At 41.4% G+C, this 71,296-nt stretch overlaps 4 protein-coding genes and 1 non-coding gene across 6 annotated transcripts; 3 read left to right on the top strand and 2 right to left on the bottom strand.

Moving 5' to 3' along the window:
• The first annotated feature begins 14,827 nt into the window (after positions 1-14,827).
• TRNAV-AAC (transfer RNA valine (anticodon AAC)) lies at positions 14,828-14,900 on the top strand. The gene has a single exon. It is a non-coding gene; the product is annotated as a tRNA-Val (tRNA).
• Positions 14,901-15,528: 628 nt separating this feature from the next.
• Positions 15,529-28,383, top strand: MYNN (myoneurin). Of its 2 annotated transcripts, none has more exons than XM_065640020.1 (8): positions 15,529-15,587; positions 16,270-16,568; positions 18,470-19,272; positions 21,056-21,215; positions 21,912-22,090; positions 22,351-22,434; positions 22,849-22,935; positions 24,605-28,383. In XM_065640020.1, the coding sequence occupies exons 2-8, from the start codon at positions 16,303-16,305 to the stop codon at positions 24,871-24,873; spliced, it is 1,848 nt and encodes a 615-aa protein (XP_065496092.1). In that variant the 5' UTR covers positions 15,529-15,587; positions 16,270-16,302; the 3' UTR covers positions 24,874-28,383. The 2 variants fall into 2 exon arrangements, with proteins under 2 accessions (XP_065496092.1, XP_065496093.1); XM_065640021.1 differs by having other exon boundaries at positions 15,545-15,587; positions 16,275-16,568.
• A 1,826-nt stretch (positions 28,384-30,209) lies between these two features.
• Positions 30,210-39,728, bottom strand: LRRC34 (leucine rich repeat containing 34). Its single transcript, XM_065640352.1, has 11 exons — positions 39,570-39,728; positions 39,170-39,291; positions 38,163-38,284; positions 37,941-38,005; positions 37,121-37,204; positions 35,444-35,572; positions 33,975-34,070; positions 32,276-32,430; positions 32,029-32,184; positions 30,699-30,825; positions 30,210-30,413 (listed from the first exon to the last, which is right to left on the bottom strand). The coding sequence occupies exons 1-11, from the start codon at positions 39,726-39,728 to the stop codon at positions 30,210-30,212; spliced, it is 1,419 nt and encodes a 472-aa protein (XP_065496424.1).
• Positions 39,729-40,135: 407 nt separating this feature from the next.
• Positions 40,136-43,431, top strand: LRRIQ4 (leucine rich repeats and IQ motif containing 4). The gene is given in 8 exon segments (XM_065640562.1): positions 40,136-40,181; positions 40,775-40,826; positions 40,828-41,143; positions 41,146-41,348; positions 41,350-41,505; positions 41,507-41,847; positions 42,739-42,911; positions 43,366-43,431. Coding segments are annotated over 8 exon segments (1,353 nt in total).
• Positions 43,432-46,446: 3,015 nt separating this feature from the next.
• Positions 46,447-58,644, bottom strand: LRRC31 (leucine rich repeat containing 31). Its single transcript, XM_065640412.1, has 10 exons — positions 58,565-58,644; positions 57,210-57,476; positions 55,804-55,953; positions 55,265-55,432; positions 52,622-52,789; positions 51,567-51,734; positions 50,634-50,801; positions 49,361-49,528; positions 47,944-48,111; positions 46,447-46,766 (listed from the first exon to the last, which is right to left on the bottom strand). The coding sequence occupies exons 1-10, from the start codon at positions 58,575-58,577 to the stop codon at positions 46,447-46,449; spliced, it is 1,758 nt and encodes a 585-aa protein (XP_065496484.1). The 5' UTR covers positions 58,578-58,644.
• Between the last annotated feature and the right edge of the window lie 12,652 nt (positions 58,645-71,296).

Genomic DNA, 71,296 nt, shown 5'->3' with positions numbered 1-71,296 from the left:
TAAATCCTGAGAAGGAGCTGGTTAACATAGCACAACTGCAGTCATGAATCTCACTGAAGGTTTGGTGGACACCAAAGCAAAAGACAATGTGAGTCCCCCTATCAGCTGAGCACAGCTGGATATTTTGGAGAGGGTACACTTTGCTTGACCAAACTCAGAGGAGTGGCTGTTTCAGAAGTCAGAGATGCTGAGCCAGCACTTTTAGAGATCACTCTTGTCTTTATCACTTTTGAATACTGGATGCAGTTAAACCTTTCATATTAATATCCCCATGCTACATTTACGCATGCTACTCCTTATTATACAAAATCAATAATAATAGCAATGTTTTGCAGTTAGAATGCATTAGTCAACCCACACTAATTGCAGCTTTTTCCAAATTCCTTTGCTATCCCCAAACAGGCAACAGAATACCTGCTGTAATCTCTGACAAAGCAAGGACTACTACTCAAGGAAAAGCACCTCTACGTTACAGGCAAAAGAACACCTCTATTGGCTGCTCTCAGAGAAAATCCTGCTGAGCAAAGAACTCCTGCTTTCTCTCTGAAGAAGACGTTGTGTTCTCAAAACAAACTTGAAAGAACTCAAATACGTCATTTATTTTTTAATTAATTCTATCTAGACACACAGCAGTCTGAGTAGTTGTAGTGTTATATATATGACCTCCTTATGTTTCACTATTTGCATTGTGTTGTTCTCTGGCTATTTCCCAACCTTATTCATTCACCCTAGAGATCAATTTATGCACCAAAATAAAGTATGATCTTATCTTTGCACTGTACAGAAAACTGAAACAAAATTTCTCACGGGAGGCAGGGGTTAAGATACTGGACTGGGTGTCAGAGAAGTGGTGTTCTATTCTTGGCTCTACACTCACTTGCTGTGGGAGCTTGCAGAGCAAGATACAGAGCAGGAATGGAGGCTTTAGCCAATAAATTCCTCCTCTGTAACTTTTACTCTTTCATTATGCATGAGAGTGAGTTTTTGCAGTGTTCAAGCATACATCTGAAAGCTGGGGAAACGCAACTCAACCAAAGTACAGAAGCAGCAGAGAAAGAAAATGAGTGGAAAACATCAATTACAAAGTTTTCTTGGGCGCCTCTGAAGTACTGAAACAGAATCTCTACTCACACAGCAAAGACAGAGGACCAAATTCAGCCCCAGTTTCAGTAGGCAAACTTCCAGCTATTGCACTGGACCTGCGCAAGGGCCGACTTTGGCCTGCTCTGCTGCTGCTTCTTGATCCATTTTCTGCTTTAGGCAAGTTTTCTGAGACAGCAAACAATGAAGACTCAGGCCAGGGGAGAGAGGCTTTTCTTTGTTTTGAAATAAATAGGAACTTACACTTTGGTTTTAAAATAAGCAATCTGACTTTTCAAAAGCAAAAATAGATTTTATTAGGGCAACTTTGATTCAAAAACCATAGCTAAGACTATTTTGAGATCTGGAGTAGCTAACAAATTGCCTAAATTAAAAATGACAAACTCTCAGTTAACTCCTACTGTAAGCAGTATTTCCATGCCCTTCAGCAGGAACAGATCAGAAGGTACTTTTTGCTTTAGGTAATAGCTGTGACTTCATGCACAAAGTTGCAATTTCTTATCGGTTTGGGAGAACTGAAGAAGAGGAAAGCATGTAGGATCTCCTTTAGGCATGGCTGAGGCTAGGCTCTTATACCTCTACGCTAGCTAAGGATTGAAGAGCCAGATTTTTGCAACTATAGAGTTATGCAATGTAAGATGCATTGTCATGAAACTGATTTATCCCAGTCTTATTTATTTTTAATCATTTTACCACCTACTCAGAGAATCTGCACCACATTCTGCTTTGAGCCATGTTCTAGATGTTCAGTGCAGACTCACATCATCTGTTGAGAGCTTTATAGCTGGTTCTTGGATCATTTAGACAGAGAGAAACAGAGCACTAACCTAGTTGTAGAATATTGTTCAATATTAACTTTTGTCTAAATTCTGTATATGATCTACGGGAATAGCACATGCCTTGTTTTAAAATTTTAAGAGTTGTATGAAATCAAAGACTGATCAGTAACTTCACAAAAGCTCCTGCTGTACAGTGTTAGTTCTCAAACACAGGTAACCCCGGTTCCGCTATATAACAAAATACACTATCTTGGCCAAGACAGAAGAAAATTCTTATTCTGACAATCCCTCAAAATGCCAAGTTTTCAGAAACTTTTGGTCTGAATGTCAGTCTCACTAGGGGTCCTTTAAAGTGGCCCAATATAGGATATCTCAAGTTATAAGTAATTTATTGGAGATGTTAGAAGTGAACATTGACCTCCCTACATCGCAAAGTGTTTGTTTTCTCCTACCTTTTTCATGGCAAATCTCTATAATACTTTTTATTTTTCAGGGCCTGTAAGAAACTGCCCCAGCCAGCTCAACTGGCTTCTTGATATGTAAGACCAATCCTCCCAATTTCATACTTTCTAAAATTTTCTACAGTTTAATTGCTGGAATATTAGGTAATCAGTCTTTAATCTTTAATCTAAGTGCAACGCACACTTGATATATAACAATTATTTCTTAATAAAATATAATTATAAAACATTCAAGGCAGTCTCAGAGAATGTACAACTGAAACTGTTAATATACCTGAGGGATTACTTCCAGTCTTATGTATATTAAGCATTATACACAACGTAGAATTTCTTGGGACATTATCAACAAAGGAGATTTTTTTTAAACCTGCTTTTTACTGATTGCATTATCAAATTCAATTTTATTAGCCTGAATCTTCTGGGAAGGATATGATTTTAATAATGCATAAAAGGTTTGCCTAGTAGTTGACTGTTGGCTTTCACTTGATACTTAATGTAATCTGTAATTACTATAGCAGCTCCTATGTTGGCTAGTGTGTTAAGGTCACTGGAAAGCTATACTGTGTTGTACTCGGTGTACAAGAGCAGCATTCTGATGATTGATGGCTACACCCTATGGAAATGTTTTAATTTTGTCCTTGAAGCATGCCTTTAAGGAACGCTGTCAACATGTGTTCTTCCTTGTCAAGCAGTACATGGTCCTTAGGAATCTGCAGACAGCCCAAGATCTGGCTTTCTACCAGTAAGCATTAAAGAACATCTCCTTTGGATTTAAAATTTAGTTCCCAAGTCTTCAGCCAATCAACTTACATACATCTTATTTATTAGAAAGCATGAATTTAAAAAGCACATTTTACCTTGCACAAGCATTAAGATGGAAAACAGTTAAAGCCCTCACTATACTTAAAAAAAAATAAATAAAGTGTTGCAGGACTTGGTTTCAAGAAAGTAGACTTTCACCTTTTTAAGTATTGTTCCCTCTTGTAATAATTTTTCTTTACACCGTACTCCTGAACTATCTGAAACATTTGGCCAGAATTTACGGCAGAGAAACACACCTAAAACATGGTTTGAACTGGCTTATATTACACGACTAAACTGTATTTTAAAGGAGTTTAACATTACCGTGCTGTAGCCAAGCCCTGCGACACAACAGGCTCTCAAGCCAGCAAGTCACCTGCAGCTTCACAGGTCATCTGCTTCAGTGGTGCCACCGAAATAAGCCTGCAAGTAGAAACAAGGTGTTGGAAATATTCCAAAATTGCAGTATCCCCAAGCTTATTAAACTTGGACTTTATACTCACAAGATTTCCATGAAATGGATTGACAACTAAAACTATCATCAATATTAATCACAGAATCAGCAATTTAACTATTAGTCCACATCTGTTTATGATCCTCACTGGACATAAACCAACTTTTTGTCCTGGTGATACAAGTTCCCTACATTAACAATGGCATTCCCGAGGGAAAAATCAATGTAGAAAGTCCTCTGATTGCAGAATGAAAAATCAACTTGGTATAAAAAGGGCTTATTCTGAGGACCTGATGAAGGGGTATTTTTTTTCCTGTACTTCATAACAATTTCTGTACTAGATAACATTACCTTTACATTATATAATTTTATTTCAGACAAATTGTTCACTGAAAGGTTCATGTATTTTCACAATGAAAATCAGCAACAAGACTCTTCCTGTCATTTACCAATATTTGCCATACATTTTGATTGTTTCAAATTCATGGCTGCTGCTCCCTCTGAAAGCAACTAGAATACTGATTTATAAGCCATAGGAAGAGAAAATTGTAAAATACTTTCTCAGTAATGTTTTAGTATTAAAAGCATCAATAAAGAATCATCATCTTCACCTCTGATTCAAAAAAAAAAAAGTGCCCCTGGGATTTGTTTTCGAGATTCATGTTTTAGCTTGTTGGTTACCTATTTTCCTCACTGAAAGTAGTTCATTTCATATCCACTAAATGAGCTGCTGTGGAGATGGGTGTCCTCATCTCCAGTTCTAGCCAAGAGTGATGATATATTTCTGCATCTCCCAGCTCACACTGACAATGATATTGACTCTTCTCAGGAAAAGATGCATTTAAATTGCAGAGAAGAGTCAGGAGGATTTTTTTATAATACCAACTCATCTCAGCTCTTATTGCAAGTTTAAACCTGCTGGAAGATCAACACAGATGGAAAGTGAACGTATCGTTGTTCATGTCTAATGAACGAATAGGGAGCTTTTAAATGTTGCTCTCTGTAACTGCTAAATGATGAGCACGTACAGACGATAAACCGCTGCCTTGGAACAAGCCTCGTGCTTGTCTCCACTGAAAATTAATTTTGTTGTATTCATCAGCTGTGTTGCATCATTCTAGTCAGCAGAAATAAAAACCCAAACAAACACCTAATATTTCTACATCCTGCGTGACCAAGTCTGCCGGTTTACTTTTTTGCCATAAATAAAACCAAACTAAAATCAACATTAATACAGAAGAAAACTGCTATTCAACACAACAGTGAGAACCTTGGTTACCTGTAAGGCCACTACTGTAATCCCTGATAATTTCTTGGGAGCAGAATCAAAGAATGACAGCATGCAACTTCAGTAAAAAATACAGCCAGAATAAATAGAGAAAACATGAAAACAGCGATTTTTCTGGCATGCCATTTGAAAGGAAGAGTTAAATTAATACATTAAAAGATCCTATCAGCTCTGATTTGTTGGAGTTATTAATTGAACACCTTGTTGGAAACATGTAGATAAAGACGTGTACCTTAGAGAATACTAGATAAGAGTGAAAGGAAAGGGAGAGAAATTAGCCGTTTTGCCAGTTCACTCCCTTAATCGTCAAGCTGAGGTTGTTCAAAGCTGCCTGGAGGAGCATAATATGAAGTGGTAACTAAAGTGCAGGCTGATGATGCAGAAGATAAAAACTTCAGGATTATACTTAAACATACTTATCTTTAGACACAGAAGAGGCTGTAAAGCCAGCTGAACGATATAAAGCTGTTCTAAAACAAGACAAATGTATACTCCATGTGTTATAAGCAGTTCAAGCTGCTTCCTGTGATGAAAAACATGGACTGTACGGTAGACATACTACAGCTAAGTACAATAGATCCCATGATACAGTTGTTTAAAGGAATATTAGAGTGATGAAAGAAGTGATGGAATTCTGCTCTTTAGGAGGCTCAGAGGCTGAACCAGAGAGAAAAGGCTTAAGCATGCAGACTTGGTAAATTTTCCTGATGCTGAAAGTTTGCGACCTAGCAGACAGTTTTATGCTTGAAGAGCCTGGCCTCTCAGGAAACGATACAGCTCTATTGCCTCAGGCGAAAGGCGAAGAGGATAGTACTGCCTCAGCTTCTCAGCCACAGCTGCAAAAAGAGATCAGTCTCGTTATCACCATTTTATAGACAAAGAAGCTAAGAGGCTCAGAAGGGCACATCTGGAGTCAGTAGCAGTCTTGGGACCAAGCCCCCTTCATCACTTCGTTTCAGCCAGTTTCTATCCCTTCTGCTTCATTTTGTGCCCCCTCCCAGAGCACAGTGAGGTGTCCAACTGTACAATTCAGATAATACCAATACAGTAATAAGAAACAACCTTATTAAAATACTAATTGCAGCACTAAAATGTTTTCTATGAAAAAATCGTTGTTGCTAATATTCCACCATTAATGTACAAAAGTCTGATTATCTTTTCAACAAAAACAGAGAAATGCTAGCCTTTAAATTCATTATCGTTGCAAAACAGAATGCTATGATAAGCATGAGAATTTTGGTTTGCAGCTGTAAAATTCCCAAAAGTCTTGTGACTCAGTTATAACTTTGTTATAGATTATTACCTTCCTCACTCACATAGCTCCCACGTTCACTTTTGGGAAACAAAGCATATATTCCACAGAAGCAAATAGTAAATTTCTTTAAGTAAATGAGAAATGGAGAGGGCAATTTATCCTACAACATATCGCTGTATACTAAAAGGCTAATATTCGCACCTCCAGTTTCAAATTCTACAATGCATTTTTTGAGGCAAAACTAAAAACAAATATCTGCAAGTTCTGATCTCTGACACTATTTTCAGTGGAGTCAGAGTGTCAAACTAATTTGTCGAGGTGAATCCTAAAGTTTATAGGCAGGAAAAAAAATTATTTTATTTATGTAAAGATATGTTTTAATTAGTTTCTCAACAAAATATAAACGGAAAATTGCTACCATTTTGAGCAAACTTGAAAAGGAATAACAATCTAGTGTTAACCAACACTCCTTAATCACTTGAATTTATCTAGAATGTACACTGAAGAAATGAATTTTTAAATTCCTTTTTACATAGGAATGAAATGTTATTATAGTACCTTCCTGTGAAGCTTAAATAGCATCTTTCAAAATTTTTGCTTTGAAGTGTATTCTATAAAAATGTAGTTAAACTGCAGTTTTCTATTTAATGGCAGTTTACCTGTACTTGAAAAAAGAAAAAGTTTTTACAAATAGTTTCACTTCAATTCCTACCCAGGAACGTTCCCAATTGCACATTAAATTCTCTAACGCACTTTCTACTCTCATGTTTTACAAATGAACGGCTACTGCCATCTGCTGTTGGAAAAAAATCAACAGCAGGAGCACATTCAACAGACCTTCCCATAGCACAGATAAGATAGAGAAAACAGACTGCACCAGCCACAGGGGTGCAGCTTATCCTATTGAAACATTTGAAATACAAAATTTAACTAGACAAAGAGCAGCAGAAAAAGGTCTTTTCTGTTCCCAAACCTTTATCATTTTTAGTTCTGGTATAAGTAGGAGCTGTACAGGAATACAAATATTGACAACAGTTATTTTTGTATAGATTCGAGAGTTTGTTAACACTACCCCAATTACTGCAGCCAGAGTTGCATACGCAAAAAAACCCCAAACAAACAACAAATAAAGCTTAACTTTAAGATACTATTAGACCCAAGTTACAACCACAACTCTGCAAACTGAAATCCATAAATGCAGAAAGAAGGTAAAAGCCATCCCCCAGCTTTCTATGCAAAGGCCACACAATACAGAACTCTCGCTTGAAGATGGACCTGATCTGACCCATCAAAGAGGTCAGTCACCCCGCACAGGACCAAGACCCAGAGCTGTTCCCCCAGGCTGTTGTGTCAGAGGTACAGCACTGCCTGGCCTTGGTTTTTCCAAACCTCTTTTGGATAAAATCATTTCCCCACTCAGGTGTGTTAAGCTGAATACAGAGAACTGGGCAAAGAAAGGCACAGAAAGTTATTATACCATTAAACTACCTTTAATCCGTATTTTTAGCATTTACAAAGATTTGATCATACGACTTCACTTTTCCATGAAGTCACTTGTTTAAAAATTATTGACATGTACGCTTCTTCTATTCCCTTTGCTGATAAATATCCTGAGATACGACATCCAACCTCATTTTGAAAGCACCCCTTCTTGAGGCAATCTACAAACAGAATTAGGGTAGGGTTCTATTAATGTTTGCCAGACCTGTCGGAGGTTAAACAGCCTTTGAATTAAACCATTCTTTACTCTTTGATAATTATTATTTCTCCTTAAGACACTTTTGTTGTCTCATAAGCAAGGTCAGCTTGAAATGTTTTGTTAGACTCAGTATCGCAGTTCAACGCTAACTCTGCTTGCACCGTTCTTACGTAGCCTGCATGTGCTATCACCTCTGTGAACAACTTTTGGAAATATCTAGCAGAATTTTAGGTAAGTGAAAAAACTCCAGCTTTTCTGTTGGTCATTTCAAGTACACAGCAAAGTGTACTTTAAGTTTAAACACAAAGTCATACCAACATGTGAATCTATGCTCATTTCCTTAAGTTTGTCCATCTATGTGTACAAACATCTTGAACTGATTTAAGTCTTCCTTGTTTTGGTTTGTTGTTCACTGGCACATCACATAAAACCCAAACAATTGCGATTGATTTAAAATTAATGCAAGAAAGTTAAAACAAACTGGAACCGGCTTAACGAAACAAACATGAGATAAAATACTGCTGCTTTCAAATACAGCAAGTTTTTCAGAGAGTGGAAAAGCATTCTTGTTGAGCTGGGGAGGGATAATGGTGTTGCAAGGTGACAGAAGTCAGAGGCCAAGGTAGAACAGGAGTGGAACACATCTCACCGCGTGCTGCACGCTGCCGAAACAAACCGCAGCTGAGACCTCGTGCTTAGAAATGTGCACTTGAAAATGCAGTAATGGGGGAGGTACAGTCAGCCCCCCAGGACGCCCAAACAGGTCAGTTCTTGAAACACCCTCAGAAAAAGGCTATTTGTACAAGCACTCTAATATTACACCTCCTGTTATCCTGTCAATCCTACGGGATTTCATCCACGTTGTGCTGATTTTTTTCTAGGTTCTCCACAGAAAGGGAGTGATTTCCCACAGGGACAGAAAACTCTCAGGTGTTTAGAAATAGCACACTGGAAGGATGATCACACAAAAAGAAGGTAACCCCATGGACATATTAGTAGAGTGCAATGAGGTCATTTTGTGCTGCCAGCGCAATCGGCAGTGCTTTATCACCTTTGGCCAAAGCACTTTCCGTGTACCCAGCCCGATAAGGCAAATGTCATTTGGCTGATCTCAAACAGTGAAAACACCCACCCTAAGCAGATGTGAGCAAGATGTACTTCAAAGTTCGTCACCTAAACATTCATTAGAGAACCTCCTGATGACTCGGTGTTAATTTCTGAGCATTTGGCATTCGATAACAAATCACACAGGATGCGCAATCCTAATTCCCAAACCATCTGAATGGCAGCACAGAGTACAAACCTCAATAAAGCGCTTTCATAGTTTTATTGAGCACAAGTGCTCCTCTTCTCCTAAGTCATCACCTCTCTCTGTATCACTCTGTGTCACATTGAGGATAAACTTTCTCAGTATACACAAACTTCAAGCAAAACATGAGATTTAAAAAAAAAAAAAAAAAAAAAAAACACCAAACAAATCTGGAGATATTTACAAAAGCACTTGTGCTCTGCAGGGAAGAAAATCCACTTACTGCCAAGTGATTCAAGCCTGGCATGGAGATGGACCCTCTTCCCCCAGCTGCCAGCTGAACTCTGCTCAGAAAGGAGCTGTCAAACACAACATCTTTGACACAGCGTGGTGGCTGCCACATGCAAAATGGTTTTAAACTCTTCAGGGGAGAAATCACTGAGAACTTCTGTTTTGATTCCTAAAAAGCCCCTGTAGCACCTCTACTGGAATTTTTCACAGGGATTGGGAAGGCAGCTGCAGGCTGTTTACAAATAGAGGCAAGTTGTAGCAACAACAGCTACATTTGTTGCAGTCTCCACAAGACCTTATTGCACAGTTTTCCTTCCTGCTATAGATAAATAGAAACAAAAGTAGACCAAGTCCTCATTTTCTAAACATTTCTTCTCTGACACATGAATCTGCAGACTATCCACTTTCTCATGCGTACAGAAACTTGGCAGTTTAAGCTTATCACCTCTTTCAAAAGTGACAGCAGAGGAAAAAAAAAATCACTGTAAATGCCACAAATCAGATATATTTAGGAAACAAGACTTTTCTCAGGGAAATGACACTGGTAAGACAAGGAGTTTCATTTGAAAAAAATAATGTACTAAGCACATGAAATATCTTGGCTTTGTATGTTTAGTTGTAATTCTGAAATGGAGTCTTTGATGCGAAGTGAAAGCTGTTGCTCAGAAACGAGATAAAACAATGGAAACACACAAGTTACTTTGAAACAAGAATGTTACCAGAGGCAGAGCCAACACGAGCTTTAGCTAGATCAGCTTTATTAAGCAACGTTCGGATTCCAATACCAGAAAGGACCTTTACATCTTCAAGCGTGTGGTGTCAGAGTCTCCTGTTTCCACTTATTCTGGCAACAGAAGGTTTCCTTCGAACGGAATTTAAAAAATTAAGTACCCAGATTCATTCCCACCCTCTGTACAAAGATTAAAAAAAAAAAAAGGCCACAAGATGGCACTGGTCAAACACTCAGGAAATTATTGATAGGTTGGTAAACGTGCGCATCGGGTCACGCCCTAACCCAATTTCTAGGGCCATGTCTGTTCCCTGCTGAAGCGAGACCTGCGGTGGGACAGTGGAGCAACGCTTGGCTTCCATCACACACCGCAAGCACGTGTGCCTGCATTTCTGGTCAACTTCTATAAGTGCTTGATACAGGCCAACAGAAAAGGTTTGGCCTACAGTAAGACCTACCTTCAGTATTCAGGAAGAAACCGGACAATGCCCTCAGACACATGGCGTGAACTGCGGGGTTGTCCTGTGCGGGGACAGGAGTTGGACTCCATGATCCTTGTGGGACCCAACTCAGGACATTCTATGGTTCTATCAGCAGAGGTAACTGCACAGCCTGTTTCCATGCTGGCGAGCGGCACAGGACGAGCTCTCTGCACGGCTCCTCCAGGGAGCCGGTGCTGTGGCTTGGCGTGCAACAGAAGGTTTTGCTGCATGGCAGGTCAAAGCCACGGCACGGGAAGGAATGGCTGGAGACAAGCCCCGACACTTTCCCCCTCACTTCCACACCTCAGCAAAATATTTGTCGCCAGCTCACTGCACTCGGAGTCTTGCACGTTTCTGCAGAAATTCAGCTCTGCGCTTCTAAAAATCGAGTAAAACTCGAGATTCCTTAAAGCCGATGAGTAAAACTCAAGAGTTTTAAACGCCGATGGGTAAAATTCAGGATTTCTTGAAGCCGATGAGCAAAATTCAGCATTTGTGATTTTCCATGGCCGCAGAGCTCTCCGGATAAGCGAGCCCAGCCCTCCTACCGCCCATCCTCTGGGAGGGAGGGGGTCCAAAACACATCCCCTGGGGAACCGACACTTGGGGGCCTCCGCTCGGCTCGGTTTTCCCCCGGAGGCCCCGCTCCCCACGGCGCCGGGGCCGCCCGGCCCGCGATGCCCGCCCGCCTCACAGCGGGGGACGGTTAACGGCCCCAACGGCCGGGCGCGAGGGGGAAGGGGTCTCGCGCCGCCGCCCCGCGAGCCCCCGCCGGAGCCCGGCCAGCGCGAGCCCGCGCGGGGCCGCCGCGCGCGTGTCGGAGCGGCGCCGGCCGCGCGCCCCACGGCTGAGGGAAGCGGCGGCGGTCGGTGCCGGGGGCGCCGCTCCCGTTTTGCTCTGCTGGGGCCCCCCCAGTTCGCGGGGGCGCGCCCCTCCGCTCCCGGCCGCCGCCGAGGCTGACAGAGACGAGCTCTTCGCGGCGGCAGTGGCGGGAGCCGGCCGACCGCGGCCTCCGGGCGGTGCGGCGGCGGGAGCCTCCGCGGCGGGCCCGCGACTATGCGGGGTGGGGGGGGGTGGGGAAACTGGGACCCCAGGGCGGGCCGGGGTGAGGAGACCCCTCGCTGACGTTTTTTGATGGCGGAACCCCTTCCCCTCCACCCCCCTCCCCCGGGCTACTCCCCGCGTCCGCTGAAAGTCAGCGAGTAAAACAGCGGACGGGCGCGGGGAGCGCGGCGGCGGCCATTAGGGTTAGTCACACCAGGGCCTCCCCACCCGCCACGCGACGTGGGGGCGCCCCCGCGGGGCGTCTTAAACCCTCCGCGGCCACGCCCGCCGCGCCGCCATTGGTCGAGGGGGCACGCTCCTCCGCCGCCATTGGCTGCGGCGGGGAGAGGGGGTGGGAGGGAGAGAGTGGCGGGAGTTTGGAACGCTCGGGCCATTCGTCCCCCCGCCGCACCACGTGCTCCCGGGCGCGCGCCTGGCCGTGCCCTCCCCTCTCCGCCCCTTCCCCGGGACAGCGGCCTGGGGTCTGGGCCTGGATCCGGAACCCGGAGCCAGGCCTGGGGCTTAGGGGCGGGATCCGGGGTTTAAGGCCGGGACTTGCGGCCTGAGGGCTGCACTTAGGGTCAGGGCCCGCGCCCAGGCTCTGCCCGATTCGGTCGAGGACCCCTAGGTGAGGAGCCAGGCCCAGAAACTCCCCCCCTTTCCCCGAACGGGGGCTGCGTCAGCCCCTGTGCTCCGTTGGAAGAGGGTATTTATCTCTGCCATGATCTCTTTGTGCAGGGCGCGTTCTCCCCGGTGTGATACGTGCTCCCTGGAGCACTTGCCTGGACTCCGGCTGTCTCACCTGCTGTGTCACGTTCCGCAGAACGGTTTTTGTGTCTTTGCTTTTTGACCCTGAGGTTTCCACGGCAAAGCAAGGCGTTTCAAGGCTGCGCGGACTTGCAGGTACAATGGAGTGTGAAGCAATAGCGTAGGGCCTCAGTCTTTCTAACTTTAGTTGTACATAGACTGTACAGCGGTGTTCTGGTAAAGAACCTCTTTAAAAACATATTCTACACCTATTCACAAAGATATATTCTTGGACTAAGAAGGAAGTAACTGTGCCAGACGTGATTTTTATTGGACTTTCAAAAGGCACGCTATGTACACAGACTTCCCCCTAGACACCACCTTCCAGGTAGCTGTAATCTCGGGTTCTTTTCCATTAAGTGTTAAGTAACATCTGTTATCAAATCACATGTATATTATAAATGTTTTCCGTGCACTGTGTTAGGTTCAGCCTCCCTGTACTCTTTCACGATAATACACATTGTCTGGAAGGCGCTCAGGGAAGCGAGGAGCCTTCTATCCAAACCGAAAGCTTCCTGTTAGGGGCAACATTGACTTTCACCTTAACACTACCTGGGACCACACCAACTACCTCCTCGTTTAAGTGTTCAGCTTTATTCCAGGGAAAAAGCTGAAACCACCAGGAAGGACTGGAATAGAAGTAAATCTTTATGCCAACAGCACAGTGATGATTCGTTCATGATACAACTGGAGCAGAGTTTGAAAATCTGCTGTTAGGAGGGTGAAAGAGGGTTTCAGGACAACGAAACCTTTGATGCGTTAATACCTACAGGAGTGAGTGGTGCTGGACAAGTGCTCTTCCACTTCGGTCTCCATGGCAACACCAGCATCTCCCCTTGGTCAAGGTAGTCTGGGGATGACCCAGGTAAAGAACATTAGGAAAAAGCACTTTGTGTACGTTTAAATGGGGCGTGTTGTTTTGAAAAAACACTGCAGAGACCTTTGGCCCTTTCACAGGCCAAGCAACTTCGGCAGCTGTGAGATGGGTGTTATCAATATTGGGGCAGCAAGCGACTGGGCAGAGATGTGGCTGCAATGTCAACCTTTTCACACCAGGCGCTACAGTTGTGCACAACGGATCCTGTGCTCCCAGCATGCCACTAAGAGCACAAATGCGTTCCCACAGGTGTTTTTCCATGTTGACATGACAGACGTTGCAAGCATGAAAAGAGCTGGTAAGGATGCTGATTTTTCCCAGAAATGCTCTTTTGTAGCACCTCTTACACACACCCCCCTGCAGCTATGAGAAACCTCTGCGTGATGACAGCAGTGATGTTAAGAAATCTTGCAGCTCCCACCGCCAAACTCAACAGAATACTGTCACTGCCCACTTCCAAATTCCTTCTGTTCCCCCTTCCCTGTCACTGCTTTCTTCTGGAGCTTTTCCCATTTCATTCTTCTTGGCTTTTCTTTCTCCTCTCACCAGCTGGGATTTGGCTTGTGTTTCCCTTTGCAAAGGGTGGCAAAGCTGAGTTCCTTTCTACAGCTCCTTCCAAGATCAGGCATTTCAGTGCCAGGAGCACAAGACAATCCAGGCGGATTAGTCATTTCCTCATTCTCCAAGCTCCAGCCGTAGCCAGAGGCCCGCAGAGGAGCCGCTGCCTGATGTAACTGTAATGCAAAGCTGGCAGTGCCAAACGATTCTTTTTCTCTTCCTTGGCTGGGGTTGTTTCACTCTGATTTCTGACAAACACACTGAAACTGCCCGGCTCTGTTCCTGCGGGAGCTGCAGTGCTTCACGTCTCTCCTTGGCAGCCCTGCCCTGTTTGTCCTGCTCAGCCCACCTGCACTTACTGGCGCCAGCAGGCAAAGACCCTTATCATACTCTGCTCCTCTCATTTCCTTGGGCTTTTTAGCTCCTTTTGTTGGTACCTTTCTCCATGTCTGTGCTTCATTCCCAACACAGTAGTCCTTCCAGCCTCTCTAACCACAGCAGGAGGTAGATTTGTAAGCAATAGCGGTTCAGAACGACACTTCAGTGTGGCATATTACCAAACGGTATGGCTTTTTATCTACAAATATGTTGAAAATAAATTAGAATATTCCAAGAAAGAGCAAGATCTTGAAGTTTGTCGTTGCTACCAACGCTGTTACTCATGGTGTGCACAGAGAAGGGGCAGTGGGTGACATCCCTGGAGCACCTCGAAGCTCCGGGATCACTGCGGTGGCGATGGGCGGCCCTTGGTGGCAGGGGCTGCGGGGCGCCCCGGGGCTGGTCGGGGAGCTGCCAGCACGGACGGGTCGCAGTTCGGGGCGGGATGCGGGTCCCTGGGTGGGCCCGGCGCTTTGGGCAGCGGCGCGAAGCCGGACGGAGACACTTGGGGGAGCGGGGCTGGCGGAGAGGGACCCCAATAGAATGGCCTCCGAAAGCGACTCGATAAGCGGCGTTTCCGTAGTGTAGTGGTTATCACGTTCGCCTAACACGCGAAAGGTCCCCGGTTCGAAACCGGGCGGAAACAGCAGCACCGTTGGGTTTTTTTCTCTCCGTATACTTTATTACCTTCTTGACAGTGATGAGAACCGCCCCCTGCTGGGCTGCACGCCGGTGATAGCACATCTCTGAAATTTAAAAACACCTTTCCTAGACCAGTTTTAACTGGACGCACAGGGACGGCGAGATCCCTGAGCGCTGCTGCGTTACGAGGTATATTAAACCTATTTTTTTTACCGGTCCAGGGCGCAGGGAGAGGATCTGCAGGGCAGAAGCGGCGTTAGATCCCTCCCGCCCGCCTCTCGGGTACCGCAACGCGCCCAGCGCGTCCCGCCGGCTCCGCTCCTGCCGCGGGTCCCGCTCCGCTCCGCTCGGCCGGCAGCGACTACATCTCCCGGCATGCACTGCTCCTCGCCGAGCTGACGCCGGGCCCTGCCGCGGCGCGCTGCATGATGGGAGTTGTAGTCCGCGTTTCCCCGACCCTCCCGGAAAGCCGTTCGCAGGCCAGCCCTGCCCTGCCCGTTCCCCTCAGAGGGACGGGTCGTGGCCCCGTCCCCGCTCCCGTTTCCCATTGTGTCCTCCGGTGCCACCGCTACCCCCCAGCCGCCCAGAGGGGCGCGACACCGGAAGTCACATCCCGGAAGCGGCGCGCGCGGCGTCATCAGAACATGGCGGCGTGAGGCGAAGGCCGCTTCTCTTCCCGTCCCCTCCGCAGGTGCGTGAGGCGCCGCCGCCGCCCTCCTGTCGGCGCCGCAGCGGCTCTCGGGGCGGGCGGGCAGCGCCAGGGGCACGGGCGGCGCCCGGTCAGCCGGACCCGGCCGCGGGGGACACGAGGGTGGCGGGGCCGGGCCCGGCCGAGGGCGGGCGCTGCGGGTCCGTCCCGTCCCGCGGCGAGTGGAGCCGGGGGAGCCGCGGCTGCTGTGACCCGGCGGCACCGCGGCTGCCCCCCGGGCACCGAGGCGGCTCTTCCCCCGGAGCCCCGATGGCCGCTCGGGACCCCCGGTCCGGGCTCTGCCCGTCCCCGGCCCCCGCGGCGGGGAGCGGGGCTGAGCCCCGGAGCGGCTCGGTCCGAGCCTGGGGCGGCTCCTTTCTGCAACGGGCCCCTTGGAGCCCAGTTTTGACACGATGGCTCGTAAGATTAGGCGAGCTAATCCTCTCATCTGGGTGGGGGAGTGAACACGTCGCTGCCCTCGCCCCCTCGGTCAGTCTCTAAAATTAGCAGCTCCCCAAGTGAAAAAGGATCCACCCATCTGGCTGTACCTCGTACAAAAGCACCACTGCACCAACCGTCCTGCAGGATTCGAGCGCTGAGTCTTCTCTAGTCATTAACTTTGTTAAGGGGGGAAACAAGGTTAAATCTTGTATGTAAATCGATTTTTTTTTTTTTTCTTTCCCAGATCAGGACGAGGAGGCTGTAGCTCGTTATCAAAATGCAGTGTTCCCATCACTGTGAGCACCTTTTGGAGAGACTGAACAAGCAGCGAGAAGCCGGCTTTCTATGTGACTGCACCGTTGTTATTGGCGAATTCCAGTTCAAAGCACACAGAAATGTGCTTGCCTCCTTCAGCGAGTACTTTGGGGCGTTTTACAGAGACGCATCTGACAATAATGTTGTTTTGGATCAGACTCAAGTGAAAGCTGATGGATTCCAAAAACTTCTGGAATTTATTTATACGGGAAACTTAAACCTTGACAGGTAACATACACTATTCAAGGGGGAAACAGAATAGGGAAATAAACTTTGTGTTAAGGCAGTACTGGGTTTTTTGTTCTTTGTAATAAGTTCTGGAGGAACAAATAGTAGCAGGTGTGATATGTATTAGAAGTTGAAAATAACCTGGTTTTATGTTTTAAAATACCACATGATATGTGAGTGCCAAAACAAAGGTATGTTGTCTGATATTTCACTGAATGATAGTTTCACTTTCTGAGTCTTTCTGTCTTAATTGGAAGGGATTAACAATCTTTCATGATCTCCAAGAGTGAAGGATATGTGTATTCTTTCTAAAGTTGGATCGTAGAAGTCAGGTTTTGCAGTGAACACACAGAAACCGTGTGTGCAGTAGAGACTGAAGTCTGAGGAACGGGTGAGGATAGGCACAATTTCAAAAGATTCCATTTGTTAGAATTTGCACGAGCTGTTACTTAAAATCTCATATCGCAGTGCCCAAAAGGTCTCACAGAAAAAGTGTTTGCTCCTTTACTGTGTGGATTTTGTGCCCATTTTGTGGCTTCATGTACAGGGAGAATTCTTCTCTCTTAGGGAAAGAGAAAGATTATCCTGACACGGGAGCTGTGACACTTAGAACTATGTAGACCGGGATTTTAACTCATTTCTCAATGTCTGCTGTCAAACAGATTTCAAAAAAGCCTTGTTGCTATTGATGCCTGAAAACTCATCCCTGATAATGATAATACATCTACACAGGTGTAGAGTGTTTGGTTTTTAAATTAGCTACAGGTAGTAATAGATGAGTGCGCAGAGCCGTGTGGTGAAGTTAACAATTGGAGCGTTGCAAATTATGCTGAGCAGAAGCGTGAAGAGTTCTTGACGTCTGTCTGGGACCGCAGCAGGAGAGTTTCTGGATTCCTTCTGAGCAGCTGAGATCTCTGAAGGAAGAGGGAGGTGAAAGTACAAGTCTCACCCAGGGGGAGGTGACACCCGCAGCTCTGCCCACATGCAGCCGTCACCTTGTCCCATGTCCCTCGAGGTGACTGCTGCAACTGGCTGCAAATGCTGTTGTCCTCTGTGGTGGGTACAGGGGGACACCAGGAGGGTGCAGTTTGAACTCAGTGCTGATCCAACACAGGACACTGAAACAGCTGCGTTCATGTACAGAGTGTAGTTGTGGCTATTTACTTACTGTTTAATTACATTTTCTGTGTAATAGATTGATAGAATGATGTTATTTACCATTAGTCTCTCTTCAGAGTGCTGTAAATCTGTAGATTCATTGGTGGTACAAGTTGCCACCTTTTCAAAATTATTTTTTTCTAAACCATCAAGGCCGGTGTTGCAGGAAAGTGAAAATAGTGCATAGCAGTTGAAATGAGGACTTGCTTGGTGTTAATGTTGTCTGTGCACAGCTGATACAGAATTAAGACTGTTTGCAAATCATTTTATAAAACAGGATTAATGCCTGCCTCACACAAGTGCTGAGGTGAATGCGCTGCTTGCAAACTACTTACGGCTTTTGGCAGAAGGATTATAGAGTGATAATTTATGCATTTCATTCTCCAGTGTTTTATCTTTTTTGCTGTGATTTCTGAGCTTTTTGGACCAATAACCCCATATCTAGCCTCACCACCTTACAATTGGACTTTAAACTTAAAATTCTACAAAAGGCACAGAACTTAAAATAAAATTCTCAATTCTGTGGCTCTGCAGGCCCCACTGGGTGTGGTTCAGGAGTAATTGTGGTCCTGGGGTCTTGCAGCACTACAGCACTAAGAGATTAGATCTTCCTGTATGTGTTCTTCAAGTTACATTTTCTGACAGTGTAACTTTTCTGTAGCTGTATTCGATACAGTTGGTAGAGAACAAATGTTTCCTATGCCCAGAATATTGTCACCCAAGTCTATTTCTTTTTCTTGCAGCTGGAATGTTAAAGAAATTCACCAGGCAGCCGACTATCTCAAAGTAGAAGAAGTGGTCACTAAATGCAAAATCAAGATGGAAGACTTTGCTTTTATAGCTAATCCCTCTTCTACAGAGACATCCAGTATCACTGGAAATGTTGAAGTGAATCAGCAGACTTGCCTGCTGACTCTCCGAGATTACAATAATCGGGAGAAAGCAGATGCTGCTTCTGCAGAGTTGGTTGAACCACAGGCAAAGAAAACAGCTTTAGAAAAGAAATCTCCTCAAACCAAAAAGCGAAAGAAGAATTTCAGCTCCCCTAAAAGCATACAGAATAAATCCGGACAATATCAGAACGACGTGACTGAGAATGCATCCGTGGAAATGTTTTTAGATGCGAATAAGCTGGCCACGCAGATCACGGAACAGGCTGCCCAGGGCAGTGATAACTCTGAACTACAGCTGGCAGCTGTGGTGGAAAGCGAAACGTTGGCAGCGCAGGATCTCTTAGTTCAGACTATTGCAGCAAAACAGAAACGGGGAAAGCCCCAGCAAAGCTGTGCGCTGAAGGAGCACTGTCTGTCCAACATAGCCAGCGAAAAGAACACTTACCAGCTGGAGACTTCAAGCGAAGAGCTTGACCAGAAGTTCTCCAAAGCTAAGCCTGTGTGCAACACCTGTGGAAAAGTCTTTTCAGAAGCCAGCAGCCTCCGTCGACACATGAGAATACACAAAGGAGTGAAGCCGTATGTGTGCCAGCTTTGTGGGAAGGCATTTACCCAGTGCAACCAGCTGAAAACACATGTAAGAACTCACACAGGTAAGCCGCTGGCCTCATCTCTGGGACTGCGGAGACCTGTAATCACAGCCTGTGAGCGCAGGACTGAAAAGGTCTTTGCATTCTGACTTCTTCCTCTAGAAATTTTATCTGCTGCTGGTATGCATATGGGGATAGTACTTGTATCCTGGTAGCATTACAATGTTTCAGCATTTTTTCAGTACAAAATCATAGTTTCTACTTTAAATAGCTGGAGTGGACTTTATTAGTCTGAGCATCTTGGTTTCTGGAAAGACTCAGAAGAGCTGGCTACCCTTTAACTCTGTGGAGTGATGGAATGCCAAAAACTGTTGCCAGTAGAGCATGAAAAACTCACTGTACTTGATATCAGAATTTCTGTTGCTTTTTTAAAAAACGTCTAACATATGTTTGACAACAAAAGTGGGAAAAAATGCAGTCTTTTGACAAGTAGGTAATTTCTCCCATAAGGTCTTCAAAAAAGGTAACGGAGGTAGCTGAATTACTACAGCATTTGGGATTTTGTTCTGTAAAACGTGCAGCTGAAATGTGCAACGGTGTTATGATCTCTGCATTCAATAGCATAATGAGAAGTTTGTGTTGTATCAAGAGCTATTGGACAAAGCATCAAAGAAAAATCAGTTATGAACACTGAAAAAGGTTATGAGCAGCAGGTTGCTGGAGCCTGGGAAGAGATACAGGCAGAGCACTGTGCTTGCTTGTCTTTTCGCGTGTTCTCCCTGGAGATGGAAGACTTGATACTGGGTTATTTGGTTCTTCAGGCCGGTCCGATGTAGCTGTTCTGCTGCTGTTGCCTTTGCTGCTGGACTTAGCCCAGCGAGCAGCAGAGGGACCTGGTTTATGTAGTTTTCTTCCTTTTGTGACTGGCATTCAGGATTCTGAAGTAACAGTGAAAACAGATAAAAGATTGTTTACTTTTGCACTTTTTCCCTTTTGGAAAACTCTGAGCAGAGGCCAGCGGTGGAGCTCTTTCCAGGATGCTGTGAAGATTGAAAGGGGTGAAGTAGGAGGTGCTGAGGTGCAGCTGCAGGAGAAGGAGTTGCTTTTTCACTAACCAAGGGAGAGGATTTCAAATATTGTCAGCCACTGACTAACCAAAGATTCACGTGCAAGTTGGAGCTTGTGAGGAGCATTCAGGGACAGTTTGCTGCACTTTCAACTGTTGAGGGTGTTGCACCGGGAATTTTTGCATGAGTAGGTAGGGAATTTCACAGTGCTGGTTGCTAGATGTCAAATACTTTTATTTTTATACTGAAGAATTGTTGAGTTGCTGTCATCTAAGACTGCGGAGTTGCACAATCCATTCCATGACAGTGTATTGATCACTAAGAAAACATGAATAGTCAAAGAAGTACCTGTAGCATTCTACAGCAGGTGCTAATGAGAAATTAGGGGCCACTAGACTGTACATTGCAGAGCTGTTGCTGTTCGACAGGCAAAAAAAAAGCAGATGATTTACTGGTCCTTCATCTTGAATATTCAGAATCATGAATAGACATAACCAGCACAAAGTCTGAAAATGTAGGAGTAGCATTCATATTGTGGGAAAAATGGCATAATTAAAAATATTAATTATTACCTTTCTCCTCAAAAAAGCAATGTGTTCAAAAATAGTCTGTTATCTGCTGTACTCCTGGCATGTTCCGCTTTGGTGGACTGATGATGGGATGTTCCAGGATGTTATTTGTAAAAAGTATTACAACAGACACTTGAGCTTTGCTCAGGTAATGGATTGGAAAGTGTTCTTAGCAAATGCAGAAGGTACAAGGGTTTTGTTTTTCACTAGGGGAGAAGCCGTACAAATGTGAACTCTGCGACAAAGGCTTTGCCCAGAAGTGCCAGTTAGTGTTCCACAGTCGGATGCATCACGGAGAAGAGAAACCGTACAAATGCGATGTCTGCAACCTGCAGTTCGCAACTTCAAGCAATCTGAAGATTCATGCCAGGTAGGCAAAAGGGAGATCCTGCAAATACTTATCGATGTGTTTATTTAAACAGAATAATTTACTCAAGTGTGAGCAAGAGTTACATCCTCACATAATTTGGTCATGTCTACTCCTTTTCTCCGGGGTCTTCTCTCATACTGGATAACAGAATAATTACAGCTACATACTTGTTTATTAGGGAAGTGGCTCGTGATTTATGAATGTTACGGCATACGTACTGGTATCCTTATGGCAATGATGTGGGAGTGGTTTTTGTTTTATTTTGGTTTGGTTCAGACTGCTGGTAGCATCAAGGAGGGGAGAGTTCCTTCATGGGAAGTGAAACGGAACAGTTCTCACTCTTCACTGTCCTTTTGCAGGAGCAGGAATTACATTCCCTTGTTAGGAATCATCGTTTTATCTTTCAGTACACCGTAATGCAAAACTTGCTGAGTTCTCATGGTCCATTAACATGTGCAGGGCCTGTAGTTCAGTTCAGCTACCACTGAAATCACGAGCACGCTGATTCCCAGAGTCAACAGATGGTGATTTTTCACTCCATGAGAAACTGCTATCTCAAAACCAAAGTCATAGTTTTTTTCAGTTTTTTAGTTCACAGAACATTAGCACAAGGAACTTTGGGAATAAAATACTAATTGAGGAGGGTGTTGCTTTCCTTTCTGCCTGGAGATCACTGGTGTCTGTGTTATTTGGCAGGAAGCACAGCGGTGAGAAGCCCTACGTGTGCGATCGCTGCGGGCAGCGCTTTGCTCAGGCCAGCACGCTCACCTACCACGTGCGTCGCCACACGGGAGAGAAACCTTACGTGTGTGACAGTTGCGGAAAAGCCTTTGCTGTCTCGAGTTCTCTCATCACCCATTCCCGAAAACACACAGGTGAGCAGAGGTGGAGCACCGAGGTAGCGGGACAGACCTGGCTGCCTGTGGATGGGCTGGAGACAGGTAGTGACCCCGAAATCCTGGCTGGGAGTTACTCTGGAGTTGTCATCCAGCTCCTGTCTACTGTTCTTCCCTTTTGACTCCAGTTTAGGAAGCTCTTTCTCCCATTGGATATTACCTCTGTTTCATTTTGGTCAGTTCTTTATGTATATTCTGGTTTATGCATTGAAATAACAAACTCCTTGTGTTTCCTTTAGGAGAGAAGCCATATATCTGTGGCATTTGTGAAAAGAGTTTTATTTCCTCCGGAGAGCTCAATAAACATTTTCGGTCCCATACAGGTCAGTCTCCAGACAGGCTGCTTCCTGCACTATAAATAATATTCTACTCTTACCCTTTTGCCTTTAAAATATTCCATATTGCGCTGTAGCAGAGTTTCTTAATTTATGCATCTCTCTGTTAACAGAATTTAAAGAAAATATTTAAATATTCTTTTAATTGCCTTTTTCAGACTAATATCTATGTAACAGCATAGGTGTTGATGTATAATCATGGCTTTACTTTTAACATTTGGGTTCTTTTGCTTAGTTTTAATTTATTATTCTGGAAACAATTTTATTCTGAATACAGACACGCAGACAAAATAACAGTTACAAAGCCGCATTTTAAGATGTGACATTGAAATCTATTATCCTACATCTCTGTGTTTTCTTTCAATTTCAAGATTGTCCTAACGGCCAAACTGTTTTTCTCAGGTGAAAGACCATTTATCTGTGAAATGTGTGGAAATTCTTACACAGATATAAAAAACCTTAAGAAGCACAAAACAAAAGTTCACACAGGTGAGTTCCTTGTGCAAAGAATGATTAAGAAACTACATCGATTATTTTTTTTTCCTCCATGCTGAATAGGTTTTTTTTTTGATAGCTCTCTTTAGACCCAAAAGCACCCGCTCTAGAGGTACCCAAACCTTTTAAAGCATAAAATACATGCTTTAAAGTAGATTCAAGACAAATTTCCAAGCATTTGCATTGCCAAAGCAAACACATGTTGACCAAAATAGAAGTGAATTGCTGCTGACAAGAATTTCTCTATGTGAATATTTACTTACTTGTCCCAGTAACTTGTGAGAGTTTCCCACACGAAGGCATAGTCTGAATTGTAGGAAGTTTTTTGCCTCTTCTGAATGTTTTAGGAGTATTTCTTCACAAGGGCAGTAACTGAGGTGAACAAGGCACGCTAGTTACAAGAGTTACTTTACATCTTTAAGGCACAAATATTTTTAATGCAACAGTGAAAGATTTTTTTTATATACGCAGTCAATGTAAATCCAAGTTAAAGCTGGATCAGCGAACACACAACATCAGACAGCTGGCAGAATGTTCCCAGCTGCGAATACTGCTCTAAAAAGACTTTTCAAATACATTCAAGTCCTATTCTAGATACCAGATTTTGATTAGGAAGAAATTTGATGTATATTACTTACCTGTGGTACAAAGCACAGAGGTGTTCAGATCTCCAGCCTCTTTCAACACTGGCTCCAGATGCCTCGTTGTCTGTCCATCCTTCAGTCTGTTACAAATAATTTCCTTGCATCTTTCATACAGAGGAAGGAATAATAGGTGTCTGTGTACGTCTGGATCTGGACAGATGGAGCAGGCGAGGGAGAGGATGAGAAAACAAGTCACATGCAGAGGCAGCTTTGAATGTGAAAAGCTTGAGCAGCCCCATTTAGGAAGGTCCCGGTGGAGCGAGGGTGAGGTGAGAGCAGCCGTGAGCAGCGAGAGCGTCCAGGAGAGCTGCCGAGGCCAGTCAGCCCTCATGGACTCACGGACAGACAGACGGCAGGCAGGAGCACTGCACTGCAGAAATAACAGGCTGCAGAGCACAATTCGGTAGAGGAAGGGTCAAATATCCCAGGTGGCTTAATCAGAAAGGCGTCCAAGAGCAGTGGCAGGCTGCATTCACGCAGGAAGCTGTGAGGAATCTGTTAGCAGTGATTTTGATTAAGAATAGAAACTACTTTTCTCAGGTGACTGAGAAATGGTTCTGGGTAATGGTTCTGGGTAGGATGAGTTGACAAATGTTTTCTTCCAAATAAGTGTATGGATGAATACTGTACATTGCTGTCAGTTAAAAGAGATAATGTTTGGATGTGGCTCCAGTTCTTCATTTTTCTGGGATGGAAAATCTTAAGGAAACCGTCATAATTAAAACTGTTCTCCAAATCTTTGTTCACTGTGATGTTAAGGATTTGTTCTCTGTACAATGCCAAATAGACATCAAGTAGGAATGTGTGATCCATGTAGTTGTTATGCTACAAGCAGCAGAGGATGCGATTCTCGGTGCTTACATTGTATTTACTGCTGGTTTGGGCTTTGCAGCACATGGAAGCCACTGACAGCCCAGCTGCCCGGGCAGTCTTTGACACACCAAGTGTTTGACAGTCGTTTGAAAGGGAATTTGCAGAATTTTTGCAGGAGCTTTTGAACTTTTTTTTTTTCCCCCTAGGATCTGAAACTCCCCCTGATTGTAACGCACTTGATAATTCTTTCAATGAACAAGAATCCATTCAGAGTCAGAAAAGTCCTTTATCAGAATCCATAGACGTGAAACCATCGGAGATGTCTTTAGCACTTCCCCTTCCTATTGGGACTGAAGACCATCAGATGCTGCTGCCCATGACGGGCAGTCAGTCTCCTTCATCAGAAACATTACTAAGATCTGCTGTGACTGGATATTCAGAACCTCAGTTTATTTTCTTGCAGCAGTTATACTGACAGTGCAGTACGGAGCCATCGAGATAATTTGGCCATGAACTTGCGTACTTTGGTAAGATGAACATAAGCAAGCCAGCAGTCACACTTTTTGAATTGGACCTGGTCTTTGTTTCTTTTGTGTAAAGACACTTGTAAGGCATTTCCATTGTGCAGTGCTGTCTTTTGGGTTTGGTTGAATTGTGCTCACACACAATCAAATTTATCTTTGAAATTAATGCTGATTTCTGGGAGACGATTCCTTTCCAGCAACACCTGCCTTAAGAATTCTCTGTTAAATATCTTAATGTATTCTGGAGATCTCCTCCCATGTTCCTGCTGATCCGATGCGTCAAAGTGTCATTTGAGAGCAGACATTTAAAGCCATATTTGATAGTTTATTAACCCAGAGGTGTAAGGGGAAAATCATCTTTTGAATGTATCAACACTAACAAGCTTGTACTCCTGCATTCCAAGGCGATGTAATGGTACATGACGGAATGTAGGCCTGTGCTCTGGTGAGGTGCTTGCAAATAATTCCTGCTGTGTGCCAGCAGTAGCCATCTTCAGTTGAAGTCTGACCAGAGGGAGAGAAAATTTGGGGTATATTTTCCTGATAAGGCAAGTAAAGAAGTGGCTATTTTTTTTTTCTGTAGTGTGGTAAGTCAGAGGGTTCTAGTAGCATAGATGCTACTGCATATTCTTTCCAACAAGTCACTTTTTTTCCCCTCTTCTTTTTTTTTAAGTGAATCCATCATTGTTTTATCTTGTCCCAGATTTATTTTTCACATCCCTAAAATTCCCCGGTTTTGGCACAAACAGCAGCATTTGCTCAAAAGACAGCTGGAACATGGATATTGTAGATGAAATTAAAAGATGCATTGACTTAATGTAAGGCATGACTCATAGCTTCATAATACTACTTTTGTAATAGTAGTGCTTCTAGTGTTCCACAGGAGGTACAGAAGAGGAAATAAATCCTGCCCTTCACTGTGAAAATAATAGTGAGTGCTACATGAAGAACATTTAAGGAAGAATAAACAGATCAGATTGATATTCTTCAAGGCAAGGGGTTGTTAGAGTAGGACTGATTTGGTTTAATTGAAATATTTATGTATTGCTTTCTATTTCATGTCACTTGTCCAAAGTAACTGCACAAAACTAGTATCCAGCAATACTCATGTAAAGGTATGTTTTGTTACTAATAATGTGCATTTTTCAAGAGCAACATTTTTAGTGTCGTGGTAGGGTCATCACTTTAAGACTCGTTGACAATAGGAGTACTTTTATACTCTGTTTTGCCAGTTTGTGCCACTGACATACCGTAAGCATTATTTAAGTAATCGTCAAATAGTAAGAAAACATGATAATGTACCAACAATGCATTTAAAGATATTATTTGTTGGTTATTTACTTGGTGCTAGCATTTTTTTTCCACTGATGCCTTGTGTCCAGACACTGATAAATAGAAGAGCATTGGAGATACCTCTTAACCAATTCTGTTCTACATGGAGTAATAATTAATCTGCACCTTAATTAAACAGACTCATGACAAATTTCTTGGAGGATTTCATTTAAATATTCTGCAAATGGTCTTGTGACTCTTCAGCATGACTCTAGGTTTTTTTAATTTTTATTTTTTTTTCCCTCCCCTCTTCCTACATGTTTGTAGCTGTAATAGACCTTTAACTTCTTTGTGTTGATCATCTTAAGATATGACATGTTTAAAACTCTGCTTCTTGATTGTATTCTATGCTTTAATACATTGTCAATCTGCTGATAAACTCTACTGTGGACAGCAAGGAGTACAACCATACTCACCAGGAGCATTCTTAATGCAGGCACTTCTAACTGTCCACTAAAGCTAATTACTGCTGTACCTGCCTGCCCTTTATTTTCTTTGCTATATCTGCACTACAACATTTATGACCAGCTCATGTCCTTCAGAATGCTGGCAAAGGACAATGGATTAAGTTCTCTGATTTTTTTTCTTTCGTGTTTGGCGTTCTCCCCTTTCCCCCCTTTTATTTTTTAGCTCTGTTATTGATGTAGCACCTGAAGGATTCCTTAGCCTTGCCATTTATGACTGAAGAACTATAAAGATGAAAATCTTGACTCTCTGAAAAAAAAAAAAAGTGAACTCTACACGCTTGTCCTAAGGTTCCTCTTTACTTTCTCTCTCTGAAAATACGGCAGAAGACAGAGGCTTAGTCATGAATACTGAAAATAAACAATACTGTACAATTAATACATTTCATATTTAAACAGCTTTGGAAGATAAACTAATAATATACTGTTGTTATCTGAAGAAAAGTATCTGAATATTAACAGATCCAGGATAAATAACAAGAGAGAACTAGCTCTGGAAAAAATAGTTTTTAAAACCCCACATTCCTACATAGAAAATGCATTCCATAAGAGTGTTTGTTTGGGCTGGTTTTATATTTCTAAAATTATAGCTTATTACTGTATTCTTAGATTTCAGACTTTTTTTAAAAAATACAGTGCTTAGATTTATACAGGATTTGTTTAGATACTTATAACAGTAGCACTTGCTTTATTAGTCATTTAGTTTTCTTTATAGACAAGAAGATAATTATTTTTTACAAGACAACAATTTTAACCTTTCTTAGTAGAATACACGGGCTTGTAGTTTTGTCTTGGAGCAATAATTTAGTTACCTGCACTCTTGAGTCTCCATCTGAGAGTTTTGATTCTTATCCTCACCTTTCGTGAAGATATCTCACCTGCTGAGGTATGATCTCTATGAACTGTATTCATTTACTAGAATATAGATTTTAAATATATATATGTATATAAATATTTGTAGGTGTGTTGAGGCCGGGTGCTGCAGGACCTGAAGACACAGGTCCATATTGTACCTTTTGCCAATAGTTGCATGGAAATCAGCTGCACATCTAATTCCTGGGCTTACAGATTCTGAGTTCATTTTGGGAGGTACAAGGTTTATAACAGTATTGATAACTTTCTGTAAGGGATTAATATGGGAAAGTATGGAATTTTTTAAGCAGATATCTCCTTCTTGAGGGAATTTTAATAATTCCATTAACAGTAATTTAGAGAAAACTACATTATTTGTCACACCGTTGTTTCAGTCAATTTTGCACTGAAGTCAGTGCAAGTTTTGCCTGAGTAGATTATCTGCATCTAGGAATTTCTGAATTGGCTGTTCAGAAATCTTACATGAGAATAACTCTTTGTATGACACTTACTTCCAAATATGTGCCTAAATGTGGGCACAAACAAAGCATGACAACTTTTCTGAAATCATGTGTTTCAGAAAAAAAACTTTCAAGGATGGACAGGTCCCATATTAAGGATTTCAGGGCTGTGATCATGGAGAGGCTGTCAATAAGCCTTGCAGAATTAAGTTCAGTTAAGGACGAATAACTGATTTTTTGGTTAAATTATTTCTAAAGTATCTTTCATGTATATACATTTTTTCCTCTGTTATTTGTATATAGCTCAACTGTCAATTTTATAATCTCCTGGGAAGGGAGGGGGTTGTACATATTTAGCTTGAAGTGTTTTATGTTAGACTTTAATAAACTTGTTTTGTAATTTTCCCTCACCTGGTGTCTCCTGTTTATAACTGCATGGGGTAACAACAGAAGGAGGGAAGCAGCTTCACATAACCACAGTCAGAGCGCCCTGTCACCCACAGGGAGCCCTTTGCACAGCTACTAACACAGCAAGGATTACGATATTTTCTTCTCAGCAGTAAACAAACCTGGTTTTTCTGTTCAAACTAAATTAAACAAAGACATTATTCTAAATGCAATCTAATATAAAGACTGTAGATTATATTTTTTTCTGCTTTGAGGTGTTTGGGGTGGGGGTTTGTGGAGGGAAGTTGGTGGTTTTGGGTTTGGGTGTTTTTGTTTTGGTTTTTACTCTGTTATTTATTCTTTATACTAATTTTAAACAGGCATGTTTAGAGTTGCAGAAGATTGCATTAGTGAAAGCCTTTGAACAAACCTCTCCTGTCCTATCTGGTGACTTTCTGTTTAGGAGCATAGATCAAGTCACTTCTACAGGTATGAGCAGAGTGGGTAGAAAAAGGAAATTATTTAATGATTCCCACGTTTTTAAGAAGCCTGTATCCAAACCATTAAATGTTTTTTAACTACCATTATATACATATGTCATCTTATTCATGTATAGGAGTTGCTACATGGCTATAATAGCAGAAATATTTTTAAACAGTTTTCAAGAGACAGGAGGAAATAATGAAACCAAGCTTGGTGTGTTTCAGTTGTAGTACAAGAAGCAAGTACATCCTGCAAGTTAATCAAAATACCATTTATATACCAGTAGACTCTGTTTGCTCACTTTAAAGTTCCAGGGTTATGGTTGTGAAACACAAGTTCATTTAACTTGGTTTAAAAAAAAAAAGTTACTCTTGGAAAAAGAACAAAAGCGTGTCATTACTAAGTCAAAGGAGAGAGTATATAAAGAACAGTAGCAACAAATGGGTTTACCCAAACCTCTCAGCTTCAACAGGAACCATTTTTTACAGCACATCTGATTTACCGTCATGCAAAGCTGCTGCCCAGCAGCAGTCCTGGGTGTCAGTTTTTGTCGGTTTGATCTGCCTGGCTGCACTCCAGCCTGCAGAGATGCAATAACATTCATTACCTGCAGGCTCTCCCAGCTACGTGGACACCTGCCTGCAGAGACCATAGCCCAGGAAGGACAAGGAGAGCTCTGCTGCTGCAGGAGCCCTGTGGGAGAGGACCCTGTGATCATGGAACTTCATCCACAGGCACTGCTGCTGCTCTGATCCAGCCCCTGCATCTTTGTAAAATAAGAAGCACTTGATAAAAATCCTGATCTGAGAAGGTGTCCTAAATAGAGCAGTGCAGTTCAGCTGCTGGGAGTTCAGTCCATGTGTTTGTGCTGCTGCACAAACTGCTCACGTGCCTCTATTCCCTGTTGCGGCTGTGAACACCTAGTGTCACTCTTAGTGCACTGTGCCGTGGTGAAAATGATTTTTCTCTTCATGTGTTTTTTTATTAAATTCACCCATCACCTGGGAACCCTGGAACTACATCTAATCATACTAAGGCAAAGGAGATAGTGTGCAATAGAAATAACTGCAGCAAAATTAATGCCTTTTCATATTAATAGGCTGTTAATAGCTTGGGTGTTTATAGCAACAAATTTTAAGGTCACCGGTTTGATATTTTATCACCAATGCCATCTTGAGTGCTTTTAGATTCCTTCTAAAGACCCTGAAGAAACAACATGCAGCAAGTTTGATACTGATATAATCCATTTTACTAGAAACCAGTTAGGAAAACCTCAAGCACAGGGAGTGCATAGAGCTGCTGCCTCACTCAAAGGTGTTCTGAAACAGCTGCAATCGCCAGACCAGCATTAGCGTCTTTGTCCATCTCCTCCCCAAAACTGGGTGTCCAGTAGTAATGCTTCTTGAGGCCATGGGAGAGCTCTGCAAGGCGAATGTGCCCATCCACTTCAAACGGTTCCACATCTGTACAATTAGGTTTCAGGCGGCCCATCTGAAGTAATTCTGAATATGCCTGAAATGAATAATAAGAAGAATGCGACATATAATATTCCACTTTGACTGGAGTGAAGGCTCTGGAAGATAACACACAATAGGCAAGTAATTGATCATTTCATTATGTCGATGTGCAGTGAGTCTCATTACAGCACCACCATATTATAATAATTTAAAAAAAAGGTAAATCAAGTATCTCACTGTATTCACAAACTGCTGTAGTCTTCCCAATGACTATAAAAACAAATAAGAACAAACAAACAAAAACCAACCCTCTTAGAAGAGTTCAGAAGCAAATACTTACCATGCAGGTGGCTTCATCAAATTTGTTCCCCCAGATGTAAATATAAGAAAGTTCTGTGTTTCTTTTCATTGCATCTGAAAGAGCTAAAAGTCCTTTGCCACGTATATTGTTGCTTGTTACTGACAACCTAATAAACAGAGAAAATAGTTATGCGAATGTGTGTCAAACCACTGAATTCCCATCTCTTAATGAAGAGTTTAACTATGATTTATTCTTATTTTATATTTGTTACATACATATATAGAAATGTTATCTTTGTTATTAATAATGCAATTATTTATTTGTATTAAGGCCAGTCCTGCTATACCATTTTTGCAGGTTGCTACAGGCAGTTTGGACTACGGACTTGTACTATTTCTCAAGGCATTTCCATGCCCCGTGCACCTAGGTTGTTCACTATTTAGTTCTTCAGTGTCAGTGCCTCACTACAAGGTGGCCAGGTCCCATCTCCAGCCTGCTTTGAAGCCCAGGCCTTGGCATTTAGCCAGGCTAAGCTTTGATCTTTGTGGAGCGGCAGTTATTTTTATGTTGGTGAACCTGGAAGGCTTTCAGAGGCACCCAGCAGCCGCCACCTCCTCAGTCTGCTACTTAAAACTAATGGCTTCAGGTAACACCTCTGATCAGCTTTTACATCCTGCCGACGCGCAGTTTAACGCGGGCTACAAAATACACCCTGATGGAGAGATTACAGTTCTTTTGGGTTCACCCGGAAGCTAACTTAAACAGAGGATTTTCTTAAGCGGTGAAGGTCAGAATTGAAAAATGTAGTGCTTTATCCTTGGACAGAATCTGGTTATCTTAAAATTCTGAAGATGTACAGCTCTCGGTTTGTTTTTGTTTATGTGCCACAGGCACCTACACTTTAAAGATGCAAAAAGAACTAGCAAGATCTAATTGCCTTCCCTCCTCCTTAGAATGACTGTAAAAGCTGTGAATCACGTGCAAGGTGAACCACTACAAAACTGATCTAAGCGTCAGTGCAAAAAACCCCATGAAATACAAAACCAAGCATGTCAGGCCACACAGCAGTGGATACAAGATGGGAAAAAAGGCACCTGCCAGCGTCCCAGGACATCTCACAGGCCTTGGGGCATCTCACAAGCCTTGAGGTATCTCACATGGCAGGAGATACTGATGCTTAGCAAAGGAATCCCACCCAACCTGTTACATTTTTTTTCCCCGAGAAGGAAAAACGGACTAAAAAGTTTGGAAATTCCTGACTTGTATTACGATCAACATCAAAGCTTTGATGTCAGTTCAGCCACTGCAAAGTCCAAGTTTCTTATGCTCCAAGTCATAACACCTGCAGTCTCTGGGGTAAAATACTAACGCCTGAAGAGTGTTGTTGTAGGACGCCAAGGCTTCACTCAGGTAGATGGCTCCATCATCTTCTATTCGGTTTGCATTCAGATCTAGGATTTGCAGGGTTTCGTTCCATTCCAGTAGTTTTGCCAAAAATTTTATACCATCACAGGTAATTTTATTACTGAAAGAGAAATGAATACTTTTTTTTTTAAAGGTGCTAAGAAAATGAGTTTCTAAGGCTAGTCCGGGCTATGTCACTTCATAACTCTTACCAGCTAAGATCAAGGTATCTCAGGGTGGAGTTCATATACAATGCCTCACACAGTTGCTGTACACCAAAGTTTTTCATTTCGTGCTTGCCCAAGTGTAGTTCCACAAGAGAAGAGTTAATTTTCAATGTCAGAGCTACATGAACTGTGGTCTCTTCCTAAAAATATACAGTCAGTTTTATTAAGCTGTACTTTAGGACTAGATGTGGTCTTGCTTCAGTCAAAGAGAAATGCACAACTAACAGCAAGATTTGGTAGTCAGTAGTGTCCTATTTTGCATATTGCAGCTTTGTATCAAAAATAGCCAGGAAACAATATGTTATGATAATGTACAACACCAGAAAGATCTTTGTATATTTACAGTACTATATACCTCCCTGCAAATATCAGGAGCATCAATGTTTGAATCATTATGTCTAATGAGTTTTCTTCCCATTCATTGCTCTTAAAAAACTTGAATGTTTGAGTCAGTCTTCATTAACATTAGAAGCATTTTGTCATAACACTAATATATTATTTCATAAAAAGAAACAGCATCACTATGGGGAAAAGTATGTCCTGTCACTGTAAGGCAACATAAGTTAGTTTTGAAGTTGTGATATTTAGTTTAATTTAAAAAAAAAAAAAAGTGAATACGGTGAGTCAAAAATAAGGGAACAACCCAGAAGCCTCAGAAAATTAGAGAGTTGAAGGTGAGAACAGTGGCAAATAGTCTCCCACAGATATAGACCAGGCCTTTAGTGGCCTATATTTTCAATAGCAGTAGTTTAAATTGACTTCCAAAACTGGGTTTAGACAGATCAAGCCCTGTCCTAGCAGAAGAGAAACAACTAAAATCTGTTTAAACTGTTAAATTCACCTTTGGGAATTTAAGAAAATCCGGCCTTCATCATAGTTTAGTTTCGTTATCCTGCCATCAGGAAAATACTGTACCTGATGCAGACACCTGACAACTGCTGCCAGTCTGGTGAAACCACCGCCGCAACCAGCTCTAGAGCCAAGACTTCAGCAGGACCAGCCGTGCACAGAAGCTGCACGTTTGCAAGCAAAACCCCACAGCTCCCTGCGCCTGCGGTGCTGCCCTCAGCAAGCACTGCCATGCAGATTTGCTTTTCCATGCTCAATTGTTTTGGAAGGTTTGCATCTTTGTTTTGGCCAATTAATGCATCACAGGTTTTATGTGGATGAGGTTCATTCACTTGTTAAATTCACGCTTCAAGTGAAAGAAGAAAACCGCACAGCACAGTGAATGTGGCTTGTTGTTGAAGTGCGCCTTTCTTCTTCAGGCTGTGGGCTCTGGTATCGCACAGCTCAGATAAACAAGAGTCTTTTGTTCTTCCCCTCATTTCCTGCTAAGCAGCATTTCTCTCTCTGTTTACTGAATGACGCATAAAACTCTCCATGCTCTAACAGCAGAAGGAATACCTGGTTCTCCAATAACAAGCTGTCTCCATTAGCCCATTATTTAACAAATGCATTATGTACCAAGAAAGACATTTTTAAAAAATTAACCTTCTAGTTAAACAGGGGAAGCCTATGACTGCACAAAACTTGGCACAGAGAAATAAAAATATTTCTTCAGCCATTTACTTCACAAGGAAACCCAGAGAGACATGTAGTTCAGCTGTCCATAAATACATCAGTACTGACTTGACTTACGCTTCTCTCTTTGCTGAGCTGACACTACAGTCGACTTACATACCCTTTGGCTGTGTAGTAAAGGACGATTTAGGTTTATTGCTTTGACTGATTGGTTCAGATTCAGGGCTGTTGCCAGGGCTATTAGACACTCCGTATCCTAGAAATGAAAATAAATAAACTCTTTAGAGAAACTTGTCCAATGTATAGATCAAGCTACCAAATTACTGTGGCTTCTCAGAACTGATTGTCAGAAGATCAAAAATACCAAATAGGCTCAGATTTGAAATACTATTATTTCTGCCTCCATGAACTCTGGAGAAAAGCAAGTGCAGTAGACAGGTGCTTACAGACACAATGTATTTTCTGATCATACCAATGTCAACTCCCTATGGAATAACAGAGAGGAATTAGACTAAGAAGTAAAAATGACTAGGAAATTTGCAACTCAGAAAATAAAAATCAAGAATAATGCATCTCAAGATCCTTGTCCATTTAATTGATTCTGTATTTTGGTTTTCCTGATTTACAGAGCAAAATCAGCTTGTGTGTTCCCTAAGGTCTTTGGTAAATTCATACTAAATGTGAGTAATGTGATACAGAGAAGTGAGAGTCTAGAATGCAGGCCAATTCAGATTTTTTTTAAAAAAAATTTCCTTCTAGTTTGCTCACTAATTTATATTTATGTTACTTTCCAATTAGGCTGGTCTACACTCAAAGCCATTTAATTTTAAACCAACTCTCTATCCTCTCTACCAAGCAGATACATATTAAACTTTCAAATAAATCCTACACTGGCTACACTTCCCTCGTTTATGCATTCATAACACCCTTCATGCATTCTGAGAGGTATTGCCCCTTCTAGTTTAGGAGCAAATGCTGTAATTCCAGGAAACAAATATAGGTTTTAAAAAGTCATCCACAGGCTTCTCCTGGCTAGAGTGGGAAGCACCCTGCATTAACCCATTCCTACCCTGCTGACTTTCCCTGTGCACTGTGTAAGTCTCAGCGCTCGATTTTAGGAGGCGGCAAGTTGTCTAAGATGAAACTGGGTGCCCTTCTACTCAATTCAGCACCATTGTGCTCATGTCCTTTATGGATCGAGCTCCGATTGGAGCAACAGAGCTGTGGGACTGGATGACTTACAAGTGTTATAGCACTGCACACTTTAGAAGCAAAAGAAGCTCTAGGGCATAAAAAGTCCTTTCTTCAACAAGAATTACACAAGACTTAGCATAACAAAAATGAACAGCAGAAAAAAACCTTGGAAAATGGGAAAGCCAAGCACCTGAATTCCCAGAGACATAGTGGGTCTAATATAGAATATCATCAGCTATGACTTCACAGGTGTTTTCTGCAACATGCCTTTCCAAGCATGCATTGCAATTTTAAATATTTTTTTACCTCAAGCTAGCACAAAATGCAAAAATCAATGGCAACAGATGGCATTTCCCCCTAATTAAGTACTGCAGGACCTTTGTAATACCATTGAAAGACTTACGTCATTGCTGATAATTTTACTGGGTTACTCACCAAATCACAGTCTCCAAGATCCAGCCTCTCTAAGGTTGAATTAGATGGTAGCATTGTGGCAAAGGCGAGCCCACCTTGCCTTCCTATTTTGTTTCCAGTCATTCTCAAATACAGAAGTGTTTTATTCTTCTAGAAAAAATTTAAAATAAAAAAAATCAATTTCTTTGAAATGGCCTGAAAAACAACACTGTCCTTTTTCCTGTCAATCCTGCTGGTTGTCACACAGACAAAACATCCCTCCAGAAGAATTGTGTCTAAGTGATAACACTGACTAAGCAGTTGGCTCAGGCTCCCCGTAGTGGAATCAAATGTATGAGAGTCTGGAAACAAAACTTAAGCATTTGAAAACTTTTGTTTCTCCCAAGTTCAAAAATTTGCATTCATGAAAATAATCCAGGCAGATAATTTCTGCCTAAATTGGCAGCTGAAATGCAAATTATCTCAAAGTTATTCAGATCTAGTAAGCGTATTTTAAACGAGAATATAATTTCCTTTTTCAGAGGCTTTTAAACCACATGACCAGCCAAAGCTCAATGAAGCCGGTCAACTTCAGTAGGATGATGTGGCGCAGAGTCAAACCAGTATGTAAGTCTTTGCAGGGCTGGAGACTTCACTGGCAGTATAAAGTTCTGATCAGAGGTTGAGAAAAGTCAGCATCTTTCCCCTCACCCTCCACAGAATTTCAACAGATATTAAATATCAGTTCATCTGTTAAAGCCTTAAATGCAATGCAGAGTAGTTTGTGTTTTTAATTCCTCAGTACCACTGTGATCACTCATTACCAGAGATTATCACAGAATCATAGAGTCCCAGGTTGGAAGGGACAACAAGGATCACCTGGTCCAACCTTTCTTGGAAAAGTCATGGTCTAGACAAGGTGGCCCAGCACACTGTCCAGCTGAATCTTAAAACTGTTCAACATCGGGGAATTACTGATTAAGTAAGAGATTACAAAACAAGTAGTAGTGTAAGCAGCAGAAGCTCTTTCAGCCAAAGGGCTGGCTGGTTGCTCAGCAAACCCAGCAGATGCTGCTGGGGGGCTGCACAAGCAGCTTTGAGGGTTTTTTGCAAGCCCGGTGTTGTACAATGTCCTGTACAACCTCAGCGTTTTGGAGATCTGTCACAGTGAGCTGAAATCAGTTCAGAGTTCAAAGACTATGAGGGAGGAAGAAAGAGCTCGCGTGAGTCTCATTTCACAAACACAACAAATCTTACACACAAGCCTCATTTCCTTGGGAAACCACATTAAAAATAACAAACATGTTTTTATGCTGCTGCTGCCGTAAGGCAAAGTTTTGAAAACATGTCTCAGACATCTTGAATCAAGATAAATATTGACATCAAGGCACAGGCAAATTTAATACAATTTTTAAAAAATTATGGATTATATATCCTATAGCATAGCATTTTTCACACAGAAAAATCCAGCTGTGATATTTGTGATAATTAAGTGTTAATAGCAGCACAGTGCAACTTTCTCGTGTGTGAAATCTGATTTCTGAAGTGTGCCCTGGGAAAACAAGCAATCCTCGTGATAAAGCTAAATGCTGAATGGACTGAAGACAGAGGGCCCTTTGAGCCAGCGCTGATGTTGGCAGGACAGCTAGTACTGCTCATCAGAAGCAAAAAATATCAGGCTGGATGCCAATGTCTAAAATCTCCCAGACACATACTCACACGGAGTGCTTCTGCTATCAGCACCGCTCCCTTTGTGCCAATATCATTAAGCATCAGGTTCAGGTACCGCAGAGTGGAGTTTTTCTGAGGAACGAACAAAGCAGAAAGCAATGAGACTTCTTTCCAGAGCATGCCTATGTTTTTCAAAAATGAGAGGTGTCATACACATACTTAAAACCTCTGTCGTTCACTGCATTTCAGGCAGCCCTTGATTTGGAGATGTAGTTAAAGAATGCCAAAATACATGAGATTAGGATGGAAAGGCTTACAGAAACCACCATGTGCTCAGCATGACCAAACAAGGCCAGTGGTCAAGCTCAGCTGCAGATCCTCAGGCATTTTGTGAACTCAATGCCCCCTCTGAGTTCTAGGAACACAGGCACTGAGTGGCAACTCACCATTTTTCATCTGTATTCCTGTGCTTACAATGACAGAAAGGCAGCATTAAAGTTTCCTGTGTTTAGACCTACAAAAAGACTAACAGAGATGATAAGGTGTCTAAAACAAAGGCCCTGGCACACTTGACGCTACCATTACCTCCTATGTTTAATTCAACTGTAAGCCTAAAAGCCTCACAGTTTATTCCACTGCTCTTTCTTCATGACGCTCCAGCCAAATGTCAAATGGTTTTCTACCAGAATTTATAAATCTCCCCAGATAATGCAATCTGAGATTCTAGTGGGGTGGATTTGGATGTGAAAGTCAAAATGAATGGAATTTTGCCAAACCAATGCATCCTTGTCTCAAATTTACCACAGATAAATATTATCATAGCCAAAAAAAATTACAAGTTGCTGAATGATAAACATCATTTTGTCACCTCAAGGAATTTTGCCACGTGCCTTCCTCCAACATCAGTCAATACATTAAACCTAAGATCCAAACCTGAAAAAGATGAAGAATGAAGAATGTGACAGGTGCGTATCTACAATTAAGTGATGTCTAAACAAAAAGAAATAAAGACGAACTAAGGCTGAAATCAAGACTTCTTATGTTTTCTCATATTAACAAAGCAATGTCAAACACACCTGAAAAAACTTACCTGTAACAAATACAGTGTTGTGTAACACAGAGGTGAGAGCTTGAAGATCATCATCTGTAATTCTCTGCACAGGCACTAGACGATTATTTCCAGCTATTTTTAGTGTGATCCCATTTGACCATCTGACGTAACATCAAAATGTAAGCATGTGGGGAGAAGTACAACGACAGAGAAAAATGAATTCTCTCTCCAGATAAGAAGTGTACCCACGCTTGCCCTCACTGCTGCATTTGCATGCAGTTAACTGCTGCCACTGCCTTTGGTAACACCACGACAGACAATATGATTCAAACTGTACCTCAGCACTGTCCTTTTTGATATTCTAAAGACACCGCACAGCTGCAAGACCATGCTTAGCACACATGCACAGAAAGCAAGAAGAAGCAAGATGAGGGGAAGGCAGATGGAAATCAAGACTGTCTTGGAGGTTACCTCATCATCTCCTTTTTACTCATTCCCTTTATTTACTCTCTCCTGCCCTCAGAATCAAAACCTAACACAAACCATTTCCCTACACTGTACTTTCTCAGGTTTTCTCTCTAAAGGACAATTAACTTTGACCCCAGGAGCATCCATGAGAGGAAGCCCTACTCAGCCACAGAATAAGAGAGTGTTTTGGTGCTCAGAGTCACTCCAGGGAAGCATGACCAGCTGGAAGCTGGATGCAGCTGAGGCTTTTTAAACAGGAGCGAGACAAAAGGCAGGGAGTTAGAATGACTGGATACTGGGTTTGGCTTCTCCAAGGGACACAAAGGCACCATCCTGTACATTTTTCACTTTTTTTGATTTCGCTGCTTGTAAAGCTGCCCAGAAAGGATATATAGCTACAAACTTCTGCCAAGATGATGTCAAGAAGAGTCAAACCAGAACTTCAGCAGTAAATGCTAAATATGATTTGAGTTTAAGCCTGAAACTGTATGAACTTCCTCATTGTTCAGTTCCTCGTCCCGCTATCTTGTTTAAGGGTTTCAGAAGCATCTGAAACATGCTGTTTATTATTTCCTTACGTTTCATCATTTTTATCAGCTTCCTGAAGCATGTGAGCAATGAAGGGGTTTTCAGCTTGGCCCAGGTTTTGGCAGGCCTGCACATACTGCTGATGAAGATTTGGACAAAGTGACATGACCTGCTAGAAAACAAAACAAAGTGTTAGTGCATTGTTAGGGCAGCCTAGCAACATCACCCTGGACCCAAGTGCTGTCCTGCCAGGCTCTGCATAACAATAAAAATGGGCTTGGTCTGAAATGGTTATAACACTTGAAATGCAAGAGATACAGAGAGACAGGAAAAAATGCCTATTTGTGGATATGTTTCTAGTCTGCCATTGCATAGGATCTGAGCTAGTATTCATATAAGTAGGTCCTTTTTCCCATAAAGCAGTGGAGTCCCCGACCTCCGCAGGCCTACCTGAGCGATGAACGCCTGCGCCTTCTCCCCGGGCTGCTCCAAGGTTAAGAATGTTTGGTCAGAGAGCCCATCTCCAAGGAGAACACCCCAGGGGAAGGCAGCCAGGTCCTGGCAGGAGGCCCCATGGCTGTGGTGGGGCAGGCAGTGCAGTGGAGACATGGCCACATATGTGGTGCCAACCGCAGAGGGGAGATTTGGCAGCTTACCCCCAGAGTATTTACTTAGTGGTCTGCCCATGGTCTCCAAGGAGCCTTTGCAAAAATTTCCGTGGTTACACGGATTAGCAGCTACTTCAAAAGCTGCCCGTGCTGGTCCTTTCCATGGAATAAATCCTTCTGCCAGCTTCACCACCCCAGGAGGGAGTGAGCTGAGGCAGCACATTCTCCTGTCCCACAGTGTGTAGGGCTTGCTCCCAAATACTGAACTCAGGGCGAATAAAAAATAGAATTCTCTCAGGCAAAATCTAAATTAGACAGATAAGCCCAGCATGAGTGTCTACCTGTGGTGGTTGCTCAGTTCTTTTTCTTTGTCCTGGTGACACCTGGAAACCACCCATCTCTGGAAACATGACGTCCTCTTGGCGTGGTTACGGCAGCAGAGAAAAGGGCGTCAGTGGGAGACAACTGACATCTGTCTCTTGACCTCCACTTTCTCATCATTCCCTAAATGCCAGCTGAAAGGTTTCTACTGTCCGGACATCAGAGGCTGGTCAGGTAGTCACCACTTTCCACCTGTTGCTCCTTCACTATCAGCAATACAACTTGACAGGTTATCAAATATCAGATTCACTGGCATTTCTTTGGCTCAAAAACCACAAAGTTGCAGAAGAAAGTGCCACCTTTTTGCAGTAAGACACTTCCAATTTTACAATCACCATAGCTGAAGACAGACCTCAATCAGCGTTTGTAAATACAGGCCTTAAAGACTCAAGGAGGTTGCTTTGTCCAGCTCCCCTGACATCACAAGGTCACCCTCTGAATTTGACTGTTGGGGCAACTTTGGGATGCACTGGGATTCAAAGATATGGTCCCACTGTATTTACTGCAGGATTTGATCTCAGCGAACACAAGCAGCTTTTTGCAGGGGTACAACTGAGACTAGAACCTGTTCCTAAATGCTGAATTCTTACCGCAATTATTTAGCGTAGGAAGGTCTTCAAGTACTGTTCATTTCTGATTTTTTTCTTTTCTGAAATTAAAAATAAGGAGTCTCAGCAGAGCTGGAAGGCCAGCGGGACTCTCATTGCCCTAAAACCAACTCTTGGTTTTGAGGGTGACCACATTAAGACCGCACAAGAGATACCAGTGAATGAAGCGCCAGGGAATGAAGCTCGTTCTCTGACACATCAGACAGGATATTTTTTTTATTGATTTAGCTAAACCGTCTCACCGGAGGCCTTGAGTCTAGAATATCTGGAAGAGCTGCACATGGAAACAAACCTGATTGTAAGCATCCCTAGAGACACCAATTGCCTGAGGCACATGAAGATCCTCTACTTGGATCAAAATCACATACAGGACCCATGTGAAGAACTGGGGGAACTGAAATATCTTCTGAGCTTAGATTTAAGTATTATAACCACTCCCTCTCCTGTATTTCACTGCCAGTTATCAGCAAGTTGCAGTCCCTTCATCAGCTCAGGCTCTTGCATGAAATCCTAGAGCAGATCTGTGAATATGTCCATCATGTTGAACTGCTTGCTCTTTCTGACAATAATCTCAATTGTCTGCCAAAAGAAATAGCGAACCTGACAAAACTCAAATTTACCTCCAAAAAAAACACTTGAAAGTTTTCCCAAGGAGCTTTGTCATATTGCTAATTTAGAAATAACATATCTGCAACAAAATCTAACCAGTCTCATCCCAGAAGAGGGAGGATTTTTGACAAAGTCAGTTAAGCTATTTTTAGCTTTTAATAACTTATCCTCCATTCCTCCTACACTGCCAGAAGCTGGCTGTGCTGGATCTGTCTCCTAATCTCCTGCACAAGCTTCCCCCAGGTTTGAAGAGTCTCACTGAAATGAGAGTATTCAGACCGCCCGCTAACAGCTTGGAGAATCTCCCACACCAGATCTGCTGCTGGCCATCCCTCTCCCCTGTTTATCCAAGGAACACCCGACTGCACACAGTACCTGGGTCCTTCACCAGATTAACCAGTGTCAGGATACTAGATCTGAGTGAAAATTGCTTTGATGAGATTCCTAAAGGAACATGCACTATGAAAAATCTGGAAGTATTGGCCCTGGATGGCAGTCAGATGCAGAGGTATTTGCTGCTCTGTTTTCATGTTTATTTTATCAATACCTCGCTTTTGCAAAATCTAAGCTCTTCATTACAACGGTCACCCTTCCCTACTACAGTGAGAAGGCATGTTCCACCTGGTGTGCATTTGAGCCTGAGTTACTCATTATCATTGACGTCTGAGTATTCAGACAGGAAAAGCAAGAACATGAAAACACCGACCTTTGTGTTGGATCATAAAGATAAAATACCGACTGGAGGGATTGCTTCAGTTTTTTGCATCTTTTTTTCTGTGTATGCTGGAAAATAAGAGCTGCATTTGCATAGAATCAATGTCACAAACTGAAACAGAGCAGAGGGCAACTAAAAAATGGATGTGACATTGCTAATGCCTTTAAGATCATTAATGTTTGCTGGTCATTCGATAATGAACAATTTTGCACCCTAAAGCTGTACTGTCCTGAGTGTAACAGTATTCATGGAACATACTTTAGGGCTCAGAATACGCCTTCCTTTTTATGTAATGTAACACTTCCAAGATTTTCACTTGTGCAATTTTCTTCTGGAAGGTTACATTTACAGAAGTAGTAATTTATGCAAAAGAATCACTTTCAGATTTCATTCATTTAAATCACTCTCTCCTGCACTGTGTGTTCAAAGGAAACGAAGAAGCAGACGAATGTTTCTGCTAAGAAATAAAATTAACCCCATAAGAAATCTTTCCAGCAGAGGAAACAACATGGATTTTTTTGACAAAATTTCCACCATACTGCAAGGTACAACATTATATTAATGAGCAGAATATTCTGTGTTCATCCATCAACAGTAATGCATCTCTACAGCATTTTCCTGGAGATTTTTCCCTAAAAACAAAATCCCAAAGGCCACTGTTTAACTGATATAATGTATCTTTTTAATGATTCTGTTAGGTATCTGTGAGGTGAAAGAACTGACAAATCTGAAATGCCTTAGCCTACCTGAGAACCTATTCAGTATCTTTCCAAAACAAATCTTTCTCCTAGAGTCATTTGAGAGATTATAACTGGGACAAAATAAAGGAATTACATTCACAGTTCTGCCAGAAGACATGAGCAAATTGCAGGTAGGAGTGATAGAAGGGAGAAGATTTTTTTCTGATGCAACATAGCACTTCTGTGGACTTCAGCTGCTCCCAAATGCAGGACTGAAGGTTCTCCTAATCTCTTAAGGTACATGGTGCAGCATCAAGCCAGGGCTGTCAGAATAGGAATCATATCAAAACTCAGTGTCTGAAACTCATGTTGTCTCTGTGTTTAGTAGACATCCCCAGGGTACTATCAGCTATTTAATGAGTTTTGTATTCAGAAATGATCAATATCTTGATTGGAAATATGGAGGAGGATTCTAGGCAGTCAGAACATATGCACTTATACCAGAAACTGCATTACCACTCTGCCTTTCAGAGGTGTAAAAAGCTGTTTTGAAAGTATCCCTGCACTTTTGCAAAACTGTTCACTGATGTTTTGACAACCTGTAGTTAGAGTATTTTGACTGACTGCAAGCTGTCAAATCTCTAGTGTTACAGCTCGTCTCTCAGCCTGGTGACAGTTTGTAAAACATCTGTGTACGGCAGGCTTATTTGAAAACAGAGAGGATGCAATATTCTGCAACTGTTCTGGGTCCTGGCATGTCATAACACCTTTGTTACTCAAAAAAGCCATGACCAACACTCCTTACTATAATTCTAGCATGTCAAGTTTATACACAGCCATGTCCTTCCACAGCACTTTACAGAGAGCTGTACTTACTCCTTAAACCCCTCCAAAGTTTTATTTGCAGCATTCACAAAGCACAGAGCTGGACTAAGACCCAGCACTGTGCAGACTTTAAAATACACAAGTGGGTGGATCAGAACCCTTTATTTAGTTTAACTGGTCAGAACTGCAGTCCTGCTCTTGCTCCCTGAGTTGTCTCAGAGAAGGTGGTGGCATCCTGAAGCAGGTGGCAAAGGAAGCGTCACTGAGATCCAGCTCTTCCTAGAGCTCCACCTCCAGGCAGTGCTCTCTGAACGCGGCAGCTACATCTGCATCCAGAACATGGATCTTATTTCTGTTTGGCTCTTGAATCAATTGATACTGAAATCTCATCAATACGCCTGTTGGCAGGAAAGAGCTGTGAGTGCAGAAAAGCGGGATGGCTCAGTTTTGGTTTTCCATTTTGCTACATGACTGATGCTGTTTTGATTGTTTGGAGGTGTCTTACAAAATTTTTTCACTTTAAGTGAAGGCAAAGAGGAACAGAGAGAAGAGATGATTCACACACTACCAAGGAGGCAATCACTGGAAGTAAGAGCTTTTGGGGAAGATTGGCAGATAAACATGACATTTAATAGAGGGATTTAATAAAAGCTTTTTAGTGGCACAATAGGTATGACAGAACCATGAGATGGCAAACGACTGAGAAAGGGATCAGCAGCAAATGGAGAGGTTGCCAGCAGTGAGCCCGTGATGTGCTCTGGAGCTGAGAAGGAACCCAACTATTATAATATGACAAAGAAAAACTCCAACACTGAAGTCCAGTTCAGTCAGTAAGATTACAACAGATACTGGACATTAAAACATGGCCCAGCTGCTTTGCTGAATTAGAGAGAGGTTCAAATGGGAAAGGAGTGATTCAGAGAGATTCTCACAGAACAGTTAAAGGATTAATTTCCCAGTTGGACCAAAGGCAGAATTGAGGAGGAAAGTCACAGGAAGGCGAGTGATGAAGAGATTGGTGTTCTGCTGTTAAACAGAGATGATGGTACTTCCACATTAGAATAACTCTTGAGTCACTGCTTGAAAGTCTCTCTTGTTACCCCTGCAAGAAACAGGGGCTCTTTGCTTCATTTCAGAGGTTGAAGACCTCTGTAGAAAGTAACTGATCCCACACTGCATCAATTCCCTGTGACTACTGACCAAGACACTCCAGTTCATCACATTTCTCAGAGCTGGGGGAGCCAAGTGCACTTTTCAGCTGAAACCAGGAAATCCATAGAGACCCTCACATGAAACCATGAATTAAATGATCAAGAGGTATCAGCACAGCATGGTCAGCTGCTGGTTATAGCCCTGATCAGCCAGAAGCTCACATTGGAAGGGTTACCTAGACTGAAAGCTGAATATTGATCTGCATGTGCATGGCAGAACTTGCTGAGTGAGGTCCTGGAAAGTTAGGAAAGTGCCACTGAATGATGCCGTTGTGCCTCTCCTCCAGGAGATTGCTGCAGCATGAAGATACACTCAGGGCTAATTGAGCAGCACTTTATCCCTCAAGCTGCCTCAGGATTTCTCTAAGACTCCTCACTCAGTGAGCAGATCTAATACCTTTACTTCCTAAAATACCTTACCAATGAATAATCCCGCTACGGTCTTTGAGCTCATGCGTGGGTTAACATGCTCCATGACACGAGTGACTATGCCAGAATTTGGCTCTGTGTTAAGCAAACACAATAAAATGCCAAATAAGAGGTTACCAAACAAAAAAAGGAGGAGCCACTTACACATCCCAAGTTGGTGCTTTTTCTAACAAGTCTTGGGCACAGAGCAAGGTGCTCTGCTCTTAGCTAGGAGCTGCCTTGTGGCTTTGAATAATAGTCTTTGCTTATTTCCTTCATCTTTAGGGTAAGGATATGTCACAAGGTGTTGTGAAGGTTAATGGATTAATCCTGAATGCAGGAAGCATGAAGGCACTGCGGGGACTCCCACTGGCTTTCACATGCTCTAGATCAGACTCTTAGATCTGGAAGTTTGGGTTTATGCTGTATGTCATAAGAGGGTCTGTACAGAAAGCACAATCTGGATAAGGCTGAAGCAGCTCAGGATGAGAAGGAGCATCCCTGAAATATCCTGAAGTATTTGCATAGCTTTATCTAGAATGCTTATGGATTGCTCTATGTCCAAAATCCTAGCTAAGGTAGCTGGACATATCTGTGATTTAACCTACCACACCATTTCCCTTGCCCCTGAGACCTGCAAAGAAACAAGTCAACTGTTTCTTACCTTGATTTTATGCTGATTCTGTAAGCAGGACTCATCTGTGCTATGAGATGCCATTAAGGGCCAGAGCAGAGGCAGAACAGCTCCTTCTATATTTTCCTTGCTGGACTGAGTTGTTTGGATGCTTTCCAAATCTCACAAATATGTAGATTTAATCAACTCATGAAGATGCAAGAGTTTTGGGAGAGAAGAAACTAAAATTTAACATACAGAGGTTTCAAGTATTTTCACATTAGAGGCATTTTCCTTATATAAACATTCACCCTGCCCACCCACCTGCACTAGCACCCACCGCAGACACTTCCCTCCTGTGGCAAACCTGCAGTGTGTCCATCTGAAATCACCATTGCTCTTTGGACAGGAGTCATTACAGTATTCACAACATGAAGGTTAAGTGTATATTGTAGTGTAAGCATGGCCCAGAGAAGCTGAAAAAATATGTTATTAAATGCAATGATCTATACATGCGGAAGTTAAACAACAGTTTTCTATAATTGTCAAAGTATTTCAAGAGCTCTCATGAGACGAGATTACTAAAAACCAGGCAGTCTAAGTCAGAGACACATAATACTTGGTTTGTGTCCTGCTTGTGAAAGGCCTTTGAGAAACCTTCAGCCTCCATCAACAGTCAAAACGAATGTTTCTTTTGTTGTCTTCATTAAAGTTTTCCAGTTGTTTTCGCTGTGATTCTGAAAGGACCCATCTTTGCATCCCCAGCTCTGCCAGGGCAGGCAGCTTTGTCAGGGCCGCTAACAACTTGCTGAACCACATCCCACAGTCACGGCAGGACGATGGGCGAAGACTGACATCCAGCTCTGAGAGTTCTTTGAATACTGCTAAGCCTTGACAGAAAACGACCCACCCTTCGTCAGAGATGTTGTTATTATAACTCAAATCCAGCTTCCGTAATCTGGATAGATGGCCATCCTGTGTCAGTAATGCTGCAAGAAATGACAGACACAAACACAACTAATACATCCTGGCAATTGCTGTAAAAGCTTATAAGTAAGAAGAGCAGTATTTTAATACCATTTTATTTAAGGCTTTTCAGCAGTCAAACAGCAAGATTCAACTCCTTGACAACACAAAATCACTTGCTGCTGACCTCAGAAAGACTGTATTAGCACAGCTGAAGGAATGTACAGCATTTTAAACAGGGGCAATTCAAAAGGAACAGAAGTGTCAGGTTAAAATTGTATGGCAACCTGAAAACCTCCTTCCAACTGACTCAAAGGTTATCTCAAGTGCCAACTAAAATAGGCAGACAAGCTCTACAAGGGGATATTGAAAGAATGCAAGAATAGATGAGGTTGCACGATTACAACAGCCACCTCTCACTGTGGGAGGGTAATGGGCCTAATATACCCTAAAGGGAACCAGAATTCTTAATGTATGGTTGGCGAAGCAGACACTCAAAGGTGGCATTTGTAAAGTCAAAAATATTCACACTTCATCTCACCAGCCTTCAGATTACTGGGCCTTAATAGCTGTCACCCAGCTATTGCCATCTCAGACACTCAAAACCCATGGGTCAGGCCCACAGAATCACAAGGATGATTATAAAATAAACAAGTTTTTTTAAAGGATCCTAGAATTTATTCTTTCATTGGGTTCCCATTTTCTAGTATTTCTCAGCAGCTCCTAAAAGGTGAGCTAAAATATTTCTGTTTTAACTCTCCCATAATAGTGTGACTCCAAAAACACACCTAATGGAGAGAGCTGGTAGTGCCTGTATTACTGGCTGTCAGCACATACATTTCCCATAAATTACTGAACCCCAAACCAGTAACCGAGCAAAATTAAACCCCTTTTAAATATCTGATATAAAAACCAGATGCAAAACCTGTATTTTCTAAGTGCTGCCTTTTTGTATTAATAGATAAAACTGCTCAAAGATTCTTGGCATTTTTATCCTTTTCGGCTTTTGCACTGTGCATGTATAGGACACACAGTCTTCAGCAAAACAAAAACCCTTTATGGAAAAAAACGCTGCTGTATTTTCCATCTTTTAATTTAATTTACGCAAAAACCTGCTCAGCCCATGGAACAAGTCCCTTCTGAATTGTGGTCTAAATGCCCTGGCTCCTCAACTGCTAGTAAATACCATGTTATACGTACTTAGAAGTGCCAAATCTTCTGCCACCAAGTTACAGCTGCTCAGTCTTAACACTTGAATCTCTGTTGCAAGCTTTAGTGCTTCCCAAAGCAGCTTTAGGTTCCCACCAACGCACTTATTCCAAGAAAGGTCTAATATCTCCAGTTCAGGAAGGTGAAGGGCGGCCTCAGCTGAAAAGATTAAGACCAGCAACTTCTGCTTACTAAGAGAGAACAACATGGCCTCAGACACCTCACACACAGTTCACCTGTAAATAGGCTCCTAACAGGCTGCCTACTTCTGCTTGGAATTACTTCTTTTATCCTAATAAAAGTCAGACAAAAATATCTCCCCTGCTCTTTACAGATTGTAAGAAGGGCCTGCCTATAGAATCTTTAAGGACTCTGTGGAGGAGTTTCTTGTCTTTCTGTTTACATTATTGGCTTGACCTTCTCCCACCAAAGTTGATTTAATATAACAGCTTGTTTTTAAACCATTTTATATCAATTTCAATACAGCATTTTTTTGCTGTGAACTCACCATGCAAGGTGAAATGTTCTGTATCTTTTGACAACGATTTCCATGATGTCACTTACATAATTGTAATGATTTAAATATAGTTCTTTTCCTGCAGGGACCTTAGACCAGTTTAGCTTCCTATTGCTTCTGCTAGAAGGCAGTCAAGTTTTACTATAGGTTTCAATGTCACTAGTAAACAGTACAAAATATATCATAATTGCACAATACACAGTAACTGACAGATCCCCCTGTACTTGGATGTCATGTGTCATATGGAATGCCTATCAAAGGGACAGTGTAGCCACTAATCCACTGAGATTTGCAACAAGTAGGCAAAAAGAGGCTGAATTTACACATCCTGTGTTAGACTGTGCTTCTCTTCAGGGCTGTGTAATATCTCTTCCCTTGCTACAATCGTTGCCCCAGGTCCTCCATTGCCCCATGCTTAACTCTACACCAGAAACTTTCTACTGAAACCTTCACCTGCAACAAGGTGAAAAACATTCAGTGAAAGCTTTATCCCACTAAACTGAAAATGTAGTATTACAACCAAACTGCAATTACAGCATGATACAAAAGCATGTTTTGCTTTCTCTTCCAAAATTAGGGAGTATTCGAAAGCTCACTCGCAGACAAAGGACTAAAAGCACTTCAACCAGTCAGGTGAAATGGGGGAAACCATATAATGGTTGTCCCTTGCAACCAGGTCCCATGAAACACTAGTTTAATTACAGGCTTTTTCACTTGGGACCTGTGGTATAATGTAACCATGATCTTTGGAGTTCAGCCAAAGGAGAATGAAGTGCTTTGTCCCACAAGGATACACAGAGAATAGACACACTTAAAAAAAAAAAACACACCAACAAAAATAAACTACACACACACACTCCCCCGCAAAAAAACCCACAACCACATTCCTACCTAGTGACGAAAATGACTCTTCACCTAAATCACAATTGCTGATGGCCACGGATTTCAACTTTGGTAAAAACCTGAGCCTGCCCAGAAGAGGATAAGATGAGACTCCAACATTTTTATTCGAGGATAAATTCAGTTCTTGAAGATTGGAGAGTAAAGGTATCACCTGGGCTATGAAAACATGAAATATTTATTAGACAATCACCGATCCAGAACAAATATGTAGTTTTATATTTGCCTGACATAATTTCCTTTCTTTATAAATCAATCCAATTGTCAAGGCCAAGTTTTGACACTCACATTTATGGTGAGTAATGTTTTAGACCATAAAGACCCTTGTCAATTTCAGTAGGAATTTTTAAGAAATTAGGTATTACATACTGTGTGGAAGGTTGTCAGAACACAGCTTCCTGTTGAAATTTTCTAGGTGAAGTAGGGAATTTAACATTAAATGAGATGGGGGTTATTTCCAAATGTCTTCACTGCTAACTGAAACTCCTTTATATTAATAGTGTTATTCTCTATTGGTCAAGAAATTAAAAATAAATAATGACTGGTATTTCTAATAGTTAATACTTCCCAATGCTTCATCAAGAGCTTTTAAAATTATCGTTATCATGGAAAATAAGATGTGGACAATACAGGCTTTGATTCACAGGATTTTTTGTTGTTGTTCTAAAGAGTAAGAACCAATGTCAAAAAGTAATGATCAAGCACACAGGAAAATAAACTGCCTCACTGATAGAATGAGAAATGTCTTTTTCTTCCTAACACTATTTACGAGATGAATCAATTCAATCTGGAGACTGCAGTCTTCAGCTTTTCTATAAAGCACACAGCAGCAGCAATGCCAGGTCTCCTAACATCACTCTCTACTTAAAGCTCACCAGGGGAATTTTAGACAGTTACATGCACATACATACCTTGGATCCATGCCAATTTATCCCAGCAGGGGAACTATCCCCAGATACTTCTAAAATTATTGGTTATCAAAAAAAGCAATGTGTGGTGGCAGTTCCTACATTCCCATCATGTTTCTGCATCATGGTCCTTAGACCCACAGGGGATCAGACACTACGAGATTTCCTTCGATACAGCAAAAAAACATTCCATATTGATTGAGAAAGCTATCCTCCACACTGCACTGCCAGAACTGCCCCATGAAAATGTACCAAGCTCTGCTAGACTAGGCTAGGCAGAACATCTTAACACCTTTGAGATATTTTCAGAAGTCAAAAATCTACATTCTTAATGGATTTCCTCAACATGTCCTTACACAAAACAGCCATGTCCTCTTCTGTTACACAGCACTGATGGAGATCAAGGACTTCGAGGTTTTTCAAGCTGGCCAAATGAGCTGTTGAGTCTTTAAAGCCACCGCCAATCTCTTTGTTACCTGATATGTCTAATTTTCTTAGCTCAGCAAGGTGCTGTAAAGCAGTGTCTGAAATGGAAAAGGGAACATGCTGGTCACTGGCTGCTACAATAGCTCAGGTCATGGCTTTAGCGTTTATTTACTTTAACCTCAAAGTTTGCCCAACGTATTGCAGGCAAAGCTCTTAGACTAAGCTTCAGTGTATAATCACAGCAGACAAACAGGAACCGTAAAGCTTCCCCATCTATGCGACTCCATCCTTCTCTGAAAGAGCAGGTGAAGGTGAGGCCAGCTCATCCCCCTCATCCAGTCAATCCTCAGCCTTTTGCTGAAATTACCACTGGGTGTGCTAATCAGTGCCAGTTGTTTTATTTTATGGATAAGACCTCCACTAGGGAGAGACACAGACAATAAGCCCATTTCATATGGGCTTCACTGTGCACTCATTAAGTGATACTGATGAATTTGAATTCTCTTCTGAGAGTAGGATTAGCTCGTTAAAAGTTAGCTAGTCTACCTGTGCCCTTGTCTATGCTCTGTCTGGGGAGAGAGGAAGCTTGTCCAGAGAGCCATTAATCTACCCCAAGATGTGTCTCAGATAAAGAGTGTGGGGGGTGACTCTCCCCACCGACTTTCACATGCTTAAGCTCAGGGAAGACAAATGTTGCTCCTGCTGAAAGTCTCTGTAGTGTTATCAATCCTCCAACAGCAAATACCGATCGCCCATTAATACTGCAACAGCATCAGCAAAATCCCACCTCATTGCCTTTCTTAAATGGTTTTCAGATGTACAATTTATTCAGAATGAAAGTCTTTTTGAACATAAAGTCTAACCTAAGCCCTGGAGGCTGTCTTGCTTTAATCCACACATGTGCAAGTTTAACTCTTTCAAGCCTGGCACATTTTTCAGATCCTGAGCAATAACCTTCACGCTGCAGCCAATGTGTTTGTTGATAGAGAGATCTAATACTTCGAGGTTTGGGATCGCATTTAGAATTTCAGCTGGGAAAAAAAGAAAATAAAACCAGAATTGGTAATTGTTTGGGATACATACAGATGAACTCTAGAAAAGTATAGCACCATGACAAACAGGAAGAGGTAGGCTGGGTTTGCCTATATGTGTGGTTTAGACTTACTAAGTTCCTGTTCTACCTGAAAAATACAGCAAAACAAAGATTGGGTAGGAATCATGAAAAGCAGTGAAATATCTGTACGAAAAAAAAAAAAATCACCACAGGGGGGGATACAAGGACAGTAAGAAAAATACAGGGGGATAAAAAGCAGGAATACAAAGAGAAATAAACATTTCTAATTAATATATATAGCACTGTATGTCGCATATGGTCCATCTCCTGCTATGGAGATGTGAGCACAGGGGCTTCTCTTTAGGGGAAAAAAATATATTTTACAACCCAGAATCAGAACAAAAGGCCTCACAGGATTAAGCTATGGTGAGAAGAAAGAGGGAAGGGTTGCTCAGTGTTTGCTGGCTCAGCCTAAATTCCCATCCCTCAGGCCTTCTTTCCCATCTCATTGCTAAATACATATTTAGCTGCTTAATTTAAAGCAATCAATGTTGGAAATTCTGGCACAGATGACTTGCTCAGGGTCTCAAAGGATCCAGCAACCCTGGATCACTGAGGCAGCCAGGCTGTGGTTTAGATGGAGCTATTCTCCTTAACCCTACCTCACGTGATTAGAGAGAACAATTCTTTTCTTTGGAAGAAAGTGCATTAAATCCCAATACTGTGTGGTAAACATTGTCATAATGCAGAGCCTGAAATAAATTAACTTTCCGCTAACATTCAGATCAATGCAGCTATAATCTAAGGCAAACAAGTTGCATTTTTGTGAAGCCAGTCCCAGTTCAGCTACGTGGATACACATACCAAGGGATTCTCCATCCTTTGCCGTCAGGTTACAGTCTGTGATTTTCAGAAGCTTTAACTTGCATCCTTTATGGAGTTTTTTTGTCAGGAGTGATAGTTTTCCACCTATGTTACTGTTCCATGATAAATCCAGTTCTTCAAGTTGAGGAACAATTTCAAATGCTTCTCCTGTAACAGAAGCCTAAGATGATACATTCTAGGTATCAATTTCAGTGCAAGACAAAAACACAGGTTTGGAACACATAAAAGAGGAAAGGTTCACCACTGAATTCTCAAATTATTATATTTTGAATGGCTTGCCAAGAAAATTCGTGTATGCCATGAATTGTTGCTACTGCAGCAATGTTGCATAAATTCTCACCTTGTCTAAGGATCAATACAGATCACAAGCCACTGTCACAGCACACAGACTTCTCAGTCATCATTGTAGACCTGTGCCAGGACCCAGAAAGTCTAGTCTGTAGGGAAACCAATACAACTGACGAGCCTGAATTTACTGTCCGGTATCTGCTCTATTTTATTTTCCGAACTTCCAACATCCTCTGTATTGTGTCCACAGGTCACTTTGGAGGGGATGAAATAAGTCCTGTCATGGCTATTTCTGAAACTTAAAAGTTCCATTTCTGACAGGAATTTCTGACTCACTTCATAAGGAATCAAGGTGAGCACTGGTTTAACCCAAACTAACTTTCCCATGATTTCAAGGCAGACAGCACTGCTTTTGATTACATTCAGAAAAAACAGCCTTCTCCAGGCTTGATGCACCTGCCAACATGAACTGTGTTAGTGCTTCTTTGTAATAGTAACATCCCACTACAAAATCCAGCTTCTAACTTCTTTCATGGAGGAGAGAGGCAGATGTATATTCCCAAGAAATATCAATTAATCTGACCACATGCAAATGCAATTTCGAAGTGTCATACACAAATTTTTGATCTAAAGTCTCATCGCCAACCTAATAACTGAGAATTGGATTTTAATAATAAAACCCTTTCATGTCTGTGTGTTTTCATTATTAATTCTTCACAAAAGATTTATAATAGAAAAATAATTATTTCTGTTGTTGTAAGTGAACATCTAGGTTCAAGAGAAAAGGATATATCTTAATTTTTATTTTTGCATTTATTTTAAATTATTGCCTCAGTCTTGAAGACTGAGCAATGGTCTACAGTTGAGAAGTGGTTTTGCCTCTGCAGCATAGCCCATTTCTGTTTGATATGGGGACAAGCATTCCTGGCACATTTTCCACCCAGAAGATAAATAAAGGACTATAACTCCAGGAATGGTTTCCTACCAGCTCTCACAATCACAGCTCTGAGCAATCACATAGGAGAAGTTGATATTATGGTTATATATGAGACATTGATTTCTAAGCAGAATGTGCTGAGTCCGCAAGTAGCCACATTTCCACAGATAGATGTGGATGCAGTCAAACAGGCAATATTGGCCCAAATATGTACCCGTGTTTTCAAAATCACAGGCAAAAATCAATGCAAACTGACTGTTGCTATTCCACATGTCATGGGCATCGCATTTTGACTGGAAATTCAGGTTCTATGTTCAGTTTTGTGTCTGTCTCTGCAGAGGCCAAGCCAGAAGGGGGAAGGAAACAACACAGAAGAACCATGCAGAATAAATCAATTGGAAATACAACCAATAAAACTCAAGAGAAAAAAAAAAAGAAAAAACAGAAAAGAGTTTGAAAAAGAATGAAATACATTTGAAAAAAATCTGACAGAGAATGAAACACAGATTTTTACCCTCATCAGAAACAGAACAAATATTTTCATCAGCTTTTGCAAAGATGCATTTTCCCTCCTCAACAGACAGCATGACCCACCTTTGAGCTACCATCATACATGTCATTTTAGTTCTGAACCTTTCTTGGAAAAAGCCTTGATATGAATGACATAAAACCCAGCTTTATAACTCAGACTGGTTTTTAGAACTTGCAAAATAAGCAGTAGTTTCTTTATAATATAGTTCCTAGTTGATTGAGTCTGCTCTTCTTTTAGATACATATTACGGACCCACCCTGAGTAAACTCCAGGCCCAGAGGTGACTCATCATCAGAACCTGAGTGCATAACACTACCTATAAAACCTATAAATCTCATGCTTTGCAGAAAGTAGGGTCGCAGGCACTCCAAACAAAGAAGTAAGCAGAAGAATAAGCTTTTCCCAGACTTGCAGAAACAAATCGTAAAGCTCTGAGGCAGCACTTCTGGTTTTAAGTTTCAAGACTAAAAGACCATCAATTTTTTTTTGATGAGCACTGCATCTGTCCTGCAGCATGAAGACCTAAGATGACCTTATTATAACTGACTCTGTTTCAGTTGTTCTGTCTGCCACTGGATATAAAATCTAGCAAAAAAAAATACTAATCCAAATTGAAAACATGCTTTCCTGCAATTAGGACTGAATTCTCTTCCCTTTGGAATGTGAAAGCTTCATACCCTGAGGGATGAACTTGGCAGAACCATTCAAATAAACAAGGTCACTCATAAGCCAAACTTCTTTCTCCTGTTTTGCAGCAGTTTACACGGCGCAGTGTGGAAGCAGCAGGAGTAGAATACAGGAAGAGATGAGCTGGATTACATTAGACCCAAGCTGTCTGGAAGTAAATGGGCGTGAAATCCTGTACCTAAAGAGGTGATATCCTCAGCTGTCAGCCCGCAGTTGTTAAGTCGAAGGACTTTTAACAGGTTCATGTGATGGAGCTGAACAGTGAGAGATTTCAAAATTCCACCAACACAACCATTCCAGGACAGGCTGATCTCTTCCAGCTCTGGGAGAAATGGCAGTAAAGAAGCTGGGAAAAAAGAAAAAAAGAGTATCCTACTGAAATATTATCTGCGGACCCTGGATGTCAATACCTCTTAATACAGATGCTTTCTAACACCAATACATCATTATAAAGCCATGACAAATGGTACCTCAATTTTCTTACGTGTACTTTGAGTATGGACATTCACCTACTTCACAGACTTGTATGATTTTTATATTTATATATAATACATAATTTATATAATTTATTGATTAGCATTTCTCAGGGACCTGGGGCCACCAGTAAAGCCAGGCCTCATATAAAAGAAAGGGAAGGAAGAAAAGTGAATAATCAAATAGGTAAATAAGAGTTAAAGAAATATATTATGTATGTAGTTTAATAAAATGCATATTTACCCAGTTCTGTTACATCTGCTGCACTTAATGCACAATTATTTAGATCCAGATTCTTGGTGCTGGGTTTCTTTCCCAGTTTCTCCATGAACTGGTTAAATCTCTCCTTACCAGATGGTGACTCTTCTTCAGAAACGAGATGTGGAGGTTCATCTGAGTAAGAAATGGGGTCCTGGTTATCTCTGCTACTAACACGATGTGTAAAAACTGTTGGTTGCTGTCAGGTGAAGACTTTAGGAAATGAACTAAATCTGTCAGTAAATTGGGCTCTATTTTTGATCAATGTGGACCAATAACCTGAGTGGTAATTTCACTATAGATCAGATCACTACAAAAGTCCTGATGTAGAATGAGAAAGAAAAATCTCCTGTTGCTCATCTCCACGCTACCTTATGTCAGTGACTTTAGATGTTTGTACCACCAGTTCAAGGACATGAAATTCGTGCAAAACTCTGAACTGCAGCTATTCTGGATGCACAAGTCATATAACCACCTCTGTGTGCCTGCCCTGTAGCCACACTGCTGCGATACAGTCTGTACCTGATCAGTGGCCCTGCAATTGTGTGGTGAACCTGCTGCTTCCTTCAGGACACCCTGTGCCCATTTCATATATTGTCTATGTAAGGCAGTTCCTGCTTTTATCGGCTTTGCAAAGCAACTCCTACTTACCTTCTTCAATGCAATTTGTGCAGCAAGGAAAATAGCATTTACATTTATTGCTAAACCCTTTAACAAATCAGTAATTTCATCTAATGCCTATAATTGGAAAAAAACAGCCAAAAAGTACACAAAATAGCACTCCAGCTCTCAGTAACTGTCCCCTCTTTGTTTCCCCAAACCTACCCCATGATGGGGTTCTAAGCCTCCCCTTCCAGTTCCTTTTTAAAAACAGCTTCATCTTCTCTGGTGTGGATGTAAAAAGTATGCTTGTGTGCGCAAAACGACATCATGATGAACATCCATTCCCTTCCCCTCCCCCTCACCAGTGCCAAGTGGCAGGAAACATCTGCTCTTGTTGTCTTCAGATCACTTTAGCAGCAGGGCGGACAGAGACCGATCTTAAATACAACAAGCCAAGCTACTGCTCAAAGCTTGGCTTTCAAACCAAATAAGCTCTGCAACTAATGAGCTGACTCCTCACTCCTGACTCCTCACTGACCTCTCACATTGGAGATCAAGAGAGAGGTCACCCAAAAGCTTTATCCCTCCTCAGCAACATGGATCCCAGTCCTTGCTTGGCACCTATCAAATCAGAGGGCACATCCTTGACACTATTTCAATCAGAAGCAAATCCTGGCTAAAGGATAAACTATAGGCAGCAAATTATAGAATTTTGGCTAGCAAGAAAAGCAACTGATTTTCTATGAAATTAAAAAAGCCACACATGCACATGTATTTCATTATCATACCAGCATTACCTTCTACAGAGAGATCTTGCTTCTCACTCTGATCATCATCTCCAGAGTTGTTTACTTCTGTTTCTTCAATTTCCCTTCTGTCGTTGCCTTCGGATTTCCCAAAGTCAAAGCCCCTGAAGAATTTTTTGATGGCTGAAGGCTGCTCTCTTCTTTTTCCAGAAGAGGACCTCTTCCCTTGGAACTGTTTTATAACGAAATCAAATGGGGAACTCTTTGGTGTGTTTTCTTCATGCTTATCCTGGCAGCTCTTAATGTCATCTTTAAGGGGATCAGCAGACATAGAAGAAATTAGTTTTAGTAACATTTTTTTCTTGCTTACCCTCTTTCATAATGGCAGATGCACTAAGAATTTCCTCCCATTCCCTCCAAGCCCCCCAGACAGCTTGTTAGAACAGTTCAGTACCACAGTGACCTCAGTTTCAGTGGCTCACAGGTAAATTAAAGTTTAACTTTATAATAATTTATACACATTCTTTCCCTATTGCTGTTTATACTATAGCATCATTTGGCAATTCTGAAGCTGCTTCGTTTTTCTCTAAACATTAATTTAATGCTCTTTTAAAATTCTGTTTTAATTCTAGCATTCTCCCACACACATGCGCTTTTAACTGTGCAATCGGTCATAAAAAATAAGCAGACATTCATTAACTTTTGCTTTGTTAGGACTATGCAGAGAAGGTATCAAGTACTACTGGAGGGGGAATGACCTGTGCTCAGACCTCGATACTTAATACACCAGAGCTCAGGAATGGATTTCTGCGCTCACACAGATTCCCTTTTCCTCAGCACAGACCCCTACACAGAACTCATTGCACAATTCTCCATCATCCATAGAGCACATGAACTCAATCATTTTAATAACTGTCTGCTATATGTAATGTCACAGGCATCAACTTTCCAAAACAGAGAAACATGTGAAAAAGTATCAGGAGCTCTATGAATTTCAAAGACAGTTTTCGTATTATTATAGTGAGATTCAGGTCAGGGGCAAAAAAAAGGTCAAAATAAAGCAAATGTAGTTTTTATATACATATACTTTTTGTGTATCTGTGTGTATATATATATAAATGTGTATATATATATATATATATACACACTGATGTACCTATGTATTTATGTAAGTTTTCTTGTGTTGGAAGTTATCTGCCATGATACAAGTGTTCAAGGGCAGAGCACTTACAACTACAAAAAGCTGATGCATTGTTTAGTCCTGCTCTTAATAGCCTGTCACATCTGTATTTCTTATGAGTAAAGTACAAAAATTATACAAAACAACGTACACTGAGCTGTAAAGCAATGCTGGTTACCCTGGCTGTGTTTTTATTATTTTAAACAAAGAAACATACCTGTCTCTTCCATTGGTACACTCAAGGATCTGTTTCACCCTGTACAGCACTTTCAGGGTTTGCAGGAGCTGTAAGCCATGACATGCAAACAAAACCTCACTTCTTTCCCTAACACGACTTTCCAAGTACTTTTCTTTCAAGGGTTTCTGTCTTCATCAGTTTGGGAGAAGCGAGTCTGCACAAGCGGTTCGTAGGCTCCTTCCCAGTGCCTTTGTTCCCCTGTGCTGTCTCCCGACCTTAGCCTGCTGTCCCTGGCGTCTCTTTTCTGGGGGAGGTTGAAAAGTCCATCTAAGTGCTCTGATCATGTCCCAGCCTAGATCACTCACAAAGCAAAAAGCAGGAAGTGGCAGCACAGACTTCAATTTTGCACAATAACCACTGCACCTCACGAAACAGCTGGTGTTAGAAGAGGCTGAGTCACCTCGTAGATCAGGTTACAGGACTACCTGAAGAAAAGCTCTTTGTTTTCCCACCCCTTTTGTCCATACTGGTCAGAAATACTGCGGGAGGCTGAGCAAAGCTGTGCTGTCAGCAGGATGTTGCAGAGTTTGGTAAGAAAAAGGAATACAGAGGACTAGTGCGCTCCTGTTCATTTTAGGGCAACAGGAGATATGAGAGATCCTACCACACCACTGGTACAATCTGCTTGTAGGCAACAGCACGATACAACATTACGATGTAATGATTTGTTCTATATAAAAACTTCACTATACCGATTTTTGTCTGTCTGTCCTAGAATGTCATTTCCTTGATGGCAAATGTTACAATTTCTAGCTTAAACATACAGCCATTTATCCTGAATCTCTTTAGTTTTGATGATGCTTTTTAATGTATGAGGTCTTCACGTTTGTAGGCTAAACCAATCAAACTCTTATCTCCCCTCACGTGGCAAGCTCTCCATTTGCCTTCTCATTTCCTGCTCACCTTTGTTGTCTGCACCTGTTGCAATATAATTGACACATCCTTAAATACAATGGACCATCCACCAATATGTATACACTAAAGACATATGAAAACTGGAGTGCTTTTGGTGGGGAATGATAAAGCTGGTCAATAAAACTAACGACTGCTTTGAAAGCAGCTGAGCAGACACCAGCTGTGAGGACAGGCTTGACTCAGCATGTCAACGTACAAATGATTCAGGCAGGGTGGAATGAGGCACAGGGTGCTGCTAGGAGCCAACAAGATAAGATTAAGAGAAGGAAAACTTAAAGTGAATATCAGGAAAAATCCTCCAGCCCATGAGAAGTACCACACTGGGAAACATTTACAGTAGGAAAAAAATGCACAAAACCACTGTTATGAACCATCTTTCCCTGCAGGAATGGAGGTCATGTTTCTGTTCCCAAACAGAAAGGATCTCCAAGTTGATTTTAGAGTTTTCTGTCACCAGGAGTGGCTGTTCTGTCCCAATTTCTGAAACTACCATCTCACTTCAGACCTGTACCTACTAGGAAAGATCATCTCCCTGTGCTCTATTTCACTTCACGCTTTCAGGCATCTCAGCTGTTGGTAAAGAACTCATTGAATTCAACAGCTCTTTTCCACTTGTTGTGCTTAACAATGGAGTGGCCAGGGATGAAACAGAGATGAGATAACCTGTGTTCGTGAATACGTGCCAGGCTTTGCTCGCCCATGACACTTGATGCCCGCTGCAGTTCAATGGGAAGGTGGAATGGGAATATCTGATAATTTCTGGTCCCTGGAACTCGGGAAATCCTTAAGCATGTTAAGCACCGATTACAGTGGTTAGGCTGGGCTAGCTCGAATGTCCTGACACCAGTGCGTTAGGTGATGTGTTGCCCATTCAGAAATTCTTTCACCACTTTAGGCTGTTGAATGATAGTGCAAATACCTCATGGCTCCACGACAGCACCCCTGTAATCCAGGGAGAAATGCAGTTCTGCAGTAATCTAGTTTTTTCCTCCTACAAGGCAAATCGTTGCCTTTCTTCACAGCAGCTATATGGGAATACAGGACAGCAGGTTATCCCAAAGCAAAGAAGGGTAACTAGAGTAAGGCAGCTGCACCGGGCTGAAAACATGAGCATTACTTTGCAATAGTGTAGGCTGTGCCATAAACCTGTGATGTATCACGACAACCAAGCCCAGCCATGCCCCTGTGGTAAGGAAGTTTATTCCCTAACACTCTCTTAAATGCTAGACTGGGCCCTGCTGCATCACTCGCTGCATCACTCGCTGTCTTCTCCACGGGATAATTCCAAATATGTGTCCTGCTCTTGCCTACCAGACCTGTGCATCTGCTTCCTGCAGCACGTCATGGACGGCACAGGGCAGGCTTAGCTTTTGGAGCCTAAAAATAAACAAACGCCTTCCCCTTTCTATCCAGTTAAATGGTTTGTGACCATCTGCCAACTGCTCAGCATCACACTTGTTTATATCTGCTCTTCCCTTGGTGTAGACCTGGGGCAAGGTTAGGAACAGAACCAATTTTGGAACAAAATAGTTAAAGTTGCAACCCACACAGCATCCACTGGTGAGAGATTAATGTGGATTTTCGTACTTTGCCTCACTGTGACTCCTTAATCCAGCATATATTCCAAAGAAATAATGCCATTAGAGGATTAATGCCACAAGTTCATTTGAAAAAAAGGATTTACAAACACTGAAATCCTATATTCTATGTACTTAATCACCAAGTATCATTTTGGGGATTTCCTCTCCCTTTAGTAGTGTCTCTTTCAATGAAACACAAGCAAAGTAGCAACTCTGTTTTGGATGGCACTTATTATTCATTAAAGGAAAGCAAAACCCCAAGCATCTGGTTAAAATAATATAGAATCTAAACACACTGGAGTAAACCCATCCTTTCTGTCATACAATTGCTGCAGTTCTAGCAGGGAGGCACTTGGCCCAATCTTTACATAGAATTTAATGATTTGGGATATTTATCTGCTAGGGATTTGTAATATTCTGAGTCCTGTAGCATGCAGGAACACCGTGAGCCTTGTTTGCTTCTAAGGCAGCTCCCTTCCCAGCTTTGCTCACACCCAGTGAAGCCGCTGTTCTCCTCTCTGTGGGAGAAGGAGACTGAACCTCTGCCACACTATTCTTTCTCCCTTTCCTTAGCACACATCTTCGCTACTCCGTTTCCCCTTTCTGCATGACTGTCACTGCCTGCAGCAGCTTTTGTGGGCTTCTCCTGCTTCGTCCTGAGCAGGACGATTGTGCAGGTTCATGTGCTGGATGAACTGGTCATGAGCAGAGGAGTCTGATGGCCCCTGTTATCATTGATTTATTAGAATTACAACAATTTCAACCTTGTATATACAAGCACAAACTGTCAAATACAAACTGTAGAATTTTAAAACATTCTTTTTCTCAAAGCCAGAATTTACCTTACCTACTAAAAAATAGTAACAATAAGTACATTTTCCCATCTATCTCATATTGAAAATGCATTTTGATTTCCATAAAAAGCGTGACTAAAAGGTCTGTTGCAGCAAGTGTATCTTTCTCTCCGCCATGCAGATACTTTTAATACTCTGATATTGAGTTACTCTTTTTTTTTAAATGGAACAACACAAATACAAACTTAATGTTTCATTCTCTATCACAAGTCTGTCGGAGACAATTTTCAGGGCTGGAAAATACTTTTTAGTTGAACTTATGCCAGGAATAATCCCCTTTCAGTTAATCATTTACATGAATGTGTAATCTGCAGAGTTCATGCAAGGCCTGCAAACTATATTAATTACTAGAAACCTAATTAGAAATCAACAGAGTCAAAGGATCAGTGTTACTTCTATACGGTACCATCTGGTACAATGGGGTTGGATAGTTCAGCAAAACTCCCCATTCCATTCTGTGAAACTTCAACCTGAATATGTGCTGCCAGAGAGAGCAAGTTTATGCTCATATGGAGGGGGTTGCAAAGCAGTTTTAGGGTCATCCTAAATGATGGCATCCGAGTCCCTGTATTTCTAGCAATTACTTCAAAATTTAGTTCAAAAAAAGAGTATTTATTCAATAGTTTTCTTTTCGAACACAATACCAATGCAGTTGCAATTTGCCTTTCCACATCCAAAAATACCTTAAATCCATACACTGGCTATTGAAAATAAAAACCAACCAAACAAACAAAAAAAACCCCACCAAACCAAACAAAACAACACAAACAAGCAAATATGAACATATGTCACAAGATGGTTTAATTAAAGATAATAAGCGTGTGCATTTTTTTTTTGCTTGTTAATTATTACTCCAATGTAAAAAGGCATGTCCAGAGCAAAAAGAGTGAAATTCCATAGATGACACAAACACATTAGAGTGCAGCTTCCATTACCTCTGGTGTGCATGCATGGAAATGGCAATATAATTTTACCAACTGATTTGCTCTTTCAGTATGCTGTCAGTTTGAAAATTTTGACCAAAATATTTCAGTCCTGGTTGAGACTATGCTAGCCAAACAAAAAAAACCCAAAAAACCAGGTCTTCAGAAACTCAACTTGTATGGTTTTAAATCCAGACCTTTGCAACCATTTTGACTCATGGACACATAAAATCCAGTCTTTTCAACATACAATATTATGTCAATTTAATTTTCACAAGAACTTTATGGTTAGCCACTTAGATTCACTCATTAGCTTTTGGAATTGAGATCAGCTATGCTAAGCAAAATTGAGTAGCTTCAGTTTTGTCCCTGTTTGCGTCCAGTTCTCTCTGGTTAATTCCCAGATTTCCATTGGGAATGAAACAGCTGTGTAATCCACCTAGTCTCTCCAAACTTCTCTCAAGATAAATATAATGCTTTTCCATTGAACAGCCAACTGTGTTACAACCTGTGTCACCTTTCCAGTGAGCATTTGTTGATCTTGTCAGTATGTATTAAAACAGGTGAACACCAAAGTTGGGCACTTCCCTCTTCAGAGTGTCCTGCAACTCAGGAAGGAACCAGAGCACCTACCCTGCAACCAAGCAAAGGGCTGAGAGTCGGAAAAAAAAATCTGACCTCCCGAGGAATGCTATAGTTTCAAGGACATTCTGCATACCCACAACTCAAATTATTACAGTGACACTGACACAGAGCTTTGTCCATTCCCTTCTCTGGTTACTTCTCAAATTCTTGTGAGTGGACCCAAAGGCAAGATCCCATGTGTTTCTAAACCAGCTGTGTCACTGTAAAGCCTTGTGATTGTTTCTAATCCCAGGATTCTAGGACACCACTGCTTGGTTCATGATCATTCGTGGAATTTCCAGCCTACCAGTCCCCAACTTCCCAACCCACCCACCAAACCACCCTGCTTCTCATCTATGCTGCCTGTTGTGGGTACCACTACTCTTCTAGTTTAAACCTTTCAAGGGGGGAACATGGAAAGAAGTGAGGTTTAGCTGAAGAACTTGGTATGTCTGCATATAGATTTAATTTCAGAAAAAGACAGGGTGACCTTGATAAAGAAGCCATTTGCCAAGTTCTGTAACCATCCAGTTCATTCCATTATACAGAAAAAAGTTTCCATTGAAGCCTATCTTGCTTCAGTGAACTTCATAAGAAGAAATAAGGATCATCGCTCTTCCTGAGTGAATCATCACAGATTCCTCACACAGACATTGTTTAGAAACAGTGGATTAAATCCTGCTTAGACTCTAGTTTAGCAGGTTCTCTACTTATATAAATCCATTCCAGCATTACATTTTGGTAAACACATAATTCTTGAACCAGTAATAAAATTGTCTAATGTAATTTTTTTCCTTCCATTTATGAAGATCATATATCCCACCAGTTGAGACACGTCTGTTATTGATTTGTCAAAAGGGAACCAAGTTATTTCTGACCCAAATCAGTACTGACAACATGTCTGGTGGCAATGGTAAGACTGTATCTACCTTAGTGCATAGATTCCACACTGATAACCCATTCTGATACTTCAGGAATTGAGAAAGATGTGATAGTAGTTGTAATTTCTTTTGAAGTTAATGGAGAGAGTCTCCTGGTTCTTAATTCAGCTTCAGAATAGTACAAAATGCCAAAAACTGTTGGTTTTTTGGTAGCATTCTTCCAACTCCTAGAGCATTCTGAGTAAGAATGTACAGAAGGTGGTATAACCCCAGCTCCATCTTTCACATGAGTATATATCTAGTGTCAGTAGCTCAGGCTACAAACACCAGACACCAGGTAGTAGCTGTCAGACTACAGTTATCCCCTTTGTACCGAGGCATCCAAGCATTGGTGTTTCCCCAGTCTCAGATTCCTTCCTGCAAAGGAGATAAAGTGGGACTACACTGCCATAAACCATCTTCACTAACAGTGATACTCATTGACAGACCAAGGCCCAGATCAATTTGATGTACTCTACATTACTTGTTCTATTTACAACTCACCTCCCACATCCCTCTCTCTCTCTTCTTTGCTGCTTTGCCATTTTTCCTGTCAGTGAAGACAACCAGCAGAAACAGAACTGCTGAGAAAAAGAGAGACCACTGCATGATTCAGAAATACACCTTGCCTGATGCCTGTGAAATCCAGTTAAAATCTTCTAGATCTTCAGTAGAAAGGAACCGTTAAAGCATCTTTATGAACTGTGGTTGTCACACTCCACCATAGCACACAGCAATCCTGCTGCTGTGCCAGAAACCAAAGGCTCGATGCCAGGGGTCATATGAACTAGTGTGCTCTCTCTCCAAACTTCCCTCATTAGATAAAACAGGAAAAAATAAATTTATATCCTTATATTGCTGGTTTTGTTTCTACCTCAGGAAGTAATTTTCCTAGTATTAAACTTTTTGTGGCTTTCCTGAAACTCGATTCACATGGACTAAGACATCTGATGAAAAATGGTTGCTGACGCAAGACTTTACTATTAATTAACTCCGGCAACTTCATTTCTTACAAAGCATTTGCTTCAGCCTCACTCAAGCAATCTGGAAAAATCCCAGTAGAGAAACTAGGCACTTACAGAGGGGACTAAACACAAGCTGAAAATTGTCTTCAAGCCTAGGATGCTCCTTGGGTTCCTTGTCTTTCTGAACACAAAAATATTTGGACAAGCACATGAAAATTATCCTCTGGTTGTTTTAGCCTATCTCTAATTATTTTTTAAAGAAACTCTTGAAACTATTTTAGAAACCCAGTACTGGAATTTTTTTTTTTTTTAAAACAGTGATTCTAGGTATGATTTTCTTCTTTATAAAGAAGGTCCAGGTAGCAACAAAATAGCCATGGTAGCATTTATAACAAAAATATTTATAGAGTCACTTTAAAACCTTAAAAATAAACCCACACTAGATACTATATATGCATTTTGTGTTACATTATAAAAAATAGTTTCTTTTCTGTAAAGACATGCTGAACTGTAATAGAATTACATCCCTTTGCTAATGATAACACTTCTCCGGGAGCAATTTTCAATAGGAATGGGTCCGTTTTCTCCAGGTTTTGGGGTTGTGTTTGCATTTCAGAGAGGACAATGGGCAATTTTTTGTTGTTGCAGCAAGCACTTGAACTTTAGGAAGGTGAACAAGGGATTAACAAACATCAGTCCTCACGTCCCATTAGCTGACATGGATATTAGAAAAAAAACACTCCCTGACATTTGAAAACCTGCCATCGACTTGGCATTCATTGTGAGAGCTAACCCACTGACAGGGAGAATTAAAGAGTAAATTGCCGGCTTGAGCAGTATAACCATCTGATCCCTGTGTTAGCCTCACAATATGCTTAACAGGATTTCCATCTTCTAGTTCCCCCCAATCCAATTGGATACACAGTTCTGGGAAAACACAGTTCTAGGGTAACCACTCGTCAATGGTCAGAAGTACATCCTTTCTAAAAATCAGTATAAACAGGTAACACGATGTGTGAGAGCAGGGCAATCGTTAACCTCCTGTCATATTTCTTATTGGAACAGGAAGATTTTAAGTGAATGAATCAAGCATCTTAAAAGCTAACAACAGCTTAGCAGGTTAAATGTGAAATAGGTTTATCAGATCAGTGCAGTGCTCTTCTTTTAATTATGTTTTTACAGCCTGGTTAGGGGATGGTATTGAAGAAGGGCTTGTGATGTCAGAGTGGGTAGGGCTTAGAAGCAGGGATGAGGGCTAATCAAGATAAGTTCAACTTGTATTTAAAGTGAAGTCAGCGTTAGTTAAGGCAGTTTTTGACATGTTAATCTTGATGTGTTTTAAAAGCTGCCAATCACATTACTGAGACAGCTGGAAAGGAAGACTTACAGTGAAGGCACATGCTCTTGGATGCTCATGGTGGCTTCATTTTACCCCAGACTAAGGCCTTCACAATAGATGTAAGTATACATGAAATAAAAATAAAAAGTGCTAGTTTTTAATGTAAATGGTGATGCAACATCTGCTAAGCAACACCAAGAGGTGTATGATTTTTCAGATTTTGATGGTAAAGACTTATCTCATGATAGAAACAGCACAGATCGAAGTGGAATTCTTCATGGTGTTTTTCTCTGAGAGCAGCAATGCACTGCAGAGAGAAAAATTCAGAATTGGCAGTGGTGATACAGAAAAAGTAAATTATGTGACTATGTTCTGATTTCTCAGCAATCTGCTATATGTATTCTTATGGGTAAATTCTGCATATTCAGATGGAAACACTATTTTTTTATAATATAAGCTTGATCATTTTGGAAACATTTAAAGATCTGTTTCACGAATGGAGGATTTTAGTTTACTTTTTGCTTCCCATTGCATATTCACTATTTTTCTAGAAAACTCTGGATACAGATTGAGTTGCTTAACGTATGTGCACAAATGTTTCACTGTCTTGTCTAACCGTAACAAAATATTCTTAAAAAGCTAATGAGTTGTTAATACATATAGGTTAATCTTTATGGTAATTTTTCTTTTTAAAGTACAATAGGAAAAACCTCAATATTTTACAGATACTTACCAAAGCAGTGGATTTGCTAAATCAGTGTGCAACTGGAATGAATCAAGGTTATCATCACACAGATATATTTGGCTGGTTTAGTGTGATGCACCTACATTAAACTTACCTAATTAAAATTTTGCTTGTGTGCAGAGCCATTGTAACAAACCTCAGTGCTACCAGCTTTGTGGAACACTAGTATATGCAAGGTGATAGAGTTTGTAAATATAATATCGTAGTGTGATGATGTTTCCTTACACCTTGTTATTATCTGAATATGTGGGCAGAATTAACTGTAGACTGGGAAAGGCTTGGGCACTATTGCATTGCCTTCAGAGCTAAAATTTCACGTTCCTCAGTTACAGAATATGAATTTCTGTATCTCCCAGTGCCCCTGAGATACGGAAAGAGCGAGAGAGGCAATCCTAACTCAAGTAATTTTATCATAGTCTGATCCTGCAAACTAGAGCTGAAAATGTTTGGTTTGCTCAAGATGCTGATTTCCAAGTCTGTTTACAGGAGCAGGTGTGCTATTTCACATGTTAATATCACAAGGAGAAAAAGTTCTTATTAAAACTTGTGACTTCATATATGAATGCAGAAAATACCAGTGGTTTTATAGTATCTGATATCCATGACTAACATATTTTAACATACCTGAAAATATTTTTTCAGGTGAGCATGCACTGTCTTCTGCTTTGTAATAAAGAAAGCTAACCTGAAATGATTAGCGACAAAACCCCATATGATCTTGTTTTACCTTAGTGGAATACGACACAAACGCGGTTTTCTGTTCTATCAGAGGATCTGGGAAAGTTTGAGAGATACTGCTACAATATTTCATAACCTAACTGAAGACGGAAGGTACTCAGGATTCAGTACAAGTTTTCCAGACTCAAACTCTTAGTTAGTCAGTGAAGTTAAAGTTTTGTTAAATAAAAATAGTTTTAAACAGCCTTCCTAAAACCCGTTCCTCTTTCCACTACCTGGTTTCTTTCGGCACAGGGAGTGTTGTCATTTGCACTAGTATTTCACGTTAAAGTGAGACAAATCCTACTAAAATTCAACTGCATTTCATCTGGAAATACCAGCCTTGCTCTCCTATCAACAGAAAGATTTCCACCCTAAAACTTCAATTTCCAGTATTTAAAAATTAAAAACAATGAAAATACTTTATGCTTTAAAAGTAAAGATGATTAAAAAGTAAAAAACAGTTTATTTTCCCTTTATTTGATCCCACTTATGCCTCATTTGGCAATCTTTAGGCTTCTAAAACAACCAAAGACAAGAGGATAATGTTTCAAATGTCATCCCTAATTATGAAATAAATCCACAAGGAAAATAAATGACATCATGCTTTTATCTCTTGTGTATATAGCCTATGTAATAGAGAAACCCATCCCTTGTAAACAGCTTTTCATGTGCCAGTTTGTCAGGATACAGGGTGGGTGGACAGTGTTACACACATGTGTGCATGCACACACTTGCTCTGCTACAACCACTATTTTCATTAGTTTTTGCTTAGTTATTTTATTTATTGTTTAAAAGGCATAGCTAAAGCACTTGGTGTGATCCCAGCTGGAGCCTCTAGGCGCTGCCACAAACACAAATGAATAAATAATATTAGCACGATGGTTCTGCAGAAACCAGCCCTCTGGTTCCAGCCCCGAGCTGAGAGGGAGAAGCACTAAACCCGACTCCCATCGCAGCTGCTTATTGTCCTGTATCTATACATCTCCATCACCGTATCACATGGCAGTTCTGCTTCTTTTTCCTCCACCATCTGTCTGTCTCACCCAGTTGGCTGGGAGGGCCCTTGTTGTGTGTTTGTCCTCAGCACAACACATCTCCACCTTTGGTTTTAGTCAGTGCATTAAGCTGACTGTTGCCTTAGCAGCATGCAGGAATAAGTTTTCCCCTTGCTCCCCCCCCACCCCCCCATTCCAGGGGGAACAAGATTAACTTCTGTTACAAACCTGACTTAGTTCCTGAAAGACTGAGTTCACCAATACTACGCCAGGATTTCTTCCAGAGACCAGTGTGTTTAAATAAAATGAGTGACTTGTTGCTTGCAATCTTACCAATTAGCTAGCCCAAAAAATGGTGAAATATTTGTGTCTTCATTTCAGTGCAAAGGCACGCCGTGCGAACTGTGCTGGTTGACACACACAGTATAAATATAGTTATTTTCCTTTCTTTAGGGAATGTATCGTTCTCAATCCAGTTTTAGGATTACACTCTAATCTCAGTCTCTGCCCACGTATCTAGGATTAGAATTTAGCCCAACAGCCTCTCCAGGGGTACCTTACCCCAATTAAGATTACGTATTTCATGCTCCTGTATGACCTAATGTTGGTATAATTGCTTTCCAAAAGTCATTTGTTTTGCTGACTGTGGGTTCTTGAGTAAGTAAAAATCTCTAGTTTTATGACTCTTAGCATAGGTTTGGGGCAAGAATCCTTGCTACTACAGCTACTAACATTAGAGTATTAATAATATAAGCATATGTATCTATTTTTTAAAACAGCATCTAATTTCAAGTAATCAGGAGAGCTTTTTCTAAGAAGAGAGCAAATGGGAATGAAAATGAGGCTATGCATGAGTTTCCTCATATATTTCACTCATAAGCATGTATACATATTTATACTAGATGTTTAACTGATTTCTCTGACACAGATTTACCTGAGCATTTTAAACAATAGCCGGCTTCTTCCAAACACTGTGGCTCCACTGCAAAAGTATACTGGGCATTGCTTTTAAAAATGCTAATTCCATGTGTTTGATGTACATAAAAGCAGTATTAGTTAATGAAATCTGAATGCGTAAAAAAACATTTTCCAACAAGTCTATATTATACATAAGACAATGCTGTATTTTGCCAATACAGATACACAGACTGCTATAGACATCTTGAAACTGCATATAGCATGATCATATTTGCAAATGCTTCTGGTTCATAAAGTTTGTGTCTTGCCACTTCTCATCTAACAAATTGAGACAGAATTAGTCCTGGGTGAGTGGTTCTGCCTGCTGCCAAGAAGGGTTTGCTAAGGGTAAGACTCTAAAGGTAGAGATTAACTTGTCTTCATCCCTGTAATGTGCTGTACAGCCAGGATTTGTGCAATAGGATCAGGGAAGAGCCATATATGACTGGAACACTGGACAGCTGGTGTGTATGAATTTATGTGAACCCTGATGCAATATTCTGAGCTACTCTCAAATCCTAGCTAATAAATGTATCAGAAGTATACTTTCCCTCTTCCCTCAGAGATCTTTTTTTTGCTGATGTTGGTTTCTAATATGCTAGTTGTTATGAAAATAGTATGGACCCTAAGTACACTGAATTTGACCTGTAAGTCAGAATCCCAGCTAAGTAACCAAAAAAGGTGTTTTTCCAAATGCAATAACATGGATTCATCAAGTTCAGTATCCCTTCCTGACACAGGGTTACATACAAGTCTTTATGATATGTTATCAAGCTATTTATCCTACCTGATCAATCCAATACCTCCCTGAACAGGAAGTTCAGGAAAATAAACAAGTAATTTAATGCTGATGACATACATACAAAATGTGTCCTTGAAGTAAAATTTACACCATATCGATATTCAAACATTCAGCTAGGAAATATAGACTGGAATTTCAGTGGAAATAACATCTGAAAATTTTACCACAAATACCAGAGTTATTTTATATCTGAGAAGAATCCAAGCTCAGTTAGATCGGATTGACTGGCACACCAATGAAAGACACCAGAATGACTTTGTGGTGCAACTCCAGTGAAAACCTCATTAAGGAATCAAACCTTCCTTTTGGCTCATGATGATTCAAAAACTGGGTCAAAGGAGTCAGTAAGCTACAGCTTTAGTGGAAAAAGAT

Source organism: Caloenas nicobarica, chromosome 8 (assembly GCF_036013445.1).
Source record: "Caloenas nicobarica isolate bCalNic1 chromosome 8, bCalNic1.hap1, whole genome shotgun sequence".
NCBI classification, from domain to species: Eukaryota; Metazoa; Chordata; class Aves; order Columbiformes; family Columbidae; genus Caloenas; species Caloenas nicobarica.
The sequence above is the reverse complement of the archived record's forward strand: the minus strand, read 5'-3'. Positions and strand labels throughout refer to the sequence as shown.

Bases quoted from the DNA above. Each gene is read 5' to 3' on its own strand.
- MYNN (XM_065640020.1), top strand. From the start codon at position 16,303: ATGCAGTGTTCCCATCACTGTGAGCACCTTTTGGAGAGACTGAACAAG. The intron at 19,273-21,055 runs GTAAGCCGCTGG...GTTTTTCACTAG, and splicing joins ACATGTAAGAACTCACACAG to GGGAGAAGCCGTACAAATGT. The intron at 22,435-22,848 runs GTCAGTCTCCAG...TGTTTTTCTCAG, and splicing joins ACATTTTCGGTCCCATACAG to GTGAAAGACCATTTATCTGT.
- LRRC34 (XM_065640352.1), bottom strand. From the start codon at position 39,728: ATGTCTCCACTGCACTGCCTGCCCCACCACAGCCATGGGGCCTCCTGC. The intron at 38,006-38,162 runs GTAAGTTTTTTC...CATCTTTTTCAG, and splicing joins CAACACTGTATTTGTTACAG to GTTTGGATCTTAGGTTTAAT. The intron at 30,826-32,028 runs GTTAGTATTTTA...TCTGTTTATTAG, and splicing joins TACAACAACACTCTTCAGGC to GTTGTCAGTAACAAGCAACA.
- LRRC31 (XM_065640412.1), bottom strand. The intron at 52,790-55,264 runs GTACAGGATTTC...CTTCTGTTACAG, and splicing joins TGAGGATATCACCTCTTTAG to GAGAAGCATTTGAAATTGTT. The intron at 49,529-50,633 runs GTAAGGACATGT...ATGTTTTCATAG, and splicing joins AGAGGACATGGCTGTTTTGT to CCCAGGTGATACCTTTACTC.